The 72,089-nt window shown below is 36.8% G+C and overlaps 1 protein-coding gene, 1 long non-coding RNA gene and 1 other non-coding gene across 4 annotated transcripts; 1 reads left to right on the forward strand and 2 right to left on the reverse strand.

Annotated features, from left to right (window-relative positions):
- Nucleotides 1–943: 943 nt before the first annotated feature.
- LOC138707728 (transcription factor RFX4-like) lies at nucleotides 944–58,953 on the reverse strand. Its single transcript, XM_069837594.1, has 9 exons — nucleotides 58,924–58,953; nucleotides 52,932–53,135; nucleotides 40,884–41,033; nucleotides 36,709–36,820; nucleotides 28,656–28,853; nucleotides 15,825–16,037; nucleotides 8,190–8,375; nucleotides 4,376–4,485; nucleotides 944–1,372 (listed from the first exon to the last, which is right to left on the reverse strand). The coding sequence occupies exons 1-9, from the start codon at nucleotides 58,951–58,953 to the stop codon at nucleotides 1,157–1,159; spliced, it is 1,419 nt and encodes a 472-aa protein (XP_069693695.1). The 3' UTR covers nucleotides 944–1,156.
- TRNAC-GCA (transfer RNA cysteine (anticodon GCA)) lies at nucleotides 12,544–12,620 on the forward strand. The gene has a single exon. It is a non-coding gene; the product is annotated as a tRNA-Cys (tRNA).
- Nucleotides 58,954–63,247: 4,294 nt separating the features above from the next.
- LOC138707892 (uncharacterized) lies at nucleotides 63,248–68,230 on the reverse strand. Of its 2 annotated transcripts, XR_011334420.1 has the most exons (5): nucleotides 68,104–68,230; nucleotides 67,753–68,003; nucleotides 67,365–67,490; nucleotides 66,936–67,143; nucleotides 63,250–66,668 (listed from the first exon to the last, which is right to left on the reverse strand). It is a non-coding gene; the product is annotated as an uncharacterized lncRNA (long non-coding RNA). The 2 variants fall into 2 exon arrangements; XR_011334419.1 differs by having other exon boundaries at nucleotides 63,248–66,668; nucleotides 67,365–68,003.
- Between the last annotated feature and the right edge of the window lie 3,859 nt (nucleotides 68,231–72,089).

The raw sequence follows: 72,089 nt of genomic DNA on the forward strand, positions 1-72,089 counted from the left end.
AAGGGTGTTTGAGAATAAGTTTCTTAGGAAAATAGTTGGGGCTAAAAGGGATGAAGTTACAGGAGAATGAAGAAAGTTACACAACACAGAACTGCACGCATTGTATTCTTCACCTGACATAATTAGGAACATTAAATCCAGACGTTTGAGATGGGCAGAGCATTTAGCACGTATGGGCGAATCCAGAAATACATATAGAGTGTTAGTTGGGAGGCCGGAGGGAAAAGGACCTTTGGAGAGGCCGAGACGTAGATGGGAGGAAAATATTAAAATGGATTTGAGGGAGGTGGGATATGACGATAGAGACTGGTTTAATTTTGCACAGGATAGGGACATATGACGGGCTTATGTGAGGGCGGCAATGAACCTCCGGGTTCCTTAAAAGTCATTTGTAAGTAAGTATTGTATAATAAAACACTGTTTATATTTTACTTGCTATCTTTCAGTTTAATTGGTTGGAGAGATATGAAGTTCATATTAGCATATATCTTAATTTGATATATAGTTCTAGTCGGAAGGGTAGTTGCTTCGGAGGAATATATGTGTTTTTTAGTAGGTTATTTTACGACGCTTTATCAACATCTTCTGTTATTTAGTGTCTGAATGAGATGAAGGTGATAATGCCGGTGAAATTAATCCGGGGTCCAGCACCGAAAGTTACCCAGCATTTGCTCATTTTGGGTTGAGGGAAAACCCCGGAGAATACCTCAACCAGGTAACTTGCCCCGACCGGGAATCGAACCCGGGCCACTTGGTTTCGCTGCCAGACGCGCTGACCGTTATATGTGTTAATATGGTAACTAGAGAAAGAAATATTGGGTGGTAGCAAGGAAAATATGTACCTGAAATTTCTTTCCCCAACACACACTTCACTTGAACTCACGAAGAAATAGAATTCTTATCTCGGTAGATTGTTTTATTTCTCAAGAAAGTGACAGACAATAGTTGTTAGGAATTTCTAGTAGTACAAAAAATTATCATCTTATTTTGAGTCGTTCTATAATTCCATCCATTTCAGTAGTTAATAAGTCCGTGTATTTGGATTAGAGGAACTCCGTGCTTTGCAGTTTTCCGTCTTTGCACACGGATTTCGGTTCGGACAGGAGACGGATGCTGTCCATTACCACTCCCTTGTTCGAGCGAGCAGACATTAGTTTCATGCAGGTGGTAAGCTTGTGGAGCGGCCGGAGTGGCAATCTGTGTTTAATGTGTACTGCTGGTAGCCTTGGTACGCACAGGGCGTCGGACAGATCATAGGGGTCGACGCTACGTCCACGAAATCATATCGCTTTGCTTGGCTGTAGCGACAGTCTTCAGTGCTGTCCTCCTGCATCAAGCTGCTGTGTCCTATATCCTTGGTGGAAAAATTTGGCTGTAATAGAACAGAAAAATAACGGAATTACTGAGACAGGAATCTTATGCGCAATACATGTTTAAGGCTGCTATTACATTATCAAAGTTCTTTAACAAAGATCTTTTATAAAATATATATTATAAAATATATGACAGTGTAATTTATAAAAGTTTCTTTGATAAAAGATTTTTTTTAGTTGGCTATTTAACGACGCTGTAGCAACTACTAGGTTATTTAGCGTCGATGAGATTGGTGATAGCGAGATGGTATTTAGCGAGATGAGGTCGAGGATTCGCCATAGATTACCTGGCATTCACCTTACGGTTGGGGAAAACCTCGGAAAAACCCAACCAGGTAATCAGCCCAAGCGGGGAACGAACCCGCTCCCGAGCGCAACTTCAGACTGGCAGGCAAGCGCCTTAACCGACTGAGCCACGCCGGTGGCTGATAAAAACTTTTTATAAAATGTACGTGCATCTTGTTAACTGTGATAAAAGATTTCTATACTTTGAAACAAATATGACGGAACGCAAATATAACTGGACTGTTGCTACCACATACCATGCAAAGCCAACATGGCATGCAATGCTAAGATGCTTAGATGCTTTAGTGATAGTGGCTAAAAAAGATTAAACTAAAAGACTTGCGGGTCAGCTTAGTAAATATAAAATTGTAAAATATATGGACTGTTCCGGATTAATGTCTTTGGATGTACATTAATTTCTATGGTCTCACTAAATACACGTTCACAAATAGCCTGCGTTTCTAGCTAGCATGCCGTTATCTTCAAACAAAATGATGATGTTTCATAGCTGTTTAAACGTTCAGGTATAGCAGACTTGTCCGGTTCATGTAATAAACTGTATCTATCACGTTCTTTTCTTTGTGTTTCAATACCTATAATAATTTTCCATATATGCACGGAATTTGGTAAATTCTCGGAATTTTGATTAACTAGTTAGGATTTTCGGAGGATTTACCTAAGTGTGAGGCGAATGTCAGGTCATTACATGACAAATCTTTGGCCATATCCCGTCAAATACCATATCGCTATTACCAAATTCATCGACGCTAAATAACGTGTTTGTGTATGTGTGTGTGTGTAATTAGTCAGCAGTCCGAAGACTGGGTGGAACCTTATAATTGGTACCAGTAAGGTATCACTCATGAGGCAACTAAGTCAGGACATATTAGGATAGGATAACCAGTTCCTTTGTCCCTCCGTTGCATACATCACTGATTAGTAACATAGATCAGTAATGGAACTTGAGATATATAAAAACAGTAATTGTCCTTTCTCTGACACGTCATCAAGTGAAATGTACTGCCTAATAAATACCTAGATGTATCATCCAGAACCCCAATCAGAATTAGTTTATAAGATATACTTTATATATTTCAATAAGCAGTATGATGAAAACGACCGTTAAAGTATTCATCTATTCTAAGCTTGTATTGGGTCAATATCTTTGACATCATTCGTTTTTAAAGCATTTTTCGAAAAAAAAAATGTTTATTTATTTAAATAATTTTATCTCGGAGAGGAATAATTGCCAAAAGCCCAGAGATATTGAGGGATATAGGGCATCCCTATGCATTGTAGCCTAAATAAGCTTTATGTGCACATGTGATTGAATGAGTTTAATGTGATTGAATGGTTAGAGTGTAAGAGGAGGCCCTATGGCCTTAACTCTGCCAGTATAAATAAATTATTATTATTGCTATTATTATTATTATTATTATTATTGCTATTATTATTATTATTATTATTATTATTATTAATGAGTTGCGTACCCATTAATCTGCCCTGCTAAGCCGGCCCCGTCATCCCCCACACTACGCATTCCTCTCCAGCCATGAAATCCTTATATCATATCTCTGGTGATGATCTGCTGTACCTCACAGAGCCATATATTTATCAGTTGTCATATAGCCTACCCGTCAGGCAACCAAGAAACTGGTAGGCTTCGTTGCCTGTTATGCAGAACTATGAGTTATCTAGAACTCACCACAAACAGCGAGGAACATTTATGTTGTGGCGGACGGTGGCTTAGATGTCACGTAAACAAGAGAGATGTCCTATTTTTCGAGACGAAGTTTCTAATGAAAGGGGATTTGTGGAGAGTGTTATTGGATTGACGAGGGAAAATGGGAGAACCAAGAAGAAAATCCTTACAACTTTCCTTTGCCCACCACAAATCCAACTCCGCCGTTACCGAGATTTGAACTCGCGGTCGTAATAAAACATCTCTCTGCCAACTGAGCTACCAAGGAGATTTCCAACAGCTTAAGTTAGTGTTAATATCATTCGATATGGTTCTTATTTGAGGACACTGTCGTCCTCTATTGAATATTGTATATTCCATTACTTTGTGCAGTCTTCACGTAAATACTATTAATAGAGAAAAATTCATTCCGGCACCGGAAACCGAACCCAGGACTTCTCACCTTGATGCGATGAGTGCCCTTAACCAACTGAGCTATGCCGGGATTCGATGCATAGCGCCAGACGAACTCTCCTCCTTTCGTTTTCATCAGTGGCCTACTACCTGCATTTACACAATATTCAATAGAGGACGGCGAGGTGCTCAAATAAGAATATATGTGAGTGTCGCTTTGGCAACAAGAACTAGGATTTCAATACGAATAGAATCATAAAGCCTCAGGCCTGGTTCCCGACAACACAGATAATGCTGCTGAATAACGACCAAGTCGCAAGTGGCCCTCTAGAATTTAAAAATTCTCTTTGTAACTAAGTTCTGACAATGAGCATCCTTCATGTGCTGATTAGTTAAGTTCTCTCTTCTATTTTTTAATTAAAAATCTTAATATCCTTTCAATAGGATAGAAAATCCAGGAGACAAGTGGCACTGGGACGAGGAGCTCACACAGTTTGTCATGTTCGGGGTCCCTGAGAAGGACGTCAGAACCCGCAGAAATTAAGTATTTTTCTTCCTCCAAATTTAACCCTTTTCAATCTAGATCCTAGATAATAAAGGAATACAGATAAAGCAAACTCACCTGTCTCGGACTTGTTAGACAGATATAGTCATAGGAAGATCTAGTGCTTCCGCTGAAGTTTGGTTGGTAAGGAAACGGCATGGATGTTAGCATTGCTTCCTCGTGGTATTCTGAGGAAAAAAAATTAACATAAGTTATAGAAATGTAAAATTTTCACACTGTCATATACATCGTGAAATGGCCTCATGCACATCGATTTCAGCTTAATGTGGTATTTGGGAAGCAGGACTGGTACGTATTATGAAAAAGGTACGAGAGATCCAATTGCATTGCTGTGAACAATAAGCGAAAAATACACAGAGAAAAATAAAGAAGTGTATTTAGTACAACTAAGGAATTGACTGCCACATAAAAATGTAAACCCTTCCCCTGTTCTACTTGTGTTCCCCTTGTTCTCTCCTTGTGCTCCATGTTTTTCCCTTGTTCTTCTAAGATGACGCTGATATCTACAGTAATACAAATGTATTTGATACAAAGAGGATTATTCCTAGAGTGCGACACAGACAATCACTGCCGCAATCTGAGAATGTAATGTGATTTGAAACACAATGCTTTTTACATTTAGTAAACGTTAACCGTTGTTTCCTAACTCAATGCAATACTTTTTACATTTAGTAAACGTTACCGTTGTCTCCTAATTCAATGGAATACTTCTTACATTTAGTAAACGTTACCGTTCTATCCTAATTCAATGCAATACTTTTTACATTTAGTAAACGTTAACCGTTGTCTCCTAACTTATTGCAATACTTTTTACATTTAGTAAACGTTACCGTTGTATCCTAACTCAATGCAATACTTTTTACATTTAGTAAACGTTACCGATGCCTCCTAATTCAATGCAATACTTTTTACATTTAGTAAACGTTTTCTAACATTTATTAAACTATACCGTTGTCTCCTAACTCAATGGAATAACTCAATGCAATACTTCTTACATTTATTAAACTATACCTTAACGCAATGCAATACGTTTTACATTTAGTAAACGTTAACCGTTTTCTCTTAACTCTATGAAATTCCTTTCACAGCTAAACTGCTAACAATGATGTTATTGTTAGAAGTCTGCCAGTAAAGAATGTAGTCTGAAGTTTTCAATTGAGCAGCAATTTGCATATAGGGAGTGGAAGTGGGTGATATGACAGGAGGTCAATGTTATCATTCAACATTGTAACGTACTGCAGCTAAATAAATAAATATAGCGAGCGGACTTTTATGTATTAAAACTTAAAAGTGGTCCCTGCGGTGGTTGAATGGTCACACCTTCAGTCTGTCACGCAGACGGTTCGGATTCGAGTCTGGGATTTTTATTGAAAAATCCAGTAAATCCAGTGATTCTGATGGGGGCAAGATCGCATTTGGAGTTTTACCCCGGGTTCTCCCGTTTCCCCATATTAGGCATTTATATCATTCCTTCAACATTTCTCCATTCAGTCATGCCATTTCATCCCTCGAACGCTGGCTTGCGGCGCCCGGAGAGGACTGGCTTAGGGACGAGTGTGGTTGTTGATGCCTGCTCAAAGCCTGGGTACGCAGCGAGCCTTAATGTAGTCATCGTGAAGATTAGCGTAATAGATCTTTTAAGATCGCACTCCTGAGTCATAGTGCTCCCCTACCGTTAATACATTCTATTGAATAGTTGAGTGAATATGATGTCGGTCAAAACAGTTTTGAGGCTTTGTACATAACACTCATAAATCTAACAGATGAAAGCTGGTTCACGGTCACATAGACAGGATAATGAATCTAGTGAAGTGTGCTTGCTATTTTTAAATAACAGTTCAGACCGTTCATTTGAAATCGCGTCTGAAAAGCAAACACCGCCTACTGAAATCGTACACAAGTCTACAAGTCAAGTGAAGTCTCTTATTAATAAAAGTCAGGCGAGAAAAATGATTTGTAATGTGCGGGACTATTTCGAGAAAGAAGAGACAATGGCGGGCCTCTTATTCCTGTACAGCAGGTGGTAAATAGTACTGCAGAGGCTCTCAAAATAGAAAAGAACACCATCGTTAAAATAGGAGAGAAAAATTTTAAATTGAATGGGCAAGAGGATGAACCTTCCCGACTTGAAACCCCGAGAAAAAAAGGAAAGTGGAAAAGCGGGTGACAAATTTAGATACAGTTCAGGAGGATGCAATACGGCGGAATGTATATTTATATTACAGACGGGAGGAGAATCCTACGTTAAAAAATCTGCAAACTTCGCTTCGAGATGCGAATCATTTCCACAGCAGTGTTTCTTCTCTGCACACTGTTTTAAAGGATTTAGGTTTCAAGTATAAAAAAAAATCAATGTACGTAAGGTATCAACGGAGAGAAATTATCGCTTACACACTAGCCTAAGTACCATATTCGCATTCATACGTTTATTATTATTATTATTATTATTATTATTATTACTATTATTATTATTGTTATTTAGTCTGGTCAAAGACTACCGTATGATACAAATTTATGAGGTTACGATTTCGTGTCAGCTGCTTAGTTCTGACACGGCAGACAGGGCGCAAAGAGCCGCACTGCACTACCGCACAACTTTACAACGTCGCGTCGCTCCCTTTCCGCGTGTGCGAGAGAGAACTGTCAATATCTTTCTAGTTTTGTATAGACTGTACATCAGAGGAAGTTATATCCCATAGTATGGAATGGCGCGAATTTCGTCAATTAAGCAGGGAACATGGAGTTAAGTCATTCGCTAAAATTGGCTAACACTTTCAAATCCAACGGTATTATACTAGAGAGGACGTATTGCTTACTTGTTTATAACATCTATAACTGATGGAATATTAGTCTTAGTTCATAAAAGTCCCCTCCCTTTATATCATATTTTAGAACAAAAAAATATATACAATACGTTCTATCAAATATAATTTTATAACAACAATGATCAAACCATACTGTTTTATATAGGAACAAAATTTGTTTGGCAAAACATGGAAAGGGGATACAAAAATACAGGTTTTCCTCAATATACCATGAAGACCCGAGGGAAAAGAGAGCTCTTTTCATGACCGTAACAAAAGTCAATGATTCGTTAATTCTGCATTCGCGTCCATTCTACTCTCGCGTAAAATAAGAAATCTACAAATCATAGAATGTTGATTGATTTTAGAGCTTTTCTGGAAGTTTTGGCCGTATAAAAATGTGAAAATACGTTGGAGTTTATTTTTCCGTTTTACGGAGGAGGGACGCGAAAGCTTGCACTGCAGCCTGAGGCTAATTGTGCTTACCACTCCTATTCTGTGAATGTTGGGGTAGTCGAACGGCTGCGCTCTTGTACAAGTATAGCACGCTGCTCCGTGAAGTTAATGAAAAACTTGCGATATTCCTGCTTAGATAGAAATGTTATTGTCCCACTTATTTTCACGACTGCATCAAATGATGACATGATTATGATTGGTGGAAAGGAAGAAAATTGTAATGAGTTAGTCTTGTTCCATTTAAAATTACTATACCCAGTTATATATTTCCGCTGAGATACTAAGTAAACACATGTAGAGTCTTAGTCAGGATAGGAGAGCTCGAGAATTGAACTCAGGACATTAGTCATACTCTATTTTACAGTTTACAGTTTAATTAATATTCGTATTACACTAATCTCAACATTGGAGTCACATTTATTCGGAACTCCTTTTTCCTTGGAAATGAGCACACGTGATATTTAGTTATATTCATATTTTCATTACCTTTTTCTCAAAGGGTCACCACGCAACTTAGGAACGTAAAATACAATTTCAAAATAGATTTTGGCGGCGTGTTTTAGTCTTAATTATAAGAGAACTAAGATAATGGCAGAGATTAAGACACATACCTAATATTTCCTGGCTAGTGGTGATCGTAGCCGATGGCACGCTCTGCTTACCAGACACTGGCGATATTGTGTCGCTACACAAGGAAATGTTGCGCATCATTTCAGATGTCCGTTCTTCAGCTTCCAGAAGTTCTACGCAGTGTGCAAGATAGTCGTTCGCTAGGAGGCTCAGCATGTGGAATGATCCTATAAAGACAATAATGCGTATTATGACCAAACAAGAGAACTTGAACATTATTTCCCCAGTTGCCAACATTCCTTTGACTCGTATTGCGGTTAGACGAATTTTATTGCTTATTCTAGTGTAGGATATTTGTCAAGATTTAGTATTAGATCCTATTACACAAATATATGGCATAGAGGGCGACTTAAAATTCGTCAGAAACAGAAACAAGTGGAGACTCGTGGTTTGAAACAGGTCCCTGGTCTAGGGTTGCCAGCTAGCCGGTATTTCACAGGCCAGATCGGACATTTTGATGGGTCTCAACATAAGACCTTGGTCGGTATCAAACCCTTACCGGCCGTGTTTGTAGCCGATTATTTTAACAAATGAGTTAGAGAACTTGTGATAAGAGCTTCTATAAAATACGATGAATGGAATTTTTCTCTATTTCGTGGGACTTCTTAACCTTTAAATCAGAGCAGCTAAAGATATGGTAATTTTAAAATACTGGCATCTGTCTGCAGGAACTGCACATATCCAGAGAAGCCGCAGGGGCTTTAATAAGCGGACCGCTGGTGACCGGGGAAATGTAGCTCCCTCGGATAGATAGCGCCTTTGTGAGTCGTGGAATCGACGCGGCATTGACTTCTAGTTGAGGATGCACATGAATTGCGAACAGATGTCATCGATCTGAAGAGGCTGCACAATAACATCACAAGCAGGCGGAGGAACGGTCTCCAGTCACAACTGGATGCTATGACTGAATCGATACGATGGCAACATGCAGTGAATCATACGTTTGAAGAGCGATCCTAAGTGGACTTCAACAATCATTCTAACATAAGGAGGTAGCACAAAAAGCCTAAGGCTGCAGTGCTTGCCTGCGGGCCCTCACCCGAAGGAAAAAAAAAACACTTCCGTAGCGTAAACTTTCTGTTTCAGATAGCCCCATAAGAAATAGTCCATTGGTGTTAGATCCGGTGAGCGTGGAGACCAGGCTATTGGTCCATCTCTACTTATCCATTTTCCACGAAATTTCAAGTCCCAAAATCTTCACACATGACGTCTGAAGTGTACAGATGTACTTCGGTGTTAAAACCACAATTCATTTCGTACGGTCAGTGAAACATCGTCCAAGAAAATGGGAAGTATGTTTCTCAAAAATTGACATAGTTCTCCTCATTCACGTAGCCCTCTAGTACATATATATGGTCCCATTACACAGTCATTAATTATTCCAGCCCAAACATTCACACGGAATATCTGTTGATTTATTTGGCGTGTAGGGTGAGGAAATTTTTCTTCTGCCCATTGGTGCTGATTATGAAGATTTGTAATCTCTAAAAATCCTGTCTCATCTGTCCGAAATATGTCACGTAAGAAATTAGGATCATTTAGAATCGTATACAGGATCCATAGACAGAGGAGTTCACGGACATACATTATCTCCATGTTGTAAAACTTGTAGGCCTAATTGTATTTTGTGGAATGGCACTGTTTAAAGAAATTCATCTGGTACTTGTGGACGGATTAATAATCCAAAAGTTTCCTCCACATCTGAACCACGTCTGCTGCGGCCAACATGGTGTTGTGGTCTTAACATACCTGATTCTCTCAAATTTCTACGGAGTGTTAGCAAAACATTCCACCCTGGATGTCTTCGAATTGGATATCGGACTTCGTATTCCCTGGGGGTAGCATGTGCATTCCTGTTGCAAAATCCATAAACAAAATGCATATCTGCTTATTCGGCAGACGTAAATCGGGGCATAGTGTAATGAAATTAATACATTATTACATTACTGTACCATAGATATGAGTAGACGAACGACGCTTACGCACAGTAGGCTATGAAAGCAACTGATAGAGCAAAAGGTGGAAGGGACAAATGAATTAATGTTTTGAAGAAGGTTTTAGGTAAAAATGTATAGATAACTAAAATACAGTAGTATGCAATTTTCTACCTTAAATATTTGTAGTATTTCAGCACTATTTCCGGATTCATAATCTATATAACAATGAAGATTCAAGAGGGGGACGATTATTGCTTTCATTGATATAAAAAAATCGGACATGAAACGTAATACTTCTTCAACATGCAAAATAGTACAATCGATTCTGTAGCAGATAACGGAAATTGTTCATACGATTGAAGTTTATTTCGTTTGTTTCTGTGGCATCTCAGATATTTATCTTTACATTTCTAAAGTATTCAGCTTAACTGGTAACTTATATAGCCTAAGTTTCAATAATAGTATTCCACACGTTATTATTATTGTTATTATTATTATTATTATTATTATTATTATTAATATTAATATTACTTATGCATTTGTATTAATTGTAGATCTGGTTGAGTGGAAGAGAAGTCTTTAAGCCTTAATTCTGACAGTTAAAATAGAATAAAATAAATTATTATTATTATTATTATTATTATTATTATTATTATTATTATTATTATTATTATTATTTAAACTTAATCATCACCGCCTCCTGACATTGCATCTCAATACGTGTGAGGATAATCATGAACTTTAGATTCGGAGCACGATTCCATTTTGTTTGTATTTGTAACTGAGAACGTAACCTTTATCAAGTTCTTCCACTATGGTAGTCTCTTTTTAAATTGTCATTTTCGTGGAATTCTCGTTTTCCGATAAAAAAAAATGCACCCTAATACTCATCTTTACATAATCTGTCACCGAAACATATTTTTTAGTGCAGGATATGAAGTACCAGGACTTCCTATATTACCGGACCTGACACTGTAAGCGGAAGTAAACAAACATGGTGGACAATTGAGTGGTTAACGCAACTGTGAAAGTATACGTACTTCATGCGAATGTTTATTGTGTTTCTTGTATCATTTGCCTCTAGTGTAATCGTTGAAGGGTTTATAAGTTAGTACATAATAATAGAATTGTGACATTATAATTAATAGACTATAAATTGTTTTCGTAGAGAACAAAGCTTGAAAGTGGTGTTATGTTGTTAACTTTAAAATGCCTCGCACGTATAGTGTCTCAGGTTGCAAATCGAATTACGATAAAGAAAGTCCGTTTGTACATGTATTTTTGTTTCCAAAAGATAAAGATTTAAGGGATAAGTGGACAAGAAGCATTCATCGTGAACATTTTACCTCAACAAACAACTCAGTGGTTTGCATAAAACATTTTGATTCTGATTTTGTTATCAGAGAAGATAAATTTCCATGTGCGGACGGTTCGTTTATAACTGTGCCTAGAAGGAAGTTGAAATTTCAAGAGGAAGCTTATCCTACAATTTGTGAAAATCTACCTTCCTATTTAACTAAACAATTGCCACAGAAAAGAAAAGACCCCAGTCAACGTTCAGCTACTGTCGTAGCAAGTGACAAACAGCAGTTCGAAGAATGGAATGAAAGGGACAACATAATTGAATATCAAGAATTTAAGATTCAGGTGAGCAACAGAAATATTTCCCCCTTCATTTTTATAGATAAAGGAGATTATGCACTGTTATGTAAAATTGAGTACAACCGCTTTACAGAAGTACCAAAAGAAGCTGGCTGTTTCCATTAAGATTTCATCAGCTCTGAAAGTCCAGGTTTTTCATAATAACATGAGCCTTATATATCAAATATGAATGAGGTCTCGCCCACCTCATTGAATATTACACGACTAGTCTTAACTAGTCAGTTGTATTATTACTGATAAATACGAGAAGAATTCGTACCGGCACCGGGAATCGAACCCAGGACCTCTCAGCTTTCCGCGCTGAGCGCTCTTTACCAACTGACCCATGCCGAGACACGATCCACGGCGCCGGCCGAACCCCTCTCGTTGTACAGTTTTACTGCTTTACTACATGCATTTAAGACGATGCACGTCATATGTATGCAGGAGCGCATATTAAATGGCTTTGTTGCTCTATTCAACATCAATTTAATGAAAACTGCTAACAGTTTATATATATATATATATATATATATATATATATATATATATATATATATATATATATATCAAAATGAATGAGGTCTCGCCCACCTCATTGAATATTACACGACTAGTCTTAACTGATGTTGAATACGGCAACAAAATCATTTAATATGCGCTCCTGCATACATATGACGTGCATCGTCTTAAATGCAGGCAGTAAAGCCGTAAAACAGTACTACGAGAGGGGTTCGGCCGGCGCCGTGGATCGTGTCCCGGTATGGCTCAGTTGGTAAAGAGCGCTCAGCGCGCAAAGCTGAGAGGTCCTGGGTTCGATTCCCGGTGCCGGTACGAATTTTTCTCGTATTTATCAGTAACATGAGCCTTCCCAACAGTAAGTTTCACTGGTGTCTAGGTCATGAAGGAATGTGTGATAAATGGAGCAAATTTGATTGCCTGTTGAGCCATTTAAAATCTTTTAAATTTGAAGATATGGACACTAAGGAAAATTTCTATTTTATCAAGTTGCTTTCTAAATATTGACGTAGACACTTTTGAACAAAAAGGTGAGAATAAACTGAAATTTTTGCAAGAACATTTAGAGCTAGCATTAACTACACAGTCTAGGTATTTGTCGTAGACTTTGGTGTGGGCATTACATTTTTTTATTCTTTTCCTGGTGCATATCATTTTGTGCAATCAAGTAAGATGTTAACACTGCCACATCCATCCTATTTAAGAAGCCTTTTGTGTACAATGGGGACAGATAACTCTGGGATAAATACTTCCCAAGTCTCATACTTACGAGAAAAATGTAAATTGCTTGAGGAACATGAGAAGATAGTTATCATAAAGTTAGACGAAATTTATGTAACACCTAAACTGAACTAAAAGGGTGGTAAAATAGAAGGACTTGCAGTAAATGAAGGCAAGGAACTTGACATTGCCTCTACAATTCCAGTTTTTATGATATCTTCACCTTTGTCCAGTAATGCAGATGTCATTGCCCTCTATCCGGTAAAGAATTTAACTAGTGTTTCGTTGTATAACATGACTTGTGAACTTTTGAATGCACTGGAAAATTGTGGTTACATATCTCTGTGCCTTATATCAGACAACAATCGCGTGAACAAAGGTATGTTTCAGCATATGTGTGGAGCCTCTTTGAAAACTAGTGTAAAGAATCCAGGAAATAATGAAAGAGATCTCTTTTTACTATTCGATTTTGTGCATTAATTTGTTAAAATATATTAGAAATAATTGGTTGAATGCCCAAAGTCAGGTTTTCCATATTCCAGAGATAGACCATCTTCTGTCAGTAGTTCCAGCAGGTTGGATAACAGAACCCAATAGTGAGTGCCCTACATCATCCTTCTCTTGTACCTATTTTACAAAAGAAGCTAGGTTCAATGATCTGATAAAGCTTTATGAATCGGAGCAAAGTTCTTTAATCAAAGAAGCCCCTGCACTAACAAGAAAAGCTCTCTATCCATCATACTTTGAAAAGCAGAAGGTGTCATTGGCATTAAAATTATTCATTGTTGCCCTAGAACGAAAGAAGGCAGAAATTTGCTGGTCCGATGGAACAATAAATTTTGTAAAGCTCATTCTTCGGTGGTGGAAAATTGTCAATGTTAAGAACCCATTTAAAGGGAAGCACTTAAGGGATTCCGATTGTGATCCTATTCAGGGATCTGAGGATCCAAAAGTTATATTTTTAGAGCAGTTTTTACTGTTTTTAAAAGTTTGGCAATCTTCAGAAATGAATGGGAAGCTCTCAAATGACACTCATACTGCACTGACACACACAATCGAGAGTTTAATTTACATGTGTAAATACATATTCCATGAACTGAAATGGAAGTATGTACTGCTGGGAAAATTTCAGACAGACTACTTGGAGGCCAGATTTGGACAGTACCACCAGATGAGTAGTGGTAATTATCATGTTTAGGCAGGGCAGTTTCTAGATTCAGAAAGAAAATTGAAACTCTGTAGTGTTCTAATGATGAAATCAGCATCATTAGGAGAACTGTCAATAACATCCTTTGTATCAGCTTGTTCAGATATGAATACCCGTGCTGTCCAAAATGTACCAGATATTGTCTTGAATAAGTTTGATGATGCATTAGAATATCTACATACAGTTGACATTGACAGAAGTACACAGGAAATTCTAATCTGCATTGGTGGCTATGTTGCTCATAGTGTACTTAACTCGTTAGGATCGAATACAGAAAAGTGTGTATCATGTGTGTTAACTTTGTCTACAGCCAGGGACTTGATAATTGAAAACAATACAAAATTTTCTTATTTTGATGCCATAAACCGTGGTGGTCTGAAATGTCCTGATTTTGTTGTTAGTTTACGTACACTTGTGTATAAACTATTTAACATTTTACTAAGCGAAACATTTGCAAATGACTTCTTACAGTTGAACTGTCAGAGGAAGCTTGTCATGAATTTAGCAATGACTTTCTTTGAATTAAATACCACAGATTTTGATGTAATGCGTAAATGTGAAATGATTTTAAGAAAACTAGCAGTGAAGTGCAGCAAGGTATTGGCCAACATATTTATTAATAATTACTGCAATGCCAAAATGAAAAGCAGGCATTGAAAGACAAAAATAAAACCCATGGAAAGTGTTCCAAGTTCAAAAAATAGGCTGCTGTGCTCTCCAAGCTGTGAATTCCTAATCGTTTTCAGTTGTACAGCCTATTTAATCCCTTGTGTATGTATAAGTGGATATTACAGTGATAAACTATAGTGAATAGAGTCATTTCATTCTGAATCAACATTACTGGATACAGTGAGAAATTACAGTGAATAGTTTCATTTCATTCTGAATCAACATCAGTGGATATAGTGAGAAACTACAGTGAATAGTTTCATTTCATTCTGAATCAACATCAGTGAATATAGTGAGAAACTACAGGGAATAGTGCCATTTCATTCTAAAGCAACATCAGTGGGCACAGTGTTAAACTGTACGTAGTGAATAGCTAGTTTTATTTCAACCAATCTCAGTGAATACAGTGACAAAGTTTAGTGACTAGGATGACAGGACTCCATATTATATAATTTCCAGTTGCTGATGAAATCTATTTGTATAATCCAGGTAAGATTTCCTAAATCCTGAAATAGCAGCTATTCAGTATTGTATTACTGCCTTCAATTTCCTCACAAATCTGAATCGTACAAGAGTTCATTGGTAAATTGCCAATATTCATATATAAAAACAGATTGGTCTAGGCCTAATATAATAATAACATACCGGTATTGAAGCTTTTAATCAGTTGCTTTCTTTTATTATTGGTGTATATGTAGGCATATTTTTATGTTACTGAATGTACTATGTTCATTTATGTAGGTAAGGAACTTTATTATTTATTGTTTCATTGAGAATTTTGTTAAAATAATCTCATCGATGCCGTATTTATTTTAACTCATTGCAATCTATGAAAGCCCTCCTCCGGCCGCCATCTTGGATGCCAATGTCAGGTCCGGTAATATAGGAGGTCCTGGAAGTACATAAGAAGTTGAGGTACGTACCGAAGGAGTGCGTGGATGTGAGCGTGAGGTCGCGGAGTACTCGTGCGCCGACAGTGACCCAGATGAGAAGAAAGTGGCGCGCTATTCTTCTCACAGGGCAGCCGCGCTCGCGGGCCGCGGAGGTGACACAGCGGTCTACCACGGTCTCGAACCACTGCACCAGGATATCCAACCCTACTTGGTTCTCCAGCAGATATTCGAACTCCTTGAACACTGCAATAGTCGCAGAAAAAAATATGTTGTTTTATTTTTTTCCATTTACCAGTGTGAGAATTACTTTTGTCCAATTTATCGTGAGAAACTATTATAACTTTTTTTGTTTGGACAGATATTGGAATTTTTGTTTTTGAGCGTTATGTTAGAACGAGGGGCTAACATGAGTGTGGAGATTTGGTGCATGTAACTACATTATGGTACAAGATACAAGCGACGTCATCGAGTTTTCAAATAGCACTTACATACTTTAACCATGTTACGTTGATTACACACATTAAGACGAGTTCAAAAATGTATTACAATGTCACCTTCCTAATCAATATCAACAAAACGAAACAAAAACGTACTTCCAATGTGATAATATTATGCTTTGATAGTCACAGAAGATGTTCCAAATGGTGACCATTCACATTAATGCACATTCGAAGGCGTTCCCCGAAAGACAGTATGACTGCCCGGCATGTTGCTGGCTGAATGAACACACAAGCCTGTCGAATGCGTTGCTGCATGTTGTCTGGTGTTGTCAGAATGTTCTGGTACACACTGTCCTTTACAGTTCCTCACAGGAAGAAGTCGAGTGGCGATAGATCTGGAGAACGTGCAGGTCACTACGTGGATTGTGGCGTGGACAGTTGTCGTTTGTTTACATGTTAAGACAGCAAACACACAACACACGACGTGTATGGACGTCAGTCGTCTTTCGTTTTGTGTAAGTTAATGCACAAGATGAATGGGGTACCACAACAAATGGCACATTCTGATGGCATTCATTTTGCATTTTGTTTTTTTTTATTGATTGGGAAGGTGACATTGTGATACATTTTTGAACTCGTCATAATGTGTGTAATCAATGTAACACGATTAAAGTATGTAGTGCTATTTGAAAAATTGATGACGTCACGTGTATCTTGTACCATAATGTAGCTACATGCACCAAATCTCTACACTCATGTTAGCCCCACGTTCTGACATAACTCTCAAAAACAAAAATTCCTATATCTATCCAAACAAAAAAGTTATAATAGATGCACAAGAAAAATGGGACACCCTGTATAGGTAGCAGCTGAAAACAATTCACTATTCCATTTCTCTAAGAAGCAAAACTACGGACGGAGTACATTCTGGAATACAAGTAATCAATGCAAATGTCTGACTTTGGATTACGACGCTTGGGTCACTCCATTACATTTTGAGGAGAATATATTTTTAGTCCCGTGAACTATTGTATTAGCGGGCGATTTTAGAGACAAAGCTATGTTACTCTTGGTTCAGAACTCATTTTTTTGTCAGAATTATAGAAATGTAAGTCTCATTAGAGGATAACACAATAAAAATTCCTGTCTGAAATACGAGGCGCATCCAGAAAGTAAGTTTACTGATTTTTCCCCTTGAAAGTAAACGCAATTAGCCGTGTCAATTGCGCATGCGTAACAGATCTATGACGTATCAATCATATGCCAGCAGGACAGGTCCCGCCTGGTGCCAGTAGCGTGGCAGCAGTGGTCCGAAATTGAAGCTCTTATTCCTTCTCCCGCCGCCTGCGAAGTTTGGTCGGTGATAAAGTTCTTTAATGCACAAAGCATTGCGCCAATTGAAATTCATCGGCAATTCTGTCAGGTCTATGGGCCGAACATCATGAGTAAGCAGATGGTGCGTCGCTGGTGTAAGCAGTTTTCCGAAGGTCGTCAAAGTGTCCATGATGAAGAGCGCAGTGGGCGACCGTCCCTCATCAATGATGATCGTGTTGAGCTGGTGCGGCAATGCATCATGGGGGAACCGTCGCTTCACGATTACGGAGCTGAGCAGCCATTTTCCTCAGATATCGCGATCCTTGTTGCATGAGATTGTCACTAAGCACCTGCTGTTCAAAAATGTGTGTGCCAGGTGGGTGCCGAAAAACCTGACAAAATGCAACGTTTAGGAGCAGCACTGACATTTCTGCAACGGTATCACGATGACGGCGACGAGTTCCTCGACAGGATCGTCACGGGCGATGAGACTTGGATTTCGCACTTCACTCCGGAAACCAAGCAGCAGTCAATGTATTGGCGGCATAGTGGATCTCCGGTCAGGACGAAATTCAAACAGACCCTTTCGGTACGGAAAGTGATGTGTACGGTGTTCTGAGACAGGAAGAGCATTCTGCTCATTGACTTCCTTCCAAGAGGTGAAACAGTGAACGCTGACCGTTACTGTGAAACACTGCGAAAATTGCGACGTGCCATTCAAAACAAGAGGCGTGGAATGCTTACTGCAGGTGTTGTGCTTCTCCATGACAATGCTCGTCCACATACGGCTCGGCGCACAGCAGCTGTTTTGACGGAATTTGGCTGGGAGTTGTTTCATCATCCACCCTACAGTCCTGATCTTGCTCCCAGTGATTTTCACGTTTTCTTGCACCTCAAGAAATTCCTGTCTTCCGGTGAGCGTTTTGGCAACGACGAAGAGCTGAAGACGTCTGTCACACGCTGGTTCCATTCACAGGCGGCAGAGTTCTACGACAGAGGGATACAAAAGTTGATCCCACGATACGACAAGTGTCTCAATTCTGATGGTGGCTATGTTGAAAAATAGCTGAAACTTTGCTGTACCTGTTGCCAATAAATGTTTTCCTGAAAGTGTGTGTTCTTTTTTTTAATAGGGAAACTTACTTTCTGGATGTGCCTCGTACATCCAGTGCCTTGTAACCATCCTTTTGGGGCTGCAAGCCCTGAACCAACATCATCCCTATGTGCAACTGTTCACTGTATGTGACCAAAACTAATTTGATAATCCTAGTTGAGGATGTTGCAAGAGGGCGAGAACTTGAAGTGTATACTATTCATATTATTTCTGAATAAGAATAGTTACTACCGATGTTGGGAGAATGAACGGTTTATTCACGAAAATTGAGTAAGTAGGTAGGTAAGTAACCAGGTTACCAGTTTCAGCCTAGGGTCCCCATAATATTTTCAACAAAAAACGGGACATTTTGTAAAATTATTCATGTGACAAATAACTTAAAAATTGGATTAGGCTAAATATTAGCCCGTAATTGGTGAGGTGGTGACTGTGAGTACCCCAGCCATTGTGAAAAAAGAAGCCTGCGCCAGGTGGATGTGCGGAGATATTCTGTTTTTCTTTTTCATTGCTTATTGTGCTGCCTGCTTCCCTAATTTTAAAGAAAACCTAGTTAAAGCAAATAAAATTACTTGAATATATAAATTAAAAATTCAGTTTGATTACCTGAGTGCTACGATTCAAGTTTCTAATTTGGGGTAAGTGCAATCCCCACCTCACCAATTACGTGACTAGAAAAATACCTCAGCACTTACGGGCTAATCTAATAATATTAGTAATCACTTCAAAATCTTAACTTATGACATGAAGTTAATTTACACTTAGTGCACTCTGAAATTTCTCCCTGCCTTTCGATAAATAGAAACTCAGTTCTTATGTTATTCATTCTGCAATTTTGTTTAGACATGATGATGCTGATGAACAACGATAATTATTATACATAACACAATGCTCACACAAACATCTACCGTCATTGCACTTTGAAACAGAACTTAGTTACTCAGAGCGAGGATTTCAGTAGCTACCCCAAGTGGTACCAAAAAGCACGAGTCACCATAGATTACAGTTACATAACCATGGTGACCAGACATCCCGTTTTACCAGGACAGTCTCTGTATTTAGTACTTCGTCCCGGTACCCCGAAAAGTTGTCACGGGACGCGCTTGTACAGGTTGAAACAGTGTTTCCTTGCACTGCCCAGTGATCCGAAACTCGGAAAACCTCGCCAAAATTCATTTTTACAACAATTTTACCTACGATTTTTGCTTTTGGCACTTGATTAACAACATATTGGGTCATATAAATTTGACACTGTAAGATTTATTATTTAATAAATACGGCGGTAAGAACAGTTTGAATTTGCATCTACGTAAAAAGTAGATTCTTCGCCCAACAGTGCTTATTACTGTGGAATTCCGGCCACCAAGTCACTCAGTTGAGTGCGCTCCTTGTATAATGACAGTTGACTTAATATATGTCAACATATATGTCGAACTTGGAGTCAGGCAACAAATGGAAAAACATTAGAAGAGAGGATTTTATCTAGTGCTGTGAATTGAACTTCGGAGTTGTTCAGTGGTTAGAGCACTTTATACAAGAAACCAAGGACCCAGGTTCGATCCCCGGTGCCTGAGAGAATTTTTCTCCTATAATAATAATTAAATTTGCATGTTTTAAAATTTCAATTTTTAAGCTAATGAAAAACAGTACTTTTTTCCAATATTTAACACACGTAGTATTATGCCTAATGAATTTTAATATCAAGAATGGCCTTTCCAGAACACAAAGAAGTAGTAAAAATGTAAATATAACCATTGTCTAATTTTACATATTCGACAAAAGAATAATGTGTTGAAATAAATTATTGTTGAGCTACAAAAATTTGTAGCTGAACGTAGCAATGAGTTTACGTTTCAAAGAAAGCTTATAGTGTGTAGAATGTGATAAAATGAAAAACTATTGCAGTCACGTGCAGTCGTGAGTATACGTGATGTTTTAGTGAGAGCCTGCATTAGCGCATGGGCCAGCCAGGCAGGTAGGCGCCACGCTTCCTCAATCAGCGCCCCCACATTGGCGCAAATTTCTGCAGATTTTTAAATTTGTATTGGTTATTCAAGTAGTGCGGATATGTTGCAGTTTCGAGTGGGCATACTGTTATTAGTATGATCTTCATTTTACTTTTGCGTGTTCACAATGGAATGTCGAAAATCTCGGAGAGAACTGTACGAAATTCTTCGACAAAAATCTGGTGAAGGTAGAAGTGAACAACAAACACATTTAATTAGTTAGAGCCTTTATTAAAGTATTAGGAACCACACGTCACCTGAAGATGGAAAGAAAATAAGGACGCAAGTGAGGATTTTTGTAAATGAAGAGTCCACTGCAAGAATGATGGATGTCATTTGGTATACATTTTTGAGGAGAAGCAATTGAAAGTTTGAAATGCTTAGTGCTCAAAGCTTAACCGTGATTTTCCGATCATGACTGGACAATGACTATCAGTGTTAATGCCATATAACTTTCTATGTACATTCTATATATCTTAAGCTATGCATTGACAGTCTTGGTCCATTTTCGACAAGAAAGTGACATCCATCATTCTTGCAGTGGACTCTTCAAATTATTATTTATGAAACTTGAAAAGTGCCGCAGAAAACGTGTGACATTTCATTAAGTTATACTAGTTGTTGAATGAGTTTGAAAGTTTATCAGTGGTATAATCGGAGAGGAACCCTCAGGTTCAGAAGAGATTAAACGAGGACGTCGTAAATTGACTTTTGATTAAAGCAGTAATAGAGGTAATTTACAAAAAAACAGAAACAACGCGTTAAGAACAAAATGTGATCGAGTTAACTTTTGCTACAATAACAAGACTTGGAGTTAGAAGAAGGGAAGGAGGTAGCTTCTAAAACAAAGTTGTCTTAATAAACTCTTCGAGAGCTGGAAAAATCCATCGGGCGTGGACTGACTAAATCAGACAAAGAAATGCGTGCTTATTCAGAAGAGGAAGTTGTATAATTAATTGTCGAGGCAAGTTGAAGTGACAACAATATAAGTTAATGTGGAAGAAATGTTGATTTGTATTCCTCTTATCATCTGGTACTAGCAGCTAAAGAACATTGTTACCAGCCAAAAGCGTCAATGACCTTCAATGAAACATCTGTAGTAGTGAAGCTACAGAAATTTTTGTACCATATAGCAACACGTCTAGTAAAAATAAAGGATACTGTAATAGGATCATTAGATACAATGAATCCAGATGGTTTTATGTTAGTGTCAACGTGAGGATTCGATGGCAGTAGTGGGCAACAAGTACTTACAGTGAAATTCATGTCTTTAAAACATGTATAGTGTCAGTTCAATTACTTCACCAAGTAGATGAATCATCTCAGAAGGTAATTATACGGTAAATTCCTCATTCTTCGTCACCTCGACACTACAAACCCATAAGAATCCACTTTCACTTGCTTCTGCTGTCACTGGTGTTGATGAAACTCTTTGATGTCATTTTGATCACTATTTATTATGGATACAACATAAATGAATCAACCTTCAATGAGTATGCCTTAAATACTGCAAAACTTCTTGTATAAAGATATCCTTGGTATTTATGCCCTCTCTGTACATAAGATTCTTCTGTATGGAGCCGCTTTCATTTCCGCCGCACTTCTTCCATTTGGAAAACGTCAGAAGAAGCTCAAGAGGCCAGAAATAAAGATATTAAATTATTCCGAGAACGCCATTAAGGAAAAACCTCAAGGGTAGTTGAAGACGAAGACATTTTTAAGACTGACTTGACTTCTGATCCAATCTTTACATAACTTCGAAAACTGCCGAGAAAACCTGAAAAATCCCTTCCATCTGATTTAGTGCACCTTCTTAAAGAGCTGCCATTTGACATATCTCTAGATTTTTCTTCCAGACTGACTTAACGTTACTTCCGACGAGGACGACGATTGCGAAAACAGCGACGTGGAATGAGTTTTAAGACATGCTAATTTATTTAATAAAATTATTTATGTATTAAAATGTTTATTTTAATAGAGATAAAGTATTATTAAAGTTTAAATTTCCAGGTGAATATATATGTAGGCCTAATTAATATGGCGGTATTAAATTTACTGATATAAAATGTACATGGGCCAAAGAACAAGTACTTTGTGCTTAACAAGCTATAAAGCATTGAATTAGTTACTTATGATGTTATTTGCATGGATTTATAAAAATATTTACTATGTAATTTTGCCGGTTTTTCTGCTCTTTCGGATCACTGTGCACTGGTGAAAATGTTTTGAAAGCGGTTTTATTTTACCCTCGAAATATAATGTGATTCACTGAAAATACGTTGACAGCTCCGTATAGGGTTCAGAGTTCATAGAAACTGTTAGAGCATGGTCGACATCTCTACTGTGAAAGATTTACTTAATAAAGTAGACGAAGAGCAGCAGTGTATTACTTCATCTCAATTTGGAACTTACAGGCTACTGATGCTTTTTTCATTAATTGTGTGGAGCACATCAAGAGATGGACCCAATATGATGAAAAGCTCAAATTATTTAAATGGACCACTCTCAAGAAGAAATTAGTGCGGTATGAAGTAAAAAAGAGTATAAACATTTTATCGGCAAAGTATAAAGCACAATGAGACAAAGTCAGCAAGGATTTATAGTGACTATTTCGTTTATATGACGTCATTCTATTTTCGACCAATGAAGTGTAATGAAATTTTGCATTCCAACCAATCACAGCCAGACTTTGCGATAATTTTTGCAGCTAGAATTAACGCTATCAATTTATCGCATGGTCGTTCTTTTGTTTAGTCGTTGTCGCCAACTGTTTCCCCGTGAATTGATGATCATGAATACAATAAGATGCACCTACACAGTTAAACTTTTCTTTCAACTTTAAAGCAATGAATGCAAGACTGATATTTAATATTAATTAATATATTTACGCAGTGAAGACGACGTTCAAAACGGCGCACCATGTACTGTAGACACAAAATCTTCATGCATCTTAATTGAACGCACCTTTTAAAGTTGATTACTTCAATATTCTTCTCAGATTGCACGCATACACGATTGGAATATTGAACTGTGTAGATGAGCTTTAGTTCCGTTATACACTACAGCGAGAATGCGTTTGTCGAGCTATAAAAAATGCTTTCGTGTAGCACTGATTGTAACGGTTGAAATAAGACACAGCTGACATTGGTCCTGCTCCCACAGGTAACATAACCTATAAGTAGCCTATAAAATTTGTATTTTGTGATTGAAATGAAACAATTAATTGAAAGTAAGATGTTCAAATTTATGTAACATCATCGCATATCAAACCCAAAGATCTTGCATAGTAATAATGTCTTTTCATCAAACTGCCTTCCGTATGACGTAATAAAATTCGTGTTTTAATTAGGCCCAACTATACAGAGATGGCTTCACTGTGTACAACATGTCTCGCTGTGAATACATAAGAATTGGCATGCAGGGTGTTTAAAAATGCGGGGCATAATTTCAGGTATGTATTTCCCACACGTAGACAATCAAAATAGTTCATTACAACATGTGTCCGGAAATGCTTCATTTCCGAGCTATGGCCTTCACAACATTGAAATTCACCGGAACGTTTTTCTTTTCGCAGGTCGTTGTCATTACAGAAGATGTTCAAAATGTCCACCTCCTGCTTGAATACAGACCTCACATCGATGTCTCATTGACCTGCGAACACGATCCCAAACTCCAGGAGTATTGCGTATGTCCTCAGAACATGCCACAATTCGATTCCGAAGGTATTCCAAATCAGGCACCGGAGACGAATAAACCAATGATTTTAAATGGCCCCACAAGTAGAAATCGAGAGGGTTCAGATCAGGTGAGCGTGGAGGCCAAGCAATTGTGCCACCTCTACCTATCCATCGATCAGGAAACCTTCGATCCAAGTACCGGCGAGCCGTACGACTGAAGTGTGCAGGAGCGCCATCATGCAAGAAGTGAATGTGTTGACGATTGATCAGTGGAGTGTCTTCTAAAACATGAGGTATGGTGTTTTCCAGGAAGTTTGTGTACGCCTGCCCCTTAAGTCTGTTTACAAGTACATGGGGTCCAACTAATCGATCACCAGTGATACCGGCCCACATGTTGAGGGAGAACCGCACCTGGTGATGAGATGGAACTGTTGCACGTGGATTTTCATACGCCCATACATGCTGATTGTGGAAATTTGTTATGCCATCTCGTGTGAACTGTGCTTCATCTGTAAATAATACTAAGGCAGGAAAGTTCGGATTTACACCACACTGCTGCAAGAACCACTGACAGAACCTAACTCGTGCAAGGTAATCTGCTGGTGACAGGGCCTGTACACGTTGCAAATGATAAGGATATAATTGATACTCTTTCAACAGTCTCCAGACAGTCGTATGAGGAACACTGACTTGCAACGCTACCCTTCGTGTGCTGATAGAAGGAGTCATGTCCACAGCCTCCAGAATCTCCTCCTGTACTTCTGGAGTTGTAGATCTTGGTCGTCCCCTTCCCAAACCAGGAGAGTTAAATTTTCCATACTCGCACAGACGGTAATGGAGACGTACAAATGTCTTCCGATCTGGACATTGTCGCTGTGGGTCCCTCTCCTGGTACAAACGACGAGCCAGCGCAGCATTGCCGTCCGCCTTTCCGTACATGATGTGTATCTCTGCCAGCTCTTGATTTGAATACATGTCGCACAGTCTAACGCCTACACAACACTGAATGTAACCTTCGCCTCGGAATGAACTGTCAGAGCGCCCTCTTAATGTCTCCTTTGACGGCAACGACCTGCGGAAAGAAAAACGTTCCGGTGAATTTCAATGTTGTGAATGCCATAACTTGGAAATAAAGCATTTCCGGACACATGTTGTAATGAACTATTTTGATTGTCTACATGTGGGAAATACATACCTGAAATTATGCCACGTATTTTTGAAACACCCTGTATAGCTGTCCCCACTGTTACTGTTAAATTAAATTATGATTTCAGCAGATAATGAAATTATTTATGTCATAATGGTAAGAGAAAAGTGTAGTACATATAATTAACATTGTTAAACCTGTATTTCGCAATTGGCATTACTGAATAATAACATCAAATTTCTTTATTGCAGTAATCGATATTCATCTACGAGTATTTCAACTTCACAATGTCTGAATAGGTTAAGTATTCGTTAATAAACAATTATTAACATTTTGTGATCGAATTTTAGGGGTATATTATTTACATTTTATTTTATTCACGAAATAGTCCTAATAAATGCCACTCGAGGTCTGAGATTTCCCAGATAAATCTCAGACCTCTCGTGACATTACTACAGATATGTTCACTCTATTATAAGAAATTGAAGATGTTAATATGAGTCAAAGGAATGCGAAGAAATAAATGCGACTGGCAGGTGGAATTGTACCTCATGAAAGTGTAAAGAAAATTTTGTTATTTTGGACAACATTTTATTTGCTGCGTATTTTTTTTTTGTTCTCTTCCAGGGAGCAATTGAAGTCTGGGACGTGTATTCAAACTTATGAACATTTATTAGATTGATCAAAAGAGCAGTGCTTCCCTAAATTAAGTTAAAACATTAATTGTTGAAACTCATTTTAATCTCTTGTGTCGACTTCTACACTTGGATACAAAGTACTCAACAGGAAATAATGCAAATCTACTAATTCTGAGAAGCACATGCAATATATATGATTAAAAGGTCATTTGTTTTAATTGGGTTATTTCACGACATTTTATCCACTGCTAGCTTTATATAGCGTCTGAGTGAGACCAAGGTGATAATATCAGCGAAATAAGTCCAGCGCCGAAAATTACTCAGCACTTGCTCTTAATGGGTTGAGGAAAACCCCGGAAAAGACTTGAACCAGATAGCTTGTCTCAACCAGGATTTGATCCCGGCCGGTTGCTTAAAGAGTTATAAACTTATTGTTTTAAGGTAAGGTAACTTTTATGTATTTCTGTTTTTAGTTGGTTATTTAACGACGCTGTATCAACTACTAGGTTATTTTGCGTCGATGCGATTGGTGATAGCGAGTTGGTATTTAGGGAGATGAGACCGAGGATTTGCCATAGATTACCTGGCATTCGCGTTACGGTTGGTAAAAACCTCGAAAAAACCCAACTAGGTAATCAGCCCAAGCGGGGATCGAACCCGCGCCCGAGCGCAACTTCAGATTGGCAGGCGAAGCTCCTCAGCCGACTGAGCTACACCGGTGGCTTGTATTGCACTTGTTTTATCAGCATTAAAATAAAGCAAATTTAATATTTTATCCATATTTCTTCTATCGCAACAAAATAAATTTGCAGTTTTAATTGCCTGAATTTTGAGTTTGTAAAGTTTGTTTGATATCTCGCATCTAAGAAGTGTCCCGTTTTTTACTTTCAAAATCTGGTCACTCTGCCTATAACCAAACTAAAACATCAAATACCAAACACAATATTCCAAGCTTAGTAGTAAAGTTAAATGAGTCCACCGTTGTGCCTGAGGGGTTAGCGAGTCTAAGTCCGAACCCAGCGGTCCCTGGTTCGGTTCCCGGTTAGGACGAGTTGCCTGGATGAGGTTTTTCGGGGTTTTTGTCTCACTCCTACGGATGAATATCAGCTAACTTTATCAGGTGATTGGAACCCCACTCATCTTCGCCACTTCCTTTCTTTCCTCATCATCCCGTTTCTGGTTTCTCAGATCACTCTACAGACGGCCTCTCAGGACTACTGGCTCTCTCGACCGGCCTCCGTGGAATGTAGCTAAACGACATTGAATGGCTTCTGCAACGAGCACCCGAGGCGGACCTACTCAGGGGAGGAGTTTCGCCTCAGACCGACAGGGGGGCCTTGGGGGAAGTTGCCGAAGCAGGAATGGTATATGGATTTCTGTTGGCTGTAGGAACCGGTCGTTAGAGAGTCATGTGGTTGGGTTGGTGCGCGTAGGGGATCTATGGCACGCAACATATTGAAGGTTAGCGCAATAGATCTCAACAGGTCGCAGTGATGGGCCATTCGTGCCCCTTCAGTTACATTCCATTCCATTCCATTCCAAAGTTAAATGAATTGAATTAAAAGATGAGAAGTGGGAGGAGAAATTCAAAAGATAAGCAAAATGCGTCCTTGAAAGGGGGTTCGGGGCTGAAAGAAACTGAATATGTGAGCTCCAAACCTGTTGGCCACTTGTCTCACTCCGGGTTACGCTGCTCCACTGAAGAAGCTCATACGCGAGGGGAGGGAAATGTGATCAAAGTGATTACGGAACAGGACGAGGAAAAAATGGCGGTAGGTGTAAGTCTGCACATTGAAAGGAACTTTGTCATTTCGCAATGCAGGTGGAGTCCAGAAGACTGGTTTGTTTGCTGTTCGGATGGCAGGATTAAGCTTGCACATTGAAAGGAGCTTTGCCATTTCGCAGTGCAAATGGAGTCGAGAAGACTCAGTCGTCTGTTGTTCGATGACAAGGCAGGTGAAGGCCGTCAGAAGAGACGTCGCGAATTCTAAATCTGCAAATTGAAAGGGTCTCTATCCTTTCGCAATGCGACTAGACGAGTGACCTCGCGCATTTAACAGGTATCTTATAGATTCTGAACTAGGGCATTTAAGTCGTTATGTTAGAAAATGAGAAAATTTATGGGGAAGGTCCGTAGCCAATTTCTCTTAGGGCTCATCTCGACATTTGTCTTAACGCCTTAGTAAAACCACGGAAATACCTTGATGAAAAGGAAAATCTGAATATTAATGCATACCGGTAGGCCTACTGGACAAGAAGACAATTCGCTAAAAAGGGGGCTGTCCCGGGAAAAACAGACGGATGAGAACCCTACTTCAACCGCCCATTTTAAATTCTACCACATCATTTATATGCTTACAAGTTTAGTATGAATTAATTTGTAAGTAGGTCTTATAGGGCTATTTTCCAAGGCTCATCTGTCAACAACAAATTTCATAAACCTGAGTGTAGATTTTGAGGAGAGATGCTTGTTGTATGTCACAGTTTATAGCAGTGGCTAATGAAGCATTATTGGTCATTTCACTCACGGCTCAGCATGACGTGCTTGGTCTCGGGCCACTTCATCCCGAACGCTACCTCGGAGCAGATCTGTTCCACATTGGTGCCCCTCCAGTCTACCAGCATTCTGGCGATAGAATCCGAGTTCTGCAGCAACAGCGCCACCGACAGCCAGATCTGGTGCAGTGAGATGAGTCTGCGCAGCACTCGACAAAAGTGATGCGCCACTGTAACCAAACAGTTTATTGCATGAATTACACAGACGTAATTCATCTTATTACGAAGACAATGACTCCTTTTGCCGGATTACGAAGCTTGCACCGGTAATAATATTAATCGATTTACTCAGTTAGGGAATCAGAGTTGCCAACTCGTTAAGCTATATGTCACCAAATAATAGTACAAAAACCACCAGAAAATCACCGAAATTTATACGATTTATTAATTTTACTCATATTGGAGCACTTCTTTAAAATACAAATAAAAGATACGTCCAATTATTCAGAAGTTACAATCTTATCTTAAGGCTTACAATATTTCCCCTTCACCTTTTTCTTCAAAGACGACATCCTCCTTTCTAGAAGTTGTCGCTGCGGGCGTATATAACTGAAGGGTACCAATTTGTTTAACCCTTTGATGCACGCATTTGGGAGGGAAATAAAAAATTGTGTTTGCAATGAAATTAATCTTTTATTTGTCTAAGAGAAGTACCTCAAATTTTAAAAATTTGAAAAACTTCAATTTTTGACACAGAAAATGGGTGGTTTCATGGTAAAACCACTATGCAATACTGCAGAACACAATGCCTTCAGACTTATTGTGAATGATACAAAAGGAAACAGTTTCTGATCTCATTAGGGTAAAGTGCCACTTCACATGTGTTGCAGGCCCATTTACTCCCGTGTGGTTGAACTTCAGTGCTACAATAAGCACAGAGTCTTGAAGATCGACACACAGACGTATGTGCCACCTTGTCGAATCTTTTCCCATATGGGACAGTTGGCTTGAAGTGGTACACAGATTTTAGTACTGTCTTTCTCCCTATAGGTTTTGGAATATTAGCTGCGACCAAGCCATCAACAACTGCCAACCTGAAATTCTTTAGAGTCAGTTCTCCACCTTCATCTCTCATGAATATACCAAGAAGGCATTAGTCACAGTGACGTCAACAAAATACCAAAAAATACGGTGCCACTATCTTCTGCATTTTCTATCAATTTCGTACAAGGACTTCAACATATCAGCTTTGTCAACATAAACCAATGTGTGCTGTAGTCCTTTATGAGTTGTGGACTAGCAATTTCAGTGGTTGTTCCATTCTTCTCTTTCCTTGAAACAGTGGCGACAATAGATGGATCGTGGTAATTAGAAAGGAAAAGAATGGACCTTCTATCCTTCCACTTGAGCCAGGACATTCCAGCATATGACGTACGGCTATCACTCTCACCATGTTTCAGGTCGCGGTCTCTTCTTTCGTCGTATGGTAAACCAATACGCCCATGTCAAACTGTACCACATGCATAGATATTTTGCTGCCTTAGAGATCATCAGATTCAAACATGTGAAAAAGTTGTCAAAAACGCTTTGTGATTGTCACCAACCATCTCTTCCTTGTAGCCATGATGAATAAGCTGACACGAAAATGGAAAATTTGGTTGGATATGGTAAGCATAACTACCCTGTTTGCATGGTGGTTACGTTTTGAAACCACCACATTATTTCTATATTGATGCCACATGTGTCGAAGAAATTACAATCTTGTTACTGAAATATGTTCTAAAAGACCGAAAGACAAATAATAATAAATAGAAACTTAAGTTACTGTGATATTTTAGCATACAACTGAAATAAAAACACGTAGGGAGTCTTCCACACCCAAACTATACACAACAACATCGGCCATTTTAATGAACAGGCTCAGCAACACAAATATAGGGAAAATAAAATTCTTCTACAGTTACTAAGGATCAGTGAACGCAGCGAAGTAGTTTTGAAATAAAAACCACTCTGTAAGTAGGCGGGAAACTCAAATTTAAAAGGTGGTTACGTACTGTAACCACTGCGCTTCAAAGGGTTAACTGCGTCTCCTGGTAAACTGTAGTTTATTCACTCTTTTCAAGCCGAATTTAATACACATAATAGCATTAAGAGTTTCAATTTTCATTCTATGTCGCAATTTAGGCCTAAATTTGACTCTAAAATCTGGAATTTCTCATTATAGAGCTTTCCTTCTCCACTCTGTCCTATAGAAGTGATCGACAGAATTTTTGTTATCACACTTCTCTAGCTGAAGAGGCGAATTGAAGCCGAAACAGAGAAAACGCAAAACAACAAATAGAGTTTACACTCTTTAACACAATTTTGTTTTTTCGCAGATCATTGCCGAAGGTTTAATTCTTTGATTGCATTTGAAGGGTACACGGGAAAAACGATCAAGGTCCATCAAAAATCGAAATTGAGTTAATAATGCTATCTTATAGTGGAAAAGAAGTACTATCATGTGGTCTAACTAGTAATAAGAAATCATCGTTCTTGACATTCCACTACGTCAATTTCTATTAATACACACATTACAAAGTATTAAGTACTTAAACTTTAAAATTCGTTTTTCTCGAAACTTTCTAAAATGGACCTTGATCGTTATTCCCGTGTACCCTTCATTTGGTATTATCCTTTGCACTCTAGGACAGAGTGGAGAAGGAAAGATATCTAATGAGAAATTCCAAATTGTAGAATAGTAGAATTTGATACACCTCCACAAATGCCATTGCTTTGTCTTTTGACTTACGTTTTTCTAATTTGTTTTGCAGATGCATAAATTTGGTCAAATTAACTACATTAAACACACGTTCAACATTGGTATTTGAGTATGGAAGGATTAGAAATGATAAATCACGTGTGGCAAGTTCAAAAATGGAATTTTCACTAACAGTAACACAACTCTACTCTGCACTTCTCTTATAGAGTACAGTAAACATTTGAAAAGACCGTTGCGCAGGGAAAAGTTCCTGCAACTGATAAAGAGAACTGCTAATGAAACAGAACAAAGATGTACTGACTTCTGCACATGTTTGTTCCTACTTTCCGTTTCCTCATGCTTATTGCAAAATTGCAAAATTGGCAACACTGTAAGGAATTCCTTATCTACTACTTGGAGCGCACTTCACCAGCGAGACGAATCCGGAGTATGTGATGGACGAGTGCAATGGTTGGTTGGAACGGCTCAACGTGAGTAAAAGCAGGTCATATTGAATGTAGAGAAAATGAAGGAAAGAAAATCTTAAGTCTATTCTCAGAACAACCATAACAGAAAGAAAGTTATGATAAAATTAAAAACAATGTGATTGCAAAACACAGCGAATGAGCAATGAAAACAATACAGAAACTAAATAAATATCCAAAAGATAGAGTGAGTCTATCACTATAGTGGTGTTGTAGCATAAGTTGATATGTACATTTTCTTTATTTTACAGGAGAACAGTTTTAAAATTTATTCTTTCACGAAAAATCAGGGATCTATTGGATCCTTTAGAGGAAATATTTTTTATTAGTATTAGTGTTATGTGCTAATGGGAGTAGACATATCATGTTTTCCCATAACGTTAAAACTAACATTTCTAACATATTGAGAGAATAAAATATTTTTGCCAGAATTGTACATATCAGCTTCTGCCATGACACCACAGATCTTCTACTATAATATGTTCTACAAGCACAAAGTACTTTATAATAATACCATGTTTACCTATAGTGTCATACTTCTTAGTACAACACCCGACTCTAAATTGACTTGGGAAGAGTACATAAATACATTACTCTTGCAACTTCCATTTTGATTTTTGATTGGTACAGAAATTGGCGTCATATAAAAGTTTATATAATTTATTGATGTGAAATGGAAATAATGTTTGCTCAAATGCTTTGCTTCTACTATCACATACGAGAAAGCAAAAGCCAAGATTGTAAAAATGATGTAATTTATATGATGTAAATATATATTTGTTAAGTGTTTTCTGCTTATATTAGCATACTTACCAAGAAAGCAAACGCCAATATTATAAAAGATGATGTAATTGGTATGTTGTAAATACATGTTTAAATGTTTTGTGCTTATACCAGCACACTTAACAAGAAAGCAGAAGCCAAGACTGAAAAAGTTGATGTAATGAATGATATGAAAAATGTTTCATTCAAGTGATTATTGCTTATAACGTAACGTGATATAGACAAAAAAAACTGAGACTGTTTCTCCATGTAGGATATGAAGAATTGCTACAGTTCATTTTTTTTTTCAAAATTATTCTAATCTTTACTTTGGGGGCTTCATAATAAAAGTATTAGCGTCACGTATCTTCGATGAAGTAGTTTATCTTTTTTAGAACGTAATTTATAGTGTTCTATTTAGCTTATTCATGAAGAACATACGTAATTTCACCACACAAGTTGTGAAAAAATAGATGAAAATGCGCGGAAAGTGGAGGGAGTGGCGTTGCACACTATTATACCACCGTAAGGAAGGAAGATGATTTGCGCTTTTGCGTCAAGTGTTGAATGTTGAAATTATTACTGTAATCCAAAGCTCGCAGTCTTCTAAATTGATAACTTAGTAATGACTCAGGCTTGATGGAGTTTTTATAGCAAGTTTAGTTCAAGGATATTCTAATTCCTTTAATAGCATCGGCACGGGATTTCTCAGACTGTGAGAAAATTATTCAAGATGTACTCCCTTTCCCATAAAACTGTCATTGTTAATTTTTTGTAGTTAATAAAATTTTATTTCGTATAAATTATTTGTAAATTTAATGAAAGATGTTTCTTTAGTCTGCTATTTTTTGGCAGTTTTCTACCAATTTATATTGTGTATATTGTGTTTGTGCTTTCAGTGTTACCGCAGTAAAGAGTCAGAAAAACTTTCCATTTGATTGTTTAATTGAACACTTTTTTATAACTTTCACTACTTTCACTAGCTTAAGTTACATTAAGAAGAACATTGTTTAGGAAAGGCATTCAACTCCTACAATCCCAAACGTGCATAAATTTGCTGATTTAGTGCAATAAAGTAGGGTGAAATACTGTTGTTTGTGTGACAGCAAGAGAGTTACTTTAGTTGGTTATTCAACGACGCTGTATCAACTACGAGGTTATTTAGCGTCAATGAGATTGTTGATAGCGAGATGGTATTTGGCGATATGAGGCCAAGGATTCGCCATAGATTACCTGGCATTCACCTTAAGGTTGGGGAAAACCTAGGAAAAAACCAAACCAGGTAATCAGCCCAAGCGGGGATCGAACCCTCGCCCGAGCGCAGCTTCAGAACAGCAGGCAAGTGCCTTAACTGACTAAGCCACGCCGGTGGCTGGTAGCAAGAGACTAAGTAAGTTATTTTGCTGGCCTTGTTTGCTCTTTTGTGTTCAGAAAAATGCGCAAGTGCAGTAACGGTTGTGTTAACAATATGAAAAATTTAGATCACTCTGTCCCATTTTCTGGACCGCGGACCCCTGGGGGGTCCATGGAAACAATTTAGTGGGTCCATGATATCATTTACACAAAATCGACATCTTTTTAAAATAAATACATTTTTGTAATATCAATATGTATAATAAACTATTCAACATGAAAGATTATCATTGCTTCAGCCACATGTCGGTGAAAGTACGAACTCCAAATAGATCAAATTCTGTCGGTAGAGAGCGTTATTGTAGAAACCTATTGAAGTATTTTTGTTTTAAATTTAATTTGTTTTTAGTTGGTTATTTAACGTCGCTGTTTCTCCTAGTAATTGATGAGAGCGAGGTGGTATTTAGCGAGATGAGACCGAGAATTCGCCACAGATTGCCTGATATTCGCCATGCAGTTGGCGAAAATCTCGGCAAAAACCCAACCAGGTTATCAGTCCAAGCGAGAGTCGAACACATGCCCGAGCGCAACTCTGAATCGGGAGGCAAACGTGTGTGCCGACTGAGCTACGCCGGTGGTCTTATTATTTGTTTATACCATCACATATGCAAGAAGATCACCGACATTGCACCTTTCGTACGCACCGAAGTTCAAGGGCTTTTGTCGAGCGTTGCATGGGTGCAGTTAACCTGAATCTGTTGCGAGCTGCTAAAGGGAATACAGTACATATTCATACGTAATATAGTGCAAGCTATTGTGCTTTTATAATTGTTTGAAAACAAGGGACTAGTCATTCATGCGTAGTGTAGTGCGGGCTATTGTGTTTCTTTTCGAATTGTTTGAGAATTATGTGTAGCATATTTCAGCTAGTGTTTGTATTGTTAAATTATGTAGAAAGTGGAAGAAAATATCTGACAAGTCATTAGAATATTTCGCAAGAAAGGTTTTATTGACAATTTTCGAAGATGTCAAATTTGTATTGAAGCAGAAGGGCACTTTGAACATTTATTGTCAGACAGGAAATATGTACTTGTATTCATTTTTAAATAGTTTATAAACCTTTTCCCCGCTGAACAGGTTTTGGAACTGAAGTTACTACCGTAGAAACGGCGGCCGATTTCACGGTAATCGCTCGAGGCGTATAACAGAAAATATTGCTGCTGAATTCGTGGTGTAAAGAAGCTTCATAAAATAAATGTCATGTAATTAGTATTCTAAAATATTGTAACTTGACAACTTCTTGTAAAGTTGTCGAATAAAAGATCTATTTTCCACTCCTAAACTTTGAGAGCAGTAGTTTATATTTTAGAAAACCGTACGAAAAAAATTTAGTTGACATTTTATTCTACAGCAGCCGTAGCAAAAATGTGATCGTGCGCCGAGCCTCTGTGTAACCTGCAACGTGCTTAGCATCTATGGAGGGAGGCGGACACCCGAAGGGGAAGTGAAGCAACTACCCGACTTATTAACGGATTTTCATTTTCCTTACGTCAAGCACTTAAATATAGTTTCATACAGTATAAGGTTACAAACTTATGTTTAGTACGTGTATAGAAGAAAGAAATGAATAAGAAAGTCATAGGACACATTATCACAACCTAAAATTGACTGTCTTCAGAATGTCTATGCGACAGAATTTCAAAATCAGGAATTATGTCACTTACTGCCAGTCGTAGTTTATCACGAAGGTATTTTTCTGTCAGTCGTGATCTAAATTTGGTTTTTACTATTTTCATTGTTGAAAATAATTTTTCACGAACGTAAGTTGTAGCGAAGATGGCTTCAACAGAGTAAGCGAAAGAACGAAGTTTCGTATATTTATTTTTTGGCAAAGATTTGAAAAGTTCAACATTTGTCAAGTCCTTACATCTAGCTTTCATTTAACATCACATTGTAAATCTGTGAGTTTAAACTGAAGCTCTAATCGCGTTATTAGTACATCTGCTGAAAAAGGATCGACGTACAGAGATAATAATAATAATAATAATAATAATAATAATAATAATAATAATAATAATAATAATAATAAACACTTAACCTTTTAATGTTTCATGAGTGACATGTAGTATAATGCCTTTTTATGTTATACAGCCGCTTTCCTCGTAATACTTGTGAACAAATCATACATTTAATATTCTCATCATATTGACAGCAAAAAAATGCGTCCTCCCATCCTAGTTGAAACTTTCGTTTTTTTAGAGGTACATGATTTCGAGAGAGACATTGCGACGATACGCCACTCGCAGGTCAGAGACAAATACAAATGGAACGGAGTTTGACTCCAGTGAGTGACAGGGTGGGGGTTGGAGGAGGTAGGAAGCAAGAAAAATGCATAACTATCATTGCGAGCCACAATGTGCACGCGAGTCACATTTTCGCTACGGCTGTCCTACAGTAACAGCAATCAACAAGTCAATTTATTGTAGTCTTCTGTGGAAATAATTGTTTTTAGACTTTCTACATTCAGCAACATTTTCAAGGCCAATACATCTTAAATATAATCATGTACCACGCTGTGAAGAAATGGATATTATTTGTATGAAGAACTGAAATTATTACAATTAAGTATGACTCTGTTCTGGTTCAATTTCTTTATAATTTAGAGGTCAACACCGTAGCACAGGTAACCTATTTGAATCAATCAGTAGATGAACTGTCTAGAGAACTGTGTATCAGTGTACTCACAATTGCGTTTCACTGTGCAGAGGTTAGCAGGCAGGGTTGCCAGCATAGTATAGAACCAGCCGTCTATTAACGGAACAAGTTTCTTCAACATTGCTAGTAGCACTGGAGAAGTCTGTGGAATAAAAATTATATACATATTTTAAATTTGCTGAGTAAATATATAGAATGTAAAATTAATTTCTCGTTAGCAGTATTAATTGCTGAATTATAAGAAACCATAATTAAGAGAAGAGCTGCATTATTGAGACATGTTGTGTGGAGTAACAAATTCTGGACGACCAAACTGGAAGATCGCTAATGAGTAGGGCAAGGCATTTGATGATTTTGAATTTTTTTATGACGGTTGAAAGAATGCTCGAATATATACAAATGTGTATCATGAACTATTTGAATAAATAAGGGCAATTTGTTAGGGCATTTTTTGCATTTTTAGTAATTTTCAAGAGATAGGTAATTTTTGTTGGCATTTTAGGTCATTTGCAGCATTTTTTTTTTTAGTTTTCTATAAAGTGTTACATTTCATTATATTTTGAATTTTTCATTATTATTTATTTATAAATTTATAAGCAAATAACGTCCACAGGAAACAAAGCAGACTTGCGTCATAACTGCTATACCTATTTTTCAAGGAATGAGCATTTTGAACTCGACTACTTTTCCAAGAAAACATGGTATAAGCAGTACCTGCTTCCCCCATTTTTTTAAGGACTAACATTTTGAACTCGACTTCATTTCCAAGAAAACACGGTATAAGATTGTACCTGCTTCCCCTGTTTTTAAGGAATGTGCATTGTGAACTCATCGATTCCTGTTCATTGTTCCTTCTCTTCAGGTAGACCGGAAGGACTTTCATTGTCAGTCGTCTTAGGTAAGAGTTAAGCGAGGTATTTTGTTGATCAAGAGAACAGTAAGATGCCCAAAGTGAAAGAAAATGTAATTGTTAAATTAAAACAATTAGTTTCACAAAATGAAGAAAATATTTTTTTTTTCACTGATGTATCAATATTGTTTTGCAAAGATTGTGATGTGCAAGTTTCAGTCGAAAAAATGTTTACGGTTGAACATGTGTCGCGAGAGAAATATAAAAGTGGTCTGCAACGACTTGAAGACAAAAGAAACCCTGGCCTACAACAGATACTTCTGGGGGAAACTTGCTTAACGTTTTCGCCGTTTTGTGAGAAATTATGTACAGCATTTTTATGCGCCGATATTCCACTGAGCAAATTGAACCATCTAAAGCTGCGCTCATTTTTAGACGAAGAGACCGGAAAATCAATTCCAGATCCCAGAATGTTAAGAAGAATCTACTGCACGTTGGGAGATGCTACAACACAACATTGCAAGAAATAAGGAAAAGGGTTGAAGAAGGAAACATATGGGTATCAATAGATGAAACCACAGACACTATGGGACGATATACAGCCAACGTTATTGTAGGAATTCTGGAAACAGGGAACCCTGGAAACCCATTTTTACTACATTGTGAGCAGTTGGACGAAGCTAAATGCTTAACTATCAGCAAACTGTTTGACCAATCTTTGAGACTATTATGGACTGAGGGCATTCGGAATGATAATATTCCGTATTGTAATGTATAAGGAATATTTTGTTAGTATTCAAAAATCGTATATCTTACATATAACATCTTGTGTCGTGAAATAATTTTATTGCATTTATTAAAATATATATAAAGTTATTGCATCTCGACTTCATAATGTTAATTTTGTTCACACTTGTCTTTTGGTCGCTTCTATTTATACAGCATATACACTGCAGCCAAGTAAAACGTGAAAGAATCGAAGGTCGTTCAAGCGCTATTTCTTACACATCCCTGACCGAGTATTTAATACAGCCTCATTAAGCAATTAATTAAAGAGTTATTCCTCATGGGAATGGATTAGGGTCACGTTTTATTGGAGACAGCTCTATTCCCTTACTCGTTTAATAGGGAAATGATTATAGTCCATAGCCTTTATCCAAATTACGATGCCCATAAGCTTCCAATTCGTAGACAGTCGCTTTTTCGAGTCGGCTAACTCATTTCTGCATGTTGGCACAATATATTTTATTGTATGCAGTCTCGTATCAGTAAGCAAACTAGCTAACGCCAGAGCTACACAGGCTGCTACAATGCTAGAGGAACTTGTCAAGATTCTTTAAAAAAGTTGTGATTCATAATGACATGAAAAGACGGGGAATGACCGTGTGTGGTGTTGAAGGCGGCGGTACGATCACCCACTCCTCCTCTTTATCTTTCTTATATTGGCTGCTTTCGCCAGGTGGAGGGCACATTGGAAGGATTGGATGTGCGCAGTGGAAGACTTTTAGAAATGAATAGTGTGAATTTGTAAAACAAATATAATTAACAATAATAAGTAACAATGTACATAAATGAAAAATGAAATAACAATAAATATGAAATGGGTGAGTGAAAATAGGACAAACTAATCTGAAATGATATCCCCAGGGTATGTAAATCATGTAAGTATCACAAGGCTGAGGCCAACACACTTATAAGCGATTAAACAATCTAATATGGCCGTCTCTCGACAATCAGTGACTAACCTATTAGCCATATGTTCATGAACCACTCTTTAAAAAATATATATATATATATATATATATATATATATATATATATATATATATATATATATATTAACTATCTGAGTATGAATCTGAACACAACACCCAGCCGGCACATTAACTTAATACATGATCCATTCGAGCATAGATACCACTCAAACTGAGTAACCAAACTATAAATACATATACACTCAATAAGAGAGAAACTCTACCCAGCATAAGACATTACATGAGTAATCACTATACATTACCCATTGCACATATTGCTCACATAAACTGTGCAAATTGCACTAACACAAATCTCTGCACTTTACAAAATGAACACCCAACGGAGAGAGAGAGGGATGGAGACAGATACACGTAATAAGTAACGGACGATAATTCCAATCTCAAGGATCGTTTAAATAGCAACAAACACGACGCATATGATACCAAAATAGCGGTGAAGGAAACCAATAATCAAATGGAGCAGGGAATACACTAAAACAATATGTGAGACCGTAACCGCTGCTCTACCACTCTAACCGTCTCGGAACATGAACTCACGTTTCAAATCAAATCTCATTACATAATTTCCAAATACAATTTACCTCAAACACATATATCTCACAAATATGTTACTCGATGCAAATACTAAAACTTGCCCCCAAGACGTATCACTAGCAAGCGATGATTCAAACTACGATCCACTAAAATCCCAAACACACACGACGCAATATAACTACTCCACTGATCTATCTCCAACACGTACAAAGCCCGAGTCACGTTGTCTATATCTGCCGCGTACCAAAATCCTAAGTCTTGTTAAATGTTTCTGCCGCGTACGAGAGCTTGAATCTGAGCCAACTGTTTCCGTATATCTCCCGCGTACGAGAGCCTATGTCTTGTTAAGTGTATCTGCCGCGTACCGGAACCCGAGTGACGTTCCGTGTATCTCCCTTAAAACAGGTAAACTCTCTCCCCCTCTATCCTCGTGAGACTTAATAAACCGGCCGATAGGGTTATTTGGAAAGAACAAATGAAGGAATTGATAGCGCTATCTATACTGTGACGTCTGAGAGCGCTCTGACGGATGAAGTGACGTACTAGGTGAACGGCCGTGGTCGTGGGCACGGCTCAGTGGGGACCCCAATGACAGAAGATTGCAACTGACCATTGAAATGAATGTGTCAGAAGGTGTAACTCTTGAATAATTATAGAAGAAGATAAAGGTAAAGCAGAAATTGTGAGAGTTTAGGAGGAAAGAAAATTAATTGTAAGACGAATATAAAGATAGAAGAAATGCAGGTTAAATTAGGCACAAATAATGGAAGGAGAAGGAAAAACAATTGAAACTGTGATACTAGAAATATTTTACTGTAAACATTGCAAACAACACACAACAATCGATTCAATTTTTGAGAGACAAGAGAAAAGCATTTCGGTTTTGGGCAAGGAAAACGTTCTGTTAATGTTCGTACACCCAACGACAATACTTCAAGTAAAACGAAGGGGTCAGTACTTCACTAGTTATTTCATATTAAATACTTATCATACGTGTAATCTACGAAAGAAGAAAATTCAAGGAACGAAGCATGAAATGAACTTACTTTGCGAGTCGAGGGCACAAAGATACCAGCAATACTCCGGTAGAGAATGGAGTCACATACACCCACCATGTTGACTACAGCATTGCTTCCTAGGATCCCCATGAGATGCAGTGGAACTCCTTTCCAGAAATGCTGAAGGAACTCTTGTACCTGCAAACAGAAAGAGTTATTAGTACCATAGTCAAACACAAAAAACAAATGACAGAAAAAAAGACCTAATGTTTACAAATATTATTAAATGATATAGTAGTGTAACATGTATTTGTGCGAGATCGTGCGTATTTGCTTGGTTTCCGCACAAAACCAATCCGCGGGAAGTCTAAAATTCCACATTCAGTATTTCCAACCTAACACACATAACAATTTCCCTCTTCTTACCGCGTAAGTGACATATTGATTTTACTGCTTTAGGCTATTAACCCTTTCTTACCTATAGATACCATATGGCAATAATTAACTTTATAGCATTTATATACTTGTGTGTTACATATGAAGGTAAGTTTTGCTGGATAACTTCTATTTCAATACATTTTCATCAATAGTTCTGTTTCAAATGTTGCCACTCCCGTAACTTGGTCACTGAATTGGTCCTAATACAGCTATTTGTTTCAACATGGATTGCTTGTAAATTTAATTTGGGTTAGAAAGGGTTAACATATTATTTTTAGAGACGTTCAATATAGTAATAATTATAAATTGGAAACGTACCACTGCAAATTCACCTAAATTGCACTGTTAATTATTGTTTTTTAATATTTTCAAAAATTAAGTAAACTCTACAACTCCACTAAAGTTACTACATTCGTGATGCAAGTAACATTAAGGAAGCCGTGGAAAAATCAACAAGATTCCAGACTCATCATGGCGGCATTTATAGACTGGGGGGGGGAAGACAGACGTATATCACGGCCTGCTGAAGTATAGTAAACACAGAGAACATTTTAAAGCAACAATGTTGAAGATAGATATTTTTGTTTTGCAAATTTGCCGTCATTGAACAGAAACCAAGATGGAGATTTCATTGAAACTAATTAGAAATTCCTCTTTCAGGTATGTAATAAACGATCTTCGCACAAAATAATGTACGATACAAGAGCGGTATGTTTTCTTTCAATTCTCGGAAATTAAAAAAGCTCAACTACGTTTCGCTTTTTCAAACTTTTCCTCGAACATGAAAACTTCAACATACCGCTCTTGTAACGCATATTACTATTTCATTCCACTTAGTTCATTTCATTTAGAAATTTATGTAACAGAAATCATAAAGGTGGCTTCTCTTCCTTTACATCTCAACCACAAACCCAAAGAGTGGAAGTATACCTAACCAATACCACTTGAGAATGCAGAATTCACTTTAGCACGAACTTTTACTTATATAGACTCTTGATAAAAATTTATACATTTTAGTTGTTCCACTATCGAATATTCATATTATTCAAGCACAAAAACTCATTACATTTAGAATTATTAGTTCAACTTATGAAAATAAAAGCTACAGTATTCACTTAATCGGGTATTTCATATTATAGATAGTAATGTGCATACATCAACATTCAGCCTGCCTGACCTGCTTGGACTGGTGAACAGGCGGGAGCATATTTAACCCAACAGTAGAAGCTCAGTTTGTGTTGTGTTATGTGTGAATTAGGTTCCACCTGAGCTTACTGCTAGGACGGCAGGTTCTTGTCATGCTTCTTCTGTTTTGTTTTACGTGCAGTTAGCTTTACACAGTCAGACTGGATTCAATAAATATAAAAGTTGTGTCTAAGATAACTATTAACTTTTTATTTTATTGTTAATTTTAAAGCTTATTTATCATAAAATTTCAATTGTCGAAATAAATCAATGCTGTTTTTACGGAGGAAAAAATAAATATCGTAGTTTTTTATTTTAATAATTGAACACTTTACAATATACAGTACAACATATGTTTAAAGAAACGTGAAATAGTCTACTATCATAATTAAAAAATGACTAATTTAAAGTAGACTTATAATAAACAGAAAAATAAATACAATGTTTAACGCAGAAGATACACCTTCACAAATTATTTCATATTAAACTTTTGGCTCTTACAAATGATAACATAGATCTTAATGTTTAATGTGTAGCTATTTTGGTGTTCATTGCATGTGCACATACATCTACAGTAGAATATATACTTTGCGTAAAAAGACGAAAATGTTTCATACTTCAGTTAATAGATTATAACGTATAACATGTTAACTAATCAAAACTAAATATATTTTCTATAAAAGTGAAATAAAATGCTTTCAGGTAAAGTTTCTAAAGGGAAACAAAGTTAATGGAATATTCCATCCAAAAATAAATCTTTACAAATTATCATGTAATACAATGAGACCATTAACTCTTTCTACATCTAGGCTGGACTGCTTATTACAAACCACAATTTCATGTCCTGAACAACTAAAAACCCTCTCGCTTGAGGCAGTGGTAGCGAGAATACATAAAACTCTCTTAACAACAGCCGCCAGCTTTGGAAATTGGTCTTATTTGGATTTCCACGATTGCAGAATCCTGTCATCGTCCTCATTTTCGGCGCTGCAATACAAATACTGAGTGAGAATTTCATCTATTTCAGATCCAATCTCCTCAGTTGTACAACCCGAAAATCTAACTTTTTCTGTGAGACCGTTGACATCGATGGCTCTCCGATGTTTTTGAGAATAAGCCTACATCTGAAGCAGAAAATCATGCACATTTGCCCTCTCTCTTCTATTTCCAATTTATGAAGTGAACGATAATTAGGTGTTAAGAGGGTTGGAACTTTATGCAGGATATTAACTTTAAATTTCAGTGTCAAGAAGTTAGTAGCCGCATGTTTCAGGACTTTCGTATTATTGTCATCCTCATCCTTTAAGAGGTAGTGCTCTTTCATTGCATAACACCAGAGGAGGACAAGTTGCAACGTTGGCTGTTTCTTACCTTCCAAGTCATCTGTTGCCTCCGTAAATGGCCTGAGGAAGGCAATTAGACTTCCAGCGATTTCCTCTAATAATATGTTGGTTATGTCATCCTTTTCTTTATCAGTTTTAGGGCAATCAGGAAAAGCTGAACACTCCAGTTCATGTTTTTTTTTTAACTCCCATTCTGTGTTGATGCAATGCATTGTAACTGACATGTAATGTACACCTCTATAGTTGTCAGTCCACATATCAGTGGTACTGCACAATTATTGGCTTGAATGGCATTAACAATATTTGCCATTACCTTGTTTCGTATATTGTCAGCGCATTTTTTCACTTTACGGGACACGGTAATACGAGAAGGAATAATAGCAGTAGCGGCTGGTGGTCAAAATAATGAGCGTGCTACAATCTCTATATCGGCCTACTGTATACACTTATATGTATTTATCTTAATTTGAAACTCGCCTAGTGACGAAATATGAAGTCCATACGACGTTCCTTCCTACTGCAGAACTTGTCAATTACCCTGGTGTTAAACCCCTCCCATCTTGGACATCATACTCTTTTCTATTGACAATATTGCAAGAGCAGTGAGGCGATCCTGGAACACAGTGTTCCTTAAAAAATATTTTTATGCGTTTCAAGGAAGAAAAACATCTTTCTGCCTCGGCAGTGGTCATTGGTGTTGTAACCAAAATATTTAACAACTTCGTTACATCACAGAATGGATCCTGTGAATTGTTGGAGGCTATGTATTGTAACAATTGAACAGCTCCATCTATATTTCGGAAGTCGGATCTTCCGTATAAACTCAAAGTTGTGTCTTTAACACTCTTTTGTTCAGTACAGTTTAGCTGTTGACAGGAACTTCAAGTTCGCGTTCAGGAAAATTATGCGAAAAATTGTCATAAAATTTGCTGATTAACAATTTTGTTGCGTCTAGGTAGCTTAAAGTCTGGAAACGATAAGTAGTTTCCTGAATTATACGGTCACATACTTCCTTGACTTCAGTTTTCTGGGATCCCATTCTACGTCGCTTGCCGACTGATTCAGGGGAACCTAAAAAAACAGGTAGATGGCAGCAGCAGTATTACCAAATACATTGTATATAGTTCCGAGCACAGTCTAGTATATACAGTCGCGAAGCTCAATACGTAGTAAATATGCAAATATTAGATAGTTTCTCACCACTAGGATCGCTAATATCGCCTCATTACAGGCAATGCAACATAGTACCGTCACAGTCTATTGTTTCTAGCACCCTCAAAACTCAAGCTTCGTGACTGTATATAGTAGACTGTGGTTCCGAGTTCTTCCCACAAACAAGCATTCTTTCGTTACGCTTTACTTTTGCAATCTCCAAGCTGTGTCGTGCTGAAGCTGATTACAGCACTTCCCCGCGTAAAAATAGCCAATCAGAGCAGTGATTTCAGCTTCGCACATGCGCATTAATTGTCTACATTCTCATGTAAAGTTTTGAGTAGCACAACGTACCGCCTGAGGCACCAAAGAGCGAAGAGCGAAGACTAAATACTCTATAACGCGTCATGAACATAACCACGGGAAATTGTCAAATGACAGATCAAATACTATGATATTGCAAATACATTATTTGAGCAAAAATTATCATTGTGCTGTATCACTGTAGCACGTAAGGATGGGCCGCCCCTGAATAATAGTATTAATATTTACAGACCCATACTTCATTCCTATATCCAATAGGGCCTGTCCTAACTTTAAGAATTCTTCCCATTCCACAGTAGAAAATGATCTCAAGTCTTTAGCGCACATTTCCATACATCTTTCTACTACAAAATCCTTATCAGTTTTCGAAATATTTGATCCATTTTGAACATTTCTTTCCACTTTACATATATGACAACCTGCTTGAAGTACCTGTTTTAACTTTCAAAATATTTCCACGCGTATCGCATTTCGCAGGACTCACTGATTTTAGTGTTTCTTTTTCACTTACAGCTCATGCATTTTGTCAAGGCACTCCGCCACTCTTCCTACAGAGCTACGCACGAGATCGGACGAGTCTACTTACGAATTATAGGGTAATGGGTTACTCTTTGCCTTGAACTCGGTAGACACACACCTAACCTTCCATTCTACTTCTCTCCCTTCTTCAGAAACGTTGTTCCCGTACTACACATCGCGAGTCTTTTGACAAAATGTATGAGCTGTACACAAGATAATTTTTCCAAGCTTCAGATCCATTCCTATTTCCATTAACCAAATCATAGTCTCCGCACTTAACTTGCCTTGCACTTGTTGAGAATCCATAGCATACAGTTAAACTACACACAGGCTTTGTAACAACACATTGGGATCGTTTGGGACATACTGTGATTGGTATGAGAAGGAGCGTGTACTGTCAGGCAATTTTGCGCTCGGTCTGTTGTTTATATGGTCAAGAGCGGAATGTCAGACGTATTCTGAATGACATGGGGCAGGCAGGCTTGAAAGGGAAAACGCACAGCTCTAATAAAATTATAGACTCCAACAACCCCATTCACAATCATAACTAAACAATCCAACAACCCACTGGGATCGTTTGGGACATACTGTGATTGGTATGAGAAAGGGCGTGTACTGTCAGGCAAGTTTCCGCTCGGCCTGTTGTTTGGATGGTCAAGAGCGGAATGTCAGACGTATTCTGAATGACATGGGGCAGGCAGGCTTGAAAGGAAAAAACGCAAAGCTCTAATAAAATTATAGACTCCAACAACCCCATTCACAATCATAACTAAACAATCCTATTTTCTTAATCGTGACTTTCGTTTCTTAAATTCCAAACAACCCCATTCACAATCATAACTAAACAATCCTATTTTCTTAATCGTGACTTTCGTTTCTTAAATTCCAAACAACCCCATTCACAATCATAACTAAACAATCCTATTTTCTTAATCGTGACTTTCGTTTCTTAAATTCCAAACAACCCATTCACAATCATAACTAAACAATCCTATTTTCTTAATCGTGACTTTCGTTTCTTAAATTCTAAACAACCCCATTCACAATCATAATTAAACAATCCTATTTTCTTAATCGTGACTTTCGTTTCTTAAATTCCAAACAACCCCATTCACAATCAGAACTAAACAATCCTATTTTCTTAATCGTGACTTTCGTTTCTTAAATTCCAAAAAAAACCCATTCACAATCATAACTAAACAATCCTATTTTCTTAATCGTGACTTTCGTTTCTTAAATTCCAAACAACCCCATTCACAATCATAACTAAACAATCCTATTTTCTTAATCGTGACTTTCGTTTCTTAAATTCTAAACAACCCCATTCACAATCATAACTAAACAATCCTATTTTCTTACTCGTGACTTTCGTTTCTTAAATTCAAAACAACCCCATTCACAATCATAAATAAACAATCCTATTTTCTTAATCGTGACTTTCGTTTCTTAAATTCCAAACAACCACATTCACAATCAGAACTAAACAATCCTACTGTCTAGAGCCTTGGTTTTTCTGAACAGAACGCATGCGACGTGCGAGGTGCGAGGCCCGCCTCGCACAAATCCGGACTACACGAGAGAGAGTGAGTGGTTTCTATAACTGCGAGGTACGCAGACCTCGCACCTGGAAGTTACAGAAACCAATCACTATTTTTCGTGTAGTTCGGATTTGTGCGATGCGGGCTTTGTACCTCGCAACTCGCATGCGTAGGTTCAGAAAAACCAAGGCTTTAATCTTGACTTTCGCTTTATAGATTCCAAACAACCTCATTCACAATCAGAACTGTCGGCCTGGGTGGCGCAGTGGTTAGAGTGCTGGCCTTCTGTGCCCGAGGTTGCAGGTTCGATCTCGGCCCAGGTCGATGACATTCCGGCACACCGGCGACGCTGATGTAACCTCGGCAGTTGCGAGCGTCGTTAAATAACTTATAATTTACAATTTTACAATCAGAAATAAATAAACTTATTTTCTTAATCGTGATTTTCATTTTATAGATTCCAATCAACCTCATTCATAGTCAGAACTGAACAATGCTATTTCCTTAATCGTGAATTTCACTTTATAGATTCCAAACAACTTTATTCACAATCAGAACTAAACAATCCAATTTCCTTAATACTAGAAGCGCTGAGCGGTCAAACGGTCATTTTGATCGCTTTCATTTTCAAACTCGCTATTACTGCTACAATTTTTATCGTGTACTGTTGTGAGTTTGTAACTTGTCCTAAGTTATTTCGTAAATCATCTCAGCACAACAAAATTTACTTTCGCGAAATTAGTTCTATAGTTACTGGTCTTTATACTCAGAACTATCGAGTGGTAAGTTTGACCGCTGTTATATAAAATGTTTTCCAACAAATGTCATAATAACGATTTTTGTGTTTTTATTCAAAATTAACAATTGAAATTGAATATCCTACGTGAAATGCATGTCTTTAATCGGTATTTGTGCGTTAGCTAGTCTGTGGCAATTCATTTCATCAGTCATTTCCAGATAGTAAGAATGACTCGGCAGGGCAGCGATCGCACTATGACAGACAACGGCCTCCCACAAATGAAGGATTGCTGAATATTATATATAATTTTCCCGAGTATAAATCAGACATGGAAGATGATACAGATGTAGGGGAGCTGACAGAAAATAGTGGTAATTCTTCAGACGAAAATTACCATCCTAAAGATTATTCGGAGTGTAACAGTTCAACAACGAAGGTAACAGAGTCATTCAAACTGATCCTGGATTCAGTAGTAATCAGAGTGCTGCAGAACTTAAAACCGGTTTATATGCGACCGGTTGCAGATCAACCGACGAGGTTGAACATTCGTTCGAATATCCGGCCTTGAAGCGCTTGCGCCTTTCTAGACAGAACTACAGATATAGAGGACAGAATACCAAGCGCATTTCACCATACAGGAACTCTACACAAATGGAGTAACAATTAAAGGAAATTTACTTTTCCTAATCAAAAAAGGGGTTAGCTTGAAATTATTAGGAAAATATTTGGGGCTAAGAGGGATGAAGTTACAGAAACGTGGAGAAAGTTATACAACGTAGACGCACGCATTGTATTCTTCATCTGACATAATTAGAAACATTAAATCCAGATGTTTGAGATGGGCAGGGCATGTAGCACGTATGGGCGAGTCCAGAAATGCGTATAAAGTGTTAGTTGGGAGGCCGAAGGGAAAAAGACCTTTGAGAAGGCCGAGACGTAGATGGGAGGATAATATTAAAATGTGTTTGAGGGAAGTGGGATATGATGATAGAGACTGGATTAATCTTGCACAGGATAGGAACTGATGGCGGGCTTATATGAGGGCAGCAATGAACCCGCAGGTTCCTTAAAAGCCATTTGTAAGTAAGTTAGCTTGAAATAGGGTTATAATTGATTGGGCACTTTGGTACATTTATCTTCTTAACTAATATATAAATCAACTAATGGACACCGGTAACAACAAAGGAAATATGCGTAATGCATAGATGAAACCTGTAGTGTAAACAAATACAAGAATAAAATAAATTACAATTACTTACAGAATAGAAGAGCAAATATGAACACACTTACTATTGTAACGTTCATACTTTCAACTCAAAATACTTAGGCTACCTCTGAAAGAGTAGTTGATAATATAGCCTATGTCTTTTAATTATTCTAAGTGGATAGGACTATATTATTATTTCTCTAATAAATCGTTTTTAAGGAGATAGCAATTTATTAACAACAATAAAAGCACTCTCAAGTCTAATGGTTGTAGTTTCATGACGCGTGCTTCAATCAATGAGGAGAGAGGAGGAAATATCATTTGAAAGGTACACGATGATAATCGCGTCCTTGCAACAATTCTTGTAACTCCTGGGTGGCTCAATATTATGTCTATGTTTCATGATCCAGAGCCATCCAACCGAGTGAGACTCGAACATTTGTCAAACCGAATATTGGACTACTCCGCGAGACGGAAGAGTTTCGCATACTGCCTATAGCGCCAGGCGTTCAGTAGCAATCTGTCTTGTCTATCTCCCGTAACCAGTTATGCAGCACTCTACTTCTTATCTCTGAATTGATGCTCTTAATGCGGTTGGAAAATATGCGGGTACCTTCGAGTAATTTAACTTCTCACAGGGTATAAAAATTGTTTCTCCTGAAAGTAAGTATATAATAGATTTGAGAAGAAGTTTAGCATGCAGAGAAAAATGCTGAAACTTCTACTTCTAATTCACAACATGGAAATTACATTTTTATTCCATTGCACATAAATTAAACATTGTGGATAAAATGTATAAAATTGTGGATAAAAGATTAACTTTTAGAATTATGTGGAAAAATTTCTTGGGCTGAGAGAGACGTAATTAAGGGAAGGAATTTCATTCGTTCATCAATTTACATTATGACGGAAGCCCCCCTGTTTCGGGCTTAATTCAGCAAACGTTTAGAGAAGTTTAAGAACTGACTCTAGTCCGTTAAAGTAATACAAAATTATGATCTTCAACGTGTAGCTTATCTTAGAATCTATCTCCGCGACTTCGATATTAAAATTTTCCTTCGATACTGGAACGGGTGACGGAGGAGCACGGAGGAATATTTTATCAGAATACTGTAAGCTTATGCGATAGCTATAGTGAGAAGATGTCCATGTAGAAGCTGAATATTTCCGGTATTTTATTGAAGCTATCTCGCAGAAATATGACTTAAAATTGAGGACACTTCATTTTCAGCACGTTATAGGATAAACCAATATGGGAGATTTCATGTGAAATCGGACGGAAAATTAGAAAAATTTATCTTACAGTTCTTAATTTTTATTACATATTTTATACAATTAGAACAGAGATAGAGGGATGGTTTTGTGAAATGTGACATCCCCAGGTCAAACAGCTTTCTTACAAAAATTCACCGAATTTATCACATATTTAAACATTTACGTTCTTTATGCAGCCATAGCTGAAGAACGGTATAACATTTTAATTTGAACAATACCTCAATTTAAATCTCTTATTTCCCGAAGATACTCATTTGTAGAACATTGTTGTATAAGATCAGGACACAGTCGATTTAATCATATTTGAATTATTTTCCCATAAATAAAATTACTACTAAAATATGGAAATATTGCAAACGTTAAGGACTAATTTTGCAACTTTCAGGTTTTTTTATTCAAGGCATACAAGAATAGAAATAATGTATTTCATATCTGGAAATTAAGTTCCTTAATCTGTCTTACACGCCAACAGCACATAAGTTACGATTACGCAAGCTTGCAGCGCAAGTCTCGGCTTGTTTCAGAGTTACGTTGGAGAGGTGATTGAGAACCAGATGTTAGTGGTTACTTTCTTAATTAGGATGGACGACTTTTGTTAGTAAATTTATTTGTAACTTTACTGAAGTATTCGTGATTTTCAATTTACACAAATGTGTGTTTTATTTTAAACTATATGCGTTTGATAAAGTTTTGATTCTTAACTCGCCGTAAATCGGAGGACCAGTAAAAATTTTGAGTAGCAATAACTTTCAAAAGCAATTTCCATTTTTTCTCAACATTTCTCTCGCTTTGACCCCATATTAAGTGGAAAGCAAAAACTTTTGTCGCTTACCAAATTTTGAAGATGTAAATGTCTCTTTTGAAAAGATCTCTTCGAAGTTAGTATCTTTTATCTCGCCTTAAAAAAACATGATTTCGATTTTTTCTGTTTTTTTTTTCCTTAGACATTGACCTACCAATCAAAAAAATTAAGCGCGATTGACTATCACACGAGTTAGGTACGACATGTTCATGACCTCTAGACAAACTAATCTGCCGTTCTGCTAACAGTGCTGGAAAATTCTTGTAGCGCGTTCACAACCGGACTCGGGATTTGGGCGTAGCTAATATAATTTCACGAAATTATCCTTTTTACAGGAAAACTTCTCTATGTAACGCCGAAAGTAAAATTGATGCAATTTTTTCAGGGAGATAGGAATCAGTTGACATTATTATTTTTACTGTTTTCCGTGGGAATGTATATGAAGTATCATATCTACTTATGCTCCCGTTAAAATTTAATATAAAATATGGTGCACGCATAGTTATGCAAATAGTACTATCACCTATAATATGAATTTTTGTTGGAATGTTTATCATAAGTCGTTTCAAGTTTATACCCTTTGAAACTAGCAATTTTTACAGAAATACGATAAATTTAACTCATTAAAACAAGAAAATTAATGGGTTTAAACGAGAACAAACTTCACAAAGTAAAGTACAGTAGAGCATCGATTATCCGAATACCGATCAACCGAAACATCGGTTAACCGAAAGCGTTCCAGTCGGCAAATTTGAATTTGCGTGTGCGTCATGTAGAAGTTTCGCTGTTTGCGAGATTTAGCGGCAAAAAAGAAAAAAAAACGAGTCTCAGCTCTGAAACAAAAGAAGAAATATTTGGACTTCTTTTCCTAAACTGTATGCCTACTTTAATGGCCTTTTTGAACTTGTCAAACTAGGCTAGTCAGTTTTATGTGGTTATTTGTAAGACGTGTGATCCAAAATACATACTGTAAGTACAGTTTCTTGTTTAATATCAGTGTTTCTTTGTTTCATACTGCTCCTATGATACCGGTACAATTTGTTTTCGTAAATTATCGGTTATCTGAAAAATCAGTTATCCGAACACCCCCCGTCCCCAATTGTTTCGGATAATCGATGCTCTATTGTATCGCCTATCTCTCTATACGTATAATTTTTTCGAAGACTTACACATTTGCAAGGATTTTTTATATCCGATTTCACATGGTATGGCCCATTTATAGAAACCTTCTTCATATATACTGTAACGATTTGATTTTGGATTTTTGTAGGGAAGAAAATGGCTGCTAATAATGCATTGTGTTTCAATATTCCATAAGTTCCTAATTCGGAGTAACAATACAAATACTTAAAAATATCTCAAGTTAAAAATTACTAACAAGGTGCATTTGCGAAGTGCCTGACTGATAATGGCATAAAATCAAATACGATGGAAAGTTCAGCTGTAATCAGTGTTTGTGGTACCAATGTAGCTGCCCATAGTGGTAATTATACAATATTTATAAATTTATGATAAAATCTAAGTTTGGCGTTAATGCCAACTGCCAAGGGGAAGCCAGACTAAGCTGCGATTACCTCATCTAACTCATTCCGGCATATTGAGTTGAAGATCCGCAAACAGTGGGCGCGGTACATCGTGAAGAATGAGTGGAAGAGTTGGTGAGGCACACCAGATGGTAGAGGCACATCCTGCATGTTAGGAAATTCCAGCACGGGGATAGTGGTGGTGGACGGAGTTGCTTTTGTTGGCACGTGGTTTGTGGACGATCCTGACGAAACCTGCAAAGAGTAGTAGGCCTACATGATAAATAATGGAGATGACATTGATAACCATGATGTTGTTAATAACAATACAGTAACAGTAAAAATAATTATAACAATAATAATAAGCTAATAATAATAATAATAATAATAATAATTATAGTAGTGAACAAATGCATAGAACTTGCTCAGAAAATAAGTGATGTCGACACTAAAATTATTTCTCCATTCTATTGTAATATACCACAGGAATCAAGCCATACTCTTTTATCAGAATTTACAGCAGTTGGAATTATCCCATATCCTCCAATCTGTTTATAAATCTGTAATTTGGACACAACGCACATATTGTTGAAATACGTTTATTTTTCCTGCAGTAAGGAATTTCCTCATGACACAATCAATTCACAGCAAGACGTGGATTAGAGGTGGATGATGTAACAAAGCAAGGTGCACTCAACCTCTGGTATTGGTTCATTGTGTTATAGTCCCGTCGCTCTTATTCCCGGCAGCCAATCACGTTGCAGGTCGGCTACATTTAAACGCGTGCGTCTTGTCATTCGCTTCTGATGACGTTATGCACTTCCTAAGGCTCGATAAATACTTAATATAATTGCTCGCCATTTTTGTTCTTTCGTTGGCGTTCGCAGAAAACACACGAGGACATTATTTGCTAAATTATAGTGCGTTTGATTTATTATCGTAGGAGCTACGAAATGATAATGTTTAAAGGGGCTCGGTAGCTCGGCAACGAAAGAACAAATGGAGAACGATACTACCTACCTAGACTTTATAGAGCCTTCACTTTCTAAGGCGTAAGCAAAGAGGAGGAGTTACGCCTGAAATAACAGCGACGCGACTATACCTCCAAATTTCAACGAGGGCGAGAAATGGTCTAAAATGTTTTCCTGCAGCCGTCTATTATGGACATGGTTCCCTTACGTGCAAAAAATATACGAGAAATTGTTGTATAGGGACAGGTAGGTCTATACAGAGAGACGGTACATTCAAGATCATTTTTTTCGGTATCAGGTATGCTAGAAACATGTGACTATTTGCGGGAAATTTTCGAAATCGATTTTTTACAGCTTCTTAATTAGTTTTTGCTTATATTTCATACGATGAGCAAGTTAAAAAGCATAGAATATCCTTGTGAAATTAAGAAATATGTAGTATTAACATTACAGTTATTACCGTTCAACAATTTAAGTACGTATATAATTTGAATATTCCCTGTTGAATCACACATTTTTCAGGTTTATTATAACATAATCGAACCTAAATAGCAATAAGAAAAAATTGCCAACGAAAGTTCATAGCCTCAAAGAAACATTAATAATACAATTATTGCTGTGCCTGATGCCGTTGTTTCAAGTTATTGAATTTTCCAATGTAGGGTAAAGTTGCCTAATTCCGTGATACGTTTTTTCACCGAATGTCATGGGGTTGGGTATCTTGCTAGGATGTTCACGGATGTCTCAAAAGTAGGCGAAAGATGCACTCTTTCGAGAAAGATGTCGGGCGCCATGGTCGAATGGAAAAGATTTGACTGACATTCAATTAAAAAAAAGTATCGCGGGATTGGGGGTATCACGGAAATAGGCAACTTCTCCCTATAGTTAAGATTTATATGGTAACGAGAATTAAAAAATAATTTTTGAGGAAAAGCGAAATAATCTGAAGAATTTCTGGCCTACAATCGCGTCTACTACCAAAATACAAAGTTATACAAATGTATAATTATTATTAAAACATGTAGAAATGTACCATTTCTGGCTCCCAAGACAAATTCTTTGCGTTATATACCTACGTCTTAACAGATAAATTTACGACAAAATACTGAAGATTTATTTGAATCTAGTGGGTGTCAATATGAAATCAGTAAAACTTTTCTGAGTCAACATTTACTCTTGGCATCTCCAGTGTTCGTGGTAATCTTGCACCCAGTTAACAACTTTCTTTGTCACTGACAAACGAAACTACAATGACAACATTGGATGCTATTCTAAGAGCAGAGAACAGGCAGTAAACAGACTAACGTACCCTAACATATGGTCACTGTTTTATGTGTAGTAACTACAAAACAAAGAACCTATTTTAGATTATAAAAAATTACTGTATTGTTTATGCAATCCAGGAAACAGAAGTTCATCTTCATGTTTCATTGATCAGAAATTTATATTTCTCGTTTGAATGCAGATGAAGAAAATGAGCAATGAACAGCAGTATCATACGCTACATTATAAACACGGAATTTTTTAAAACATGTAAAGCGTGCAATGAAAATTATGTCATTTTCATGACACTTGTTTGTATGTATTTTTTACATATCATACTAATCCTGACAACTGTAGACACCGAAAATGAAACATTTATTAAAGAAAAAATGCGTGTACATATACTGAATACTCAGGACACTTTTGTAACGTAACGTTTCCTTTAGAAATATGTAGGCTATACATAGTCATCTTAAATACACTGCACATGGACTAAGGAATCATCGAAGTAACGGATCGTCATTGATATTGATGAAACGGTTCTTATTTTAATGATACTAGAATATTATAAAAAGGACTGTCACTAAGCTGATGTTTATCAAATGATATACAGGGTGTTTAAAAAATACGGGGCATAATTTCAGGTATGTATTTCCCACATGTAGACAATCAAAATAGTTCATTACAACATGTGTCCGGAAATGCTTCATTTCCGAGTTATGGCCTTCACAACATTGAAATTCACCGGAACGTTTTTCTTTCCGCAGGTCGTTGTCATTACAGAAGATGTTCAAAATGTCCACCTCCTGCTTGAATACAGACCTCACATCGATGTCTCATTGACCTGCGAACACGATCCCAAACTCCAGGAGTATTGCGTATGTCCTCAGAACATGCCACAATTCGATTCCGAAGGGATTCCAAATCAGGCACCGGAGACGAATAAACCAATGGTTTTAAATGGCCCCACAAGTAGAAATCGAGAGGGTTCAGATCAGGTGAGCGTGGAGGCCAAGCAATTGGGCCACCTCTATCTATCCATCGATCAGGAAACCTTCGATCCAAGTACCGGCGAGCCGTACGACTGAAGTGTGCAGGAGCGCCATCATGCAAGAAGTGAATGTGTTGACGATTGATCAGTGGAGTGTCTTCTAAAACATGAGGTATGGTGTTTTCCAGGAAGTTTGTGTACGCCTGCCCCTTAAGTCTGTTTACAAGTACATGGGGTCCAACTAATCGATCACCAATGATACCGGCCCACATGTTGAGGGAGAACCGCACCTGGTGATGAGATGGAACTGTTGCACGTGGATTTTCATACGCCCATACATGCTGATTGTGGAAATTTGTTATGCCATCTCGTGTGAACTGTGCTTCATCTGTAAATAATACTAAGGCAGGAAAGTTCGGATTTACACCACACTGCTGCAAGAACCACTGACAGAACCTAACTCGTGCAAGGTAATCTGCTGGTGACAGGGCCTGTACACGTTGCAAATGATAAGGATATAACTGATACTCTTTCAACAGTCTCCAGACAGTCGTATGAGTCGTCCTGGTTGGCGAGTTGGTATAGCGCTGGCCTTCTATGCCCAAGGTTGCGGGTTCGATCCCGGATCAGGTCGATGGCATTTAAGTGTGCTTAAATGGGACAGGCTCATGTCAGTAGATTTACTGGCATGTAAAAGAACTCCTGCGGGACAAAATTCCGGCACATCCGGCGACGCTGATATAACCTCTGCAGTTGCGAGCGTCGTTAAATAAAACATAACATTTAACATTTAACAATCGTATGAGGAACACTGACTTGCAACGCTACCCTTCGTGTGCTGATAGAAGGAGTCATGTCCACAGCCTCCAGAATCTCCTCCTGTACTTCTGGAGTTGTACCCAGATCTTGGTCGTCCCCTTCCCAAACCAGGAGAGTTAAATTTGCCATACTCGCACAGACGGTAATGGAGACGTACAGATGTCTTCCGATCTGGACATTGTCGCTGTGGGTACCTCTCCTGGTACAAACGACGAGCCAGCGCAGCATTGCCGTCCGCCTTACCGTACATGAAGTGTATCTCTGCCAGCTCTTGATTTGAATACATGTCGCACAGTCTAACGCCTACACAACACTGAATGTAACCTTCGCCTCGGAATGAACTATCAGAGTGCCCTCTTAATGTCTCCTTTGACGGCAACGACCTGCGGAAAGAAAAACGTTCCGGTGAATTTCAATGTTGTGAAGGTCATAACTCGGAAATAAAGCATTTCCGGACACATGTTGTAATGAACTATTTTTATTGTCTACATGTAGGAAATACATACCTGAAATTATGCCCCGTATTTTTAAACACCCTGTATAATGAACGTTCTTGAAACTGGCTGTTTCTCTTCCAATGAAGCGTGTCCTCTTACGGAAAGCGTTGACACAACCCGCCTGTAATGGAGCGAGAATCTTGTAAATTGAATAAATGCTGCTTTGTAAAAATGAAGCCGTGGACATTTATCTGCATATTACTTTCAATGTGAAATTACAGTATGAACATTTTAGTTACAACCGTATTATGATTAAGTGTACCGTTCAAAATGTTTCATAACTATATTACTACCCGGTATCTGTATATTACCTAATTTTTAGCATCTATTGAAGTCATGAAGGGTTGAAATTCTTCATACTCAGTAATGGATTCCCGTACATTTTTCCCAATCTATAATTCCCAATAACTATTTTTCCCAATGTTTTTCTCAAAGATATTTTTCCAAAACTGCAATTTCCCAAGACTAAAGTTCCCAGTTCTTAAGTTGGCCAATTTTCGCAAAAGTAATTCGCATTTGCATTCCCAAAAATTCAAACAACGTATAATTTTCCGAAATTGTTTACTTAGAAATGAAAGATGATCAGCTACAAACAGAAGTTGTGACCAATGGATCTTAGATAATCCAAAGTTATTTATCTTCTTTGTACCGATTGTAATCAAGCAAAATATTTCTTATTCTTTCGTTGGTTAGGCTTTGCCTTAACAGACTGACCGAGTTACAGTTGAGCAACGGATGCTTCGGCGTCTGCCTGTTCCTTTTGAAACTCACCAACTAGTGTCATCTTATGACAGTTTGGGATCCCCTAAATCTTCTAAATTAATTGGTTCTGTAGGCAGTTCCCTTCTCCTAACACGGCGTAAAGATTTCTTGAGATTTTCTCGATCTGGGAGTTGACTTAAAATTCCCGTTTCAACTCTTGTAAGTTCTGTACGAAGAATTTGTGCAGGAGGTATTTCTGGGTGTTCAGTTGCATTTATTTTCAGTCGTTGAGCCACCAATTCTGCATTGACCGTTTCTTGGTTTGGAGCATAAGAATGCATACTTTCTTTCCGTACGGTAATTTGTTCTCCAACCCCTTGTGTAATTGTAGTAGCTCTGCATTTCTGTCTTCGAGAGCAATACCAATAATCTTTGTCATTTTTTGTGTACCTTAGTATATGTGTCCATTAAGTAGTAATTTCTTTCCTCCTGCAGGTGAAATTATCTGTGCCATAATTATAGTGGAATATTGTATAACCCTACACCTAAATAGCAATGCAATATGTACTTGGAAAAAAATTGATTGGGAGAAATAAACATTGAGATAATTTAACAGTGGGAATTTTAGATTGGGAAAATTTAATTGGAAAAATTGTCCTTAGTACAAATGTTTTGGGAGAAATGGTCATTGGGATAATGCATAACTTGGACTATCAGAATGGGAAAAATGGTTTGGGAAAACTGTCTGTGAACGTCAGTAATGTGATGCATACTAAAATCCATTAATTATAATAACTCACCTGATTGTTGCTCCCTCTCTTCCCTTGCATGCTAAAACAAGAGAAGTATGTCTTAATACTTATACATGGAATATGTTTCAAAGTGACAGAAATTAAGGCAAAATTGACGAGCAATCGAGATTCCAGAGTGCGTTCAACAGCTGTTTGGGAGGCCTTGTGTTTATTCGACACTGAATATGCGTCAGCACACCCCATGTAATAAATAACTATTAAACACAACTGGTTTCTCCTATTGCTGTTTTGACTTATCTTAGTTCTTTTTGACGGGGAGAATATGCTAGTGTTTCTTTCATTGTGAATGAAAAAAATGTTGAAATTACGGAATGAAAATTAGTACAACGCGGTGATATGTATCAACATGCTCTCCTTCCACCACGAATTTCGTCTAAATTAGCCGGTATCCTAAACTAAATACTGTCTTCAATGAGAAAGCTGATAAACTAATCACTGAGATAAGAAAAGTCTGAACATCTTCCAAAAGCGCTAAAATATTATATAAATATTTCAAAGACTGGATGGAATTTCATATAAAGCTCAAAATGAATCCTGTAATCTTTGTACGATTCAGCAGGTGGATTATCAACTCGAAAGAAATCAATAAAATAAATCGATGGCGTTTGGGTAACGGGAGGTAAATAATAAAAATGAGTCTTGAGGTAAATGAAAATTAAACTTCGGACCTTTTAAATGAAAATTAAACTTCAGACACTTATTGCAAATAATTTTCTACGGAAATAAAACACAACACCTGCTAGTATTATTTTGTTTTTGCATACCCACTTACAGAATTTAACTTGTGTATTCACGTGGTGAACAAAACTCCATTTGCAAAAGAAATGACTTTTATTTGAACACCATCGAAATAATGTCGCGGAGGCGTCCTTGCTAAATACGAGTACACAGAAATTCTGGATGTTATAATCTAGTGGCTAAAGGTCCATAAAGCTGCGAGCTCGATTTCCTCAGTATTGTTGGAGGTAATCTAAAATCGGAGTATTATAAAATGATTATTATTATCACTATTTTTGTTATTATTATTATGATTATTATTATTATTATGATTATTATTATTATTAGTAGTATACTTCTTGTAGGTATGTGACTTATGATCAGGGTGTGAGTACAATGTAAAGAGTTCCTTTGATCAGTATTGATACAACAATTAAATTTCTGCAGTTAAGTGATGGCAGATCACAAATTAAATATGAATCGCTGCTTTTAAGGTATAAAGGCCCTGTTATACATTTTAATAATTCCTAACATTAAAAACAAAGCGAACTTCTGTTTTGATGTTTACTTGCTAGCTGTGTGTTTTAAGTTCCTTATTCCAATTGCTTCCCAAGAATAAATATTCAAGAAAGTATGGGGAAAAAAGAAGAGCGACGACGAATTCAGAAAGCTAAGATATCTGTAGTGTTTTAGGAGGCGTCACCAGATTTGATCGTCAAAAGAATGGTAACATAGCAATTCTAGAGAAGTTAGAAGTAATCGACTTAGCAAGTGTATCTACCTCAAAGACGTACACCTCCTTATACGGAAATTGGTCGCTGTCACACCTTGGAATAGCTCAGGAATCATCGTGTGCCCTGTGTTTACACGAGTACGTTTTACGTAGAGAGAAGCGAAGCCCAGACTTTGTAACAAGAAGAAAGAGCTCTGTCGCTAAGCCTTAAAGGCTTCGTAGGATATATGTCGTTTCGTGACATCCAGATACTGTACATCGCTGCTACGAGTTGATTTCATCCTCGGATCTCGATGCCTAATATTTCCCCGTCTGAATTACGCATTACACAGAACAACAGACGAATTCACGCTACAGGAGAGCGACCATTTTCCGTGTCAATAAGTGTACAGAATAGTGTCCTGCAATGTTCGAACATGAGACGGGATATTAAGGTACTAAAACATCGCCCTACTCATTAGGCATCCAACAATACTTGGAAGTGAAGCGTGAAAACTAAAATAACCGAGTTGGAAACCGGTTACAGCCCTATGTTCGGTTCATATTTGCCGAGTCTCTGTATATATGTAGAAACGAAGCTCGCTTTGCGTTTGTTTAATATTTCCCCTTCCTTACATAATATGTTCGGTGCCTTTCTTCTTAGTTCCTCCTCTCCCTGTACCTTTATGCTTTAGCTGTGTAAATTCAACACCCACAAAATTATACGTATAAATAAAACAAACAAATTATATAAAAAGTACATGTTCATAGTACGGACTAGCATTGTCTAAAATTCAAAAATGGGAAAGGAAACCAAGACATTACAAACTTCGTCTTATTCCATACGAGAAACATATCGCAAGATCTGTGCTCAAATCCTTAAGCGGTTTAGGATAGTGTCCTGCAAATTTCGAACATGAGAGCGTCAACGAAGACATTACAAGCTTCGTCTTATTTCATATGAAGAACTAATCGTAAGATCTGTGCTAAAATCCTTAATCGGTTTAATACATGAAGGGGTGGGAGAGGAGGACAGCGAATATTTTTGTAACAAGGTGGAACAAACACAACACGCCTCTTCTGCAGAGCGAACATAGGCGAATATCGAACTTCGCCATACTCGACTAATTTGAATCGAACTAACGTCTATAATTCAAGACGCTAATACGTTCATCATTCGTATAGTCACACATCTATTGTTACCGAGCAACTGTAATTTATTTTAATATTATGTGAAGATTGTAATTACAGCTACCTTCTGTCAGTAATTGGTATAAAAACATGTAATGTATCTTTAAAATATGTTATTTAGGGCCTACTTATATTTACGTATATTTCTGTGGATGTTTAATCATCTAAATAAAACTTCACAAGATTTGTTATAAAATCCTTACGCAGCTTTTAGCACGAAGGGATGGGAGGGGAGAGTAGGGTAGGAGAAGGCAGCGAACTTGAAGGGGCAAGTTCGAGCGAGCTGAACAGATCCGCTTCTTCAAAGCAGACTTCGGCTCTTCTTAGTTATACAAACTTGAACCGAAGATAGTGATTGAAATGAATGATACTAGTACAAATTTAGGTCGGCCAAATGGACGGAGGAAAAACCAGGAGCATTTTGACTCGAACAGGAATATATCTTAATGGTCTAAGTCGAGTAGATCATTACGACAAAGTTGATGAGATGATGATGATGATGATGATGATGATGATGATGATGATGATGCCGACGACAATAACAGTGGACACTTCATTTTCTACAAGATAAATATTGGAATTTTGTTAAACAAAAATTCATCAGGTAACCTTCTGTCAAATTATTTCTGCTAATAAACAGATAGTCGACAAAGTTTCTGGATACCATATATTAAGGACCAATTACTTTAACAGCCTTCACTTGAAATTTTGATCTGCATAGACAGATTTCATGAGATGAATCGACTAAGAGGAAAAGAAAATAGCCTATACCAGTTTCACGCGTCATCAGATTGAAATTTTATAAAATGTTCACATTTTCTTCTTTTAATTCTCGGAGGATGTAGTCGCAAGAACTTGTGCAATGCGAACCTGTGGTGTATTGTTAGAAGGGACGGGCGGCTTGGCTGAAATTTTGAGATTGTATTTACAACCCAGAAACAGATCAGACAGTTCCTTGTCAGTAGTCAATTGAAATATCAATTCCGTCTTAGTAGTTGGGCCTCACCAGAGACATCCACAATGTATATCACTCCATGGAGGGGGGCTTTACAGAGAGAATGTTGTGCATTAACTCTTCACGTGTACCTGACATATTAGCGACGCTTGTATTTTATAGAAGGAATGATGAGGTGAAATTAGAACTGTTTCAGTGAAGATTGTAAAGTTGAAGGGAATCGCGAGACCTCTGAAAAATCCTCCACCCATCGATCATCCACCATAATAACATTTCAGTCAACATCGGGGTTTGAACATAAGTTCGCTTAAAGCCTCGTACAGATATGCGCGCCGAAACCCGTAGCGCAACCACGACCCGCGCCTGGGCAATGCTATAAAAAATAGTGAGGATCACGTAAGTTCAGTTCCCAAACAGCAAATATTTCCGCCTTGTCAGTGTTGCCAACTGTTACCAGATATCACCACATGTAGTAAAATCACGATCCTATGTACTGAATGACTTCTTTACTCACCGTACTTTACCTTAATGTTGGAAGGTTATTCTAAATAGTTTCAATAATAATGAGAATAATAATAATAATGAGAAATGTATTGCTATGTTCTTTTCTTTTATTCCTTTACATTATTATTAGTATTAGCATTAACAGGTTACTATACGTAAATATACAACAAAGTATAGTATATAATATTCAAGAATCAAATCTGTTCCAAGACCAATTAAATTATTGTCACTTCACTTCAAAGATTCCAGCGTACATATACTGTACTTCCTAAAGGTAGATAAATTAATAACCAATTGACTTTTGGTTGGAATTCGAATGAACTTCTGATTATCTTTTGAAATTAGTAAGGAAATGGATAATACAACTAGGCTAAAACTGAAATAATAATACATCAACTTACAAAAATAATTTTGGTCCTTAAAAGCCATAAGTAATTTCACTTCTAGATACCTTTTTAAAGATTTCATTTGTTTGTAAATTGCTTAATAATGTTACACTTACACTTATTATTTCTGCAACTCCACGTCTGTCATTGAAAAAATGTATGATACATAACTGTGAAGTCTCTTTTTGGCTCTTGTGTCCTAAATTTAAATAAGAAAAAACAAATGATTCAAGAAATGTGAGCTGGTGAAAATTAAATACTCAATTAATAAAACAATTACTACCAAAAGAGTATTTTATTAATTCTATACAAAAGATGGATTACACAGAACAGATGGCCAGAAATCATAGATTTATACACAACATACAGCATGAAACGATCATCAAAAAATGCTTTTTGTACACAATAACATCTTTCAAACGAAGTGAAATAGCCAATAAGTTCAATAAATATTATGCTAATAAGTAATAACTATAATTAATAATTATCTACAAGCTGTAAAAGGGAATAAAATAGTATATTGTTGAAATTAGGGGGTTATGGTTCATTACGTGTATTTATAATTTTAATTACTTTTTCTACATTTAATTATATTTTAATTTCTATTAGATTAGTTGGTGGTGTGGTTGTTAGTTTTATCTGTGTACGTCAGACTATTAAGGAAAAACTGAAAGAAATATTAAATCTACAATCTACTTTATATAACAATATTTAATCAAGAACTGAATATTACTATTAATTTAATAACATAAGACCCAAAACATCTCCAAGTCCAGACAATACACATGCTGATTTTCTTAAACATGTTGGCAAACAAGCAAACTCACTACTTTTATCTTGTAATCTCATCTAAAATGCAATATCTGTCTGGAGAAAATCTATCATAACATCAATTTTGAAAAGCAATTATTCAACTAATATCTTTTCGAGTTATCGACAGATACCACTTACTAGTATGATAGCCAAAATTATGGAAGAGATGATTTCATAGATTGAATTGGTTCCTGGAATCTAGTAACTAACTTTCATCTTATTGAGTTGACTTTAGAGAATTGCATTCAACAAATGGACAGATTTTAAATTTTAGTCAAGATATTAAAGATATTTTAAACAGAAAACAAAACACCTTAACAATTTTAATTTATTTTCAAGGATCATATGGCTCTGTAGATATAAATCACTTAAGAAATTGCAAACTTAGGGTGTCCATGATAAAGTGTTACACTGGGCCTGTGACTTGATTATTTGATTCATTGTCACAAATATGTAAATAGAGACAGATTCATCTGGGCTTCCCACATTGTTGTTTTCAGGAATACATTTTCCAATATTAATGTCGATGGTCTAACTAAAGAAATAGATCTTATGATAATCTCATCATTTGCAGATAATATGGTTCTCTAGAACAAAAAATCACAGTCCACAAATATTAATAAACTGAGCCAAAATCCCAACAGACTTTTTGACTCTACTTGGAGAACTCAAACTTGCTCAATTAAGGGAAACTTTACTAATAAAACACAATCCCAAGTTATTTCAAAATGAATAGTATATAAGTTAACTTTAACAGATGATGTTAAGAAATGTGATACTTCTCCAGACATTTTAAAAATCATTAGAAACGATAAATGATCTGGTCAGTGAGTGACTACATACAGTATTTTTTCATAGATGGATCCTGTTTACCAAGCCATAGATGTAGTGGTGTTGTAGTACAATACCAGTATATTCCCTTTTAGAGGGAATTATATTTAAACACTTGTTTGCCCCATTTTAACCGTGACAACGCTTTTTAGTTTTTTAAACATTCTGGTTATTGTATTGTGTTTGTATTTAGTGAAAGATTTTAGATAAGGGCGCAAATAGCCATAGTAGCTGACGCGCCCTTTTTAAACGCAACTAACTAACTAACTAACTAACTAACTAACTAACTAACTAACTAACTAACTAACTAACTAACTAACTAACTAACTAACTTCAAACACTGACTAATTTTGATAGTGAAAATTTAGATGCACTTTTAAGCTTACAAAATCTCCAGTATCGACTTCATAAATCTGAGAAGGCTGTCATACTATCGGATTCAAAATCAGATATTCTTGCTGCAGTATTGGACGTAACAGCATGAAATCTCAATATTTTACAGTGTTTTAATATTTTAAGCAAAATGGTCGAATTACATCGACGACTGGTACTTCCGTGGATCCATGAACTTTATGGAGTGGGAGGTAATGAGGTAGCTGAAAGGTAGCAAAATTACTGTAAGGTTATCTATACCTGCATCTTACCACACTGTTAAAAGAATAACAAGATCAGAACATGACAATGTGGTAACAAAAATCGGAATGATTCTAAAGCAAATGAAAAAATTGCAATAGGCCATCCGGCATCCACTCCACGATGGAGGAAAATCCTCTGAAGAAACCAACTAATCAGACCAAATGGGGGATCCAAACTACCCTCGAGTGCAGCTCTGAATTTGCAGGCCAACGAGTCTACCGACTAACCTACATTGGTGGCTCCACTAAAAATATGAAGTACATGGCACTCAGATTATTAAATTGACAAACCTAAACAATTATTCATCAGTTAAGCTATAAAATATAATACATAGCAAGCAAATTAATTCAATTTAAAAGTATAAACAATTCAATCAGTTGAAATATACAGAAATTGATAATAAATATCATGCAAATTACTTCACATTACAAGCATAAACAATTCATCACTTGTGGTATACAGCCTACTATTTAATTTACAGCACATACAATTCATCAGTTAAGCTATAGGCCTACAGTCTACTATTCAAACAGCATATATAATTCATCAATTAAGCGAAACAAAAATATAGTACAATACATAGTAAAAATAATACACCTAATTTAATAACTGAACTTCTATGAAAATCTACAGTGGCAGTACTCATATTATCACAGGCCATGATTGTCTCAAATATTTACAAAGAACTGATATTTCAGAATCTCCCCCTGCCATTTCTGATATCTCAATGAAGATATGGATCATTGTCTTGACTGTTTAACTTTACACAGCTTTCAATCATCTGGTTAAATATTGGAGTGCAAGATAACAAATGACATCAACTGCTGAACACTTGGTATCAATCAACCAACAACTTCATTACATTAAAGGGGAAAAAAAACTGAAAGAATTAATTGTATATAGACACAACACATAAGACAAGGCCGCTTCAGAACAGTAATTGGCAAGGCTCTGTTGTTTTAGGATTCTTATGTAGATTCAATTTCACCTGAAAGAAAAAAGTAGCATCTGTAAGTATGCCTAATTATGAGAAATAAGAGAAACGGTTGCAATAGTAGTAGTAGTAGTAGTAGTAATGATACTAATGATAATGATAATAATAATAATAATAATAATAATAATAATAATAATAATAATAATAATAATGACTGTAAAGTATGGAAATTAATATTGCAATGTAATATCAAAAGGTGATTTCACACCATCAACTCTTATCATTTAATACAACAAATCTATTATATTCAGTTGCAATCACCAGTAGCTGTTCTTTCCTCCATTTTGTTGTTGGCTGATTTTTCACAAGTCTGCTATGATATGCAGCACTATCCATGACAATAACGCATTGCCCTAATGTTCTCAGGTTAACAACTGTGTTTGCACCCACTTCTCAACTACAGGGCTATTAATAGCACTATGGTAGTCCAGACTTTTCTTTCAATTGCATGAAAAAATTAAATCAGCACCTGCAATAAAAATTATACCTGGGCATATAATTACGTCACATGAATTCACAGCATTTAAATAAAGAAAATAAAACATAACATAACATGACATGACATGAGATCCTCTTTGGTGAAAGGCTTTCCCACGTTTTTATTTAGTCACCAATTTTTATATTTTTGTACCCTGATTAAAAAAATTACTCTTGCCAAATTTATGTAAAATATAAATCAATATAACTTACCGAGTATAAATCCACCTTTCGTTCTGGCATCTAATCTTCCACCCTCATTTGTTGGTCTACGAATAACACCATTCATGTCACTGGAAACTTCACCTGGTTTATTTCATGAATAAGTGGGTGATCCTACTTAAAAAAACAGAGAGAGAAAAGCAATTCACATTGACACTCTAAGAGACACAAAAATTTTAAAGACAGGAAAACCGTTCAAGAATTTTATAACTAGCCTCTAGTTATAATATGAAACTATTAATTGCAAAACATGTTGTTCCCACCTGAATTCATTACTAGTAGCCTATATTAATTGCAATTTCATATTCCACATAAGTGTTAACCTATTTGTTAGTAAAAAATTCAATCACTCAATGTCTCACAATACATTGAAATTTACCATTCATAAAAATCCAAGTCTCATCCAAGAATACTATGGGTTTAGGGTTCTCACGCTCCACATTTCTTATTTATTCTCTTAAAAACGAATAACATCACTTTCTCGTACATGTGTATAAGGATCCCCTTTGCTCCATAGAAATTTCATCTCTTTCAAAATTTTTTTCACCGATGATAAGGATACTCTAAATAAATATGTTTCATAATCATCATTCATATGTTCCAGAACTTTTGCTGCTGTTAGTACTTCCCCTGTAACAGTAAATGAAAATTATGCCATATTTTTATACATATGACTAATATCAGAATTACATTGCATAAATCAACACAATAATTCCTGTAACTTCCCTACCTTTATGTAACTTGTCATAAATAAATCTCGCAATTGCATCTTTCGTAAAATCATCAGCATCAGTCACTGGATGTTTACGTAGTCTATGTTTTCCTGGTGTCACAAGTGGGGACCCCTTCTGTGAATTTATCACTTACGTGGCTGTAGTAAAGCCAAGCTGTAATAACAAACAATAACATAACACTTCTAAAAATTGTTATATCATAAAATTCATGCATGATACCAACATTTACAGCTATATGAATAGAAAATGATCAACATGTTAGGTTGGATCTACGATTGGTTTAAGTAGGCTAATATTTAGGTAATTCTCCAGAAAAGCTACATCAAAGAAGGCATAATTTTATTTTGTTTAATTGATTTCTGTGATATTTACATAGTGATGAACACGTGGTTTTAGTGCACAGCCACAAATACTTTCAGCACAAAAATCCTTTGCCACTTACCTGTATATTCTAATGCATTGTTGTAGTCCCTCCCTCAAACTTTTTATTAATTACCAATATAACATGCGAGAGGTCCAGGACGAAGAGAAATGGTTAGTTTCCCAGTAGTGCGTCCTCGTCCTCTCGAGTGTTATATCTTAACAAGTACTTTGGGTGGGGTAGCTTTTCTGAAGAAACACCATATTTAATATTACTTAGACCAGTCATGAATAAATTATTCAGCCAGAGTCAACATTCCTATGCTTTATAGAGTATGTTATATAGTTATTATATAAAATTGAATTATTTTTAAGCACCATAACAGGCCAACATTCATGTAATATTTGCTGCAATATCAAGTTAATAATTACAATATGACTTGTATTTTCTTCGGCCGATGTGGCATGTAAATTGTGATCTGAACGGTTAATTTAATACCAAAAGAGAAAACTGGAAATTTACTTTCGTGCTGTTTGATTACTTGTTCGTCTAATTTGTAAATGTATTTAAGCTATCACTTACTGCAGTATTACAGTATCTTAAATGTATTTAGTTTGGCATTATGAAAATCACTGACTTGATTAAACATGTAGGCCTAACCTAAAAATTTGTTTTGTTTGACCACAATCATGAAATTATTAGTGCAAACTCCTAAAACTGAATACCACTTTGAAATGTATGCTTAAGAATACTTACTCCTAATAATTGTCCTATTCTGGTTGTAATTGCTGTCTCCGTTAGCATAATTCCTTCTTCATTATCTTCTTTCTTCAACTCATTATACACGTGAACTACAGATTTCTGAAGCGTACTCTGAATGCCACACATTTTCTTCCTTGGAGGAGTCACTGCAACACTATTTCATTTTTTTGACATAGTAATAAAAATCTAAACACGAAAGAAATTCATTAAAATTTGAAATAATATTTCTATCCATTACCCACGTGCATTATCACGCCCAAGTATATTATATTCATTCGTACTTATCTGACTATTCTTGAATTATAACCACAACGCAACACATAAAATAACTATTATGTATTAATATTAATACTAATATTAATTAATTATTAATAAGTTCGAATTTCACTATCTTCCAGTAACCGACTGAGAAATTTAGTACAATTTTAATTTCATGGAACTCCAGTACCGGCAAATATTGTCGATATTTGCCTCAGCTGCCAACATACCGGTTACAAAATCACTACCATTTATAGTATTTGTCAGTATCGAAATTCGAAACGAAGTTGGCAAAAGAAAATTCAACCTTCAAACTAGAAAATCACCATAATCCACTAGCATTTGTAGTAATGGGGGAAAAATGGTTAGGTTTCACCCTTAGGGTATCAAGTTACCTGGTCTTCCCTATACGCACGGTGGTTGCACTATTACGTTGCGGGATGAACTTTTTAAACCCGCGCCGAAGTCCGTAACACGACGGCCCGGTTGCACCAACCCTTGTTAAATATTTAACATTACGTTAAGGCAGTTTAACAGCAAACTTAACGGAAGTGATGTTTCATCAACTGTTGTTACTGCTATCGTCATGTTAAACCCACTGTTAAATTAACATAGCATACTCCCTCAGTTAAATCCTTAACGTCCTGTTACAGCGTGAATCATGGCTGCCAGAGAACATATGTTACACGCCGCATTATTATATCGAGATATATCATCATCATCATCATCATCATCATCATCATCATCACGCTTTAGGCCTCTCTACCTGTTGCGAACTTCATACATATTGCTTATTCTTGGTCTTGCCATCGTTTTCTTGGTCTACCAATATTACGGAAGCCCTTAGGTTGATACCCGAAGATTAATTTAGGCAGTCTTTCATCACTCATTCGTTCCACATGGGATCTCCAGTTCTGTCTATATTCCACAATTTTGTTGTTTAAGTTGTAGATATTCAGTGATTGCCTAATTTCTTCGTTTCGTATTTTGTCCCTCCTTGTTACACCCATCACTGAGCGAAGGAACCGCATTTCTGAAGCTTGAATTCTACTTTTATCTCTATTGGTGAGGACCCACGATTCTGCTCCATATAAACCCGCTGGTACTGCCATTGTCTTATAAAACTTCAACATTGTTTCCTTCCTTGCCTTGTTTTTTAAAGTTCTAGTTATTGTACCGCACATTCGGTTGAATATTTCCGTTTTTTGTTTGACATCCGCTTCTTCAAAAGGCGATATTGTGTAACCAAGGAATTTGAACTGGTTTACTTGTTTAATCAATTTATTATTAATAACAAACTTACAGCGGATTTGCGTTGGACCTTGGAATGCCATAGATTCTGTTTTATCAGTTGAAATTTCAAAGTTATACACCTCTATTATTTTCTGCAATTCAAACAGAGCTCGTTGGAGTGCATTTTCAGAATTTGAGACAATTAATTGATCATCGGCAAACATAAGTGTAAGGACAAAGTTATCACTGTTTATGTCATTGTCAAAACCCAACTGTAATAATTTTCTCCTCCATGCTCTAATGGCGTCGTCAATATACAAACTAAACAATACAGGTGACATACAACAGCCCTGTCGGACACCCATGTTGATATATTCGGATTTAATGTCTCCAGAATTTACCTTAATGCTTATTTGGGTCCCTTTATAGAGGTTCTGTAATATTTTTATGAGGTGCTTAGGTATTCCCCTTCTGTCCATAATTTCCCAAAGCTTACTCCTCAGCACTCGATCAAAAGCTTTGACGTAATCTATGAATACAATGTAGGTGATCTGATTCCATTCTCTCCTCTTCTCAATAATTTGTTTCATAATGAATATGTTGTCAGCGCAAGATCTACCCTTACGAAACCCAGACTAGCCTCGGAGAATCGAGATATATTTGCAGTGAAAACAATTAGCTGCAATCACTACTTCAGCATTTTTAATTATTCAGAATAGATATGTTCATAAATACTAAAATTATTTATTATTTCGTATTAATACTCAGATATAATTGCAGATTTTCAAAACGATATTTCTTTATTTCACTGATTTAAGAGTTCACATGTAATTATGACTAATAACGTGTGAAGATATGTTAGATATATAAGATATGAAAATAATGTTTACGCTTATTCAGCATCACTATTATTATCATTTTCTATTGGTTCTATTTGATCCTGGATAATTGAAAGAATCTTCGTACAAATATCAACTTTGAGAGTGAAAGTACCACCGTCAGTTTTCAAATGTTCCACTGTATCTTGTGCATGACCCGTCTTAGCATTTCTTTTAATATTTTCATAACACTGATTTGTTTCATAGTTTGCATTTTCACATCCAAATGGCGATTGAAAATATTGGGTTAAAGAGACCCATCTTTGTTCCTTTTTCCTAACGAAAGTTCCATCACTACGTTTGAGTTCATATAATTGCTAGATATACTGAAATAATCATATTTATCATATGAGGTAAAATTACTGCTCCTTACACTTTCTTTTTCTCGATTTCCGTTGTAATTATGTTAGTCTCCAATATTTCCATAATGTAAAAAATAAAATTCCCCGCTGAAACAAATGACTACACCAACTAAAGGCACATTCAGTAA

This window comes from Periplaneta americana, chromosome 10 (assembly GCF_040183065.1).
Source record: "Periplaneta americana isolate PAMFEO1 chromosome 10, P.americana_PAMFEO1_priV1, whole genome shotgun sequence".
In the NCBI taxonomy this organism is placed as follows: Eukaryota; Metazoa; Arthropoda; class Insecta; order Blattodea; family Blattidae; genus Periplaneta; species Periplaneta americana.

Bases quoted from the DNA above. Each gene is read 5' to 3' on its own strand.
- LOC138707728 (XM_069837594.1), bottom strand. From the start codon at position 58,953: ATGCAAGGGAAGAGAGGGAGCAACAATCAG. The intron at 4,486-8,189 runs GTATGTGTCTTA...TTTTTTCCTCAG, and splicing joins CACTAGCCAGGAAATATTAG to AATACCACGAGGAAGCAATG. The intron at 1,373-4,375 runs GTGAGTTTGCTT...GTTCTATTACAG, and splicing joins GTCTAACAAGTCCGAGACAG to CCAAATTTTTCCACCAAGGA.